At 42.2% G+C, this 72,089-nt stretch overlaps 2 protein-coding genes across 2 annotated transcripts in view; one reads left to right on the forward strand and one right to left on the reverse strand.

Annotated features, from left to right (window-relative positions):
* Positions 1 to 46,011: 46,011 nt before the first annotated feature.
* LOC127770239 (metal tolerance protein C4) lies at positions 46,012 to 52,235 on the reverse strand. The gene is made up of 13 exons (XM_052295904.1): positions 51,767 to 52,235; positions 51,604 to 51,661; positions 50,789 to 50,921; positions 50,646 to 50,701; positions 50,235 to 50,349; positions 50,060 to 50,117; positions 49,865 to 49,983; positions 49,542 to 49,661; positions 48,198 to 48,299; positions 48,047 to 48,119; positions 47,369 to 47,436; positions 46,313 to 46,373; positions 46,012 to 46,236 (listed from the first exon to the last, which is right to left on the reverse strand). Exons 1-13 carry the CDS (start codon positions 52,095 to 52,097, stop codon positions 46,112 to 46,114), a joined length of 1,419 nt encoding a protein of 472 aa, XP_052151864.1. The 5' UTR covers positions 52,098 to 52,235; the 3' UTR covers positions 46,012 to 46,111.
* Positions 52,236 to 59,472: 7,237 nt separating this feature from the next.
* LOC127770091 (protein TRANSPARENT TESTA 9) overlaps positions 59,473 to 72,089 on the forward strand; it is a 14,400-nt gene continuing 1,783 nt past the window's right edge. Inside the window, 19 exon segments of the mRNA XM_052295766.1 lie at positions 59,473 to 59,789; positions 59,792 to 59,966; positions 61,317 to 61,368; positions 61,449 to 61,525; positions 61,599 to 61,732; positions 61,843 to 61,939; positions 62,021 to 62,078; positions 62,502 to 62,610; positions 62,707 to 62,830; positions 63,052 to 63,238; positions 63,332 to 63,642; positions 65,334 to 65,422; positions 65,509 to 65,579; positions 66,018 to 66,128; positions 67,193 to 67,255; positions 67,839 to 67,976; positions 68,512 to 68,617; positions 68,713 to 68,784; positions 68,892 to 68,938. Coding sequence (XP_052151726.1) covers positions 59,711 to 59,789; positions 59,792 to 59,966; positions 61,317 to 61,368; positions 61,449 to 61,525; positions 61,599 to 61,732; positions 61,843 to 61,939; positions 62,021 to 62,078; positions 62,502 to 62,610; positions 62,707 to 62,830; positions 63,052 to 63,238; positions 63,332 to 63,642; positions 65,334 to 65,422; positions 65,509 to 65,579; positions 66,018 to 66,128; positions 67,193 to 67,255; positions 67,839 to 67,976; positions 68,512 to 68,617; positions 68,713 to 68,784; positions 68,892 to 68,938 — 2,100 coding nt within the window. The 5' untranslated portion in view covers positions 59,473 to 59,710.

Below are 72,089 nucleotides of genomic sequence, written 5' to 3' on the forward strand. Positions count from 1 at the left end.
CACTCCAAGTCAATCTAAGCACAAATGGTGCGTCAACTACGGTGGTTGCACAGATCTGTTGTAAGAACATGCTTATGGATAATCCCTGACAAAACTTCCATTAATTGTACCAATGCTCCAGATATTTCAGTCATCTGATGTGCTCAACAAATGCTTATGGATAAGCCTCAATCTTTTTAACCAGGTCGTTAGTGTTTCTCTGCCTGGAGAGTGGCTGGGAACCTCTGCTACTTATTCAGTGCTGGTTCCGCACTTCTGCTAAATGCTAATTGAACTGATGCTGGTGGTGTTTGAATCTCTGGAGATAAAGATGAAGATAAAGATAAAAATAAAGATTAAGTGTTTCACGCAAAACGATGTTGTAATAACGTGTGATTAATTGAGTTTTAATCATTACAAATATGAAAAGTAAATTAATATTATATTTTAGAAAACTTTCATATAAAAAGTTTTCGTACAGAATATACCGTTTAGCAATTTGATAAGTGTGACACTTTTTATCGAAAAGTTTATTCAGTTTTTGTTGAAGAAAAGAATAGGTCACATGTATTTTATGTTCTTCTCTGACCAACTGAAGGAAATTACGATGTCCACACACAGTACACACTGCACAGTAAAAATAAATGCTAAAGTTGTATAACATATATATTACACACAGTACACACTGCACGTTAAAAATAAATGCTAAAATGTATGAGGCCGTTGAGTTTTTTATCAATGTTTGACCATTCGTCTTATTCAATTTTTTTTATAAAAATAAAAATATTTATGTCATGCTTAAAGAACATTTGATGATAAATCAAGTCACAATAAAATAAATGATAATTACATAATTGTTTTAATAAGACAAATGGTTAAATATTGGTTAAAAAGCCAACAACGTTATATATTAAAATGCGAAGGAAGTATATAATAGTACTCCGAATATGCTGTATAATTATGTTGCGAGAGAAATTCGGGCTTGAGTTGATAATATGAGCATGGATGGTTCCTTTTGTCGGTTAATTAATTAGCCTGATACGTGTTATAGCGTAAATCTTCCCACTTATTGGAAAAGTTCAAATCTATCTCCTTTTTTTTGTTGCGAGGGGAAAAGTTCAATTACATAACCAGAATGCAGATCAAACCATTCCAGGTTCCAGCTCACTCTCAATGGTTACCCTTCTGGCTCACGCAGTGGTTTGAAATAATTTGATTGAATCAGTTTGACACTATGCACCAAATAACATGATAGCACACTGGCAAATAAACCCTCAGGCAAGCAAACCATTACATCCTCGACCAGGACTATTGAGTGTAAATTAGATTCTTAGCACTCAAATCTATTTAACATGCATTCTAAAACAATTTAGTACCAAACTTAACACAAAGGCTACTTACTCCACACATAAGAACCCTGGCCCATAGTATCCAGATCTCGGAGGGCAGCTCAAAAGAAAGTTCGGTATACTTACATCCGCTGCCCTAGCCATGCCTTCAGATCGCTCTCACATCAGGTCCACTTCGACAGCGTTGTCCAAATCAAAGGCGATAAAGCCAGTCTTAATCAAGAAATTAGACGCTATGCTAGCTCATTGTCCATATGGTTTGTGAATGATACTCCGAGTAAATCTGGCCTTTGGCTTGTATCCCCAAAGCTCCGTAGAGGATAGCAGTAGGACAAGATCAGATAATATGGGAGTCGATTCTCTGATGGCTTCCATTCCGAGCACCTTTTCTCTGTAGCTCCAACTCCATAACTTGTGTATTTCAAAAAAAAAAAAATCCATAACTTGTGGTAGAATACTTGCCCCCTTGCTGCTGAGGTACTTCACAGAGGTTGTTCTGCTCGGTCACAAGTGTGTCAAGTGTCCTAGTCATTGACCGGTGTGCTACACTTGATGCACTATTTATCGGTATCAGAACATTAAAATCTTATTACATGTATTATTCATTATGAATTGAAAATTAAATTGATAGAATATTTAACTGAGAATCTAAGATGGTTATAACTTCGTTGTTTATATATTCCGAATTTGGGTATTATATAATAAATGCTAGGAAAAAAACTATTCTGCAATGATGCTGCATATTTTTAGTGTTTTTTACTTATTAATATGCATGGTAATTTTCAGTTTTTCCATCTTCTAAAACTAAGGAGGAATATTGAAAGCCTCATGCTGTACATACATGATCAACATGGGTACCCCGACTATGTGCATGCAGAGCTTGGAACGTACACACGTATATTTATTTAAAAAAAATCGAAGCTTTATTGATTTCAGTCAAATTCCGACCAACAAACTTCAACACACATTCAAAAGAAGAGAAAAAAAAACAGCTTGCAAGATCAAGGCCCAACAACCTGAAGATTAGGTCGCCACCCATATACCAGGGTAAAAAAAACTTCTTGTCCACTTTCTCTAAATATAGATAATTAGCTAAAGTAACAAAGCCCTACAAAATGGGTTTATGGAGAATAACCCATGATAGGAGCCAATGTATAATCAATAAAATAATGAATAGAGGAGAATAAACAATTTTCCTGTCAAACCACATCGTTCCTTGGGAGACAAATTGCCTAGTAGCAAGTTGTTGCCACCCCTAGTCTTTGGTATCTCGTAAAACGCATTGCCCAAATATATATGACACATTCCTGGGCGAACAAATGTTCGAAGCAATCTGGATTAGAGACCAAACTGACTGGGCTAGCCCACATTCAAAAAAATAAATGTTTTCTCGTTTCTTCCTTGTGGCAAAAATAACAGGTCTTACTCCCTTTTCCATTTTCGTTTAACCAGGTTTTCTTTTGTTCCACTCCTTGACGTAGATACCACAAAAAAGATTACTTTAAAAGGTATTTTTAACTTCCAGATAGTTTCATTAATATTGGGAGCTCCTGTATGAGCCAAAGTATGATAATGTGATTTAACCAAGAATCTTCCATCCGGTGTTAGATTCCATTTAAACTGATCTTGTCAAATATATTACTGATGCGTGGGAATAGGTTATTCCAAACCACTAATTTGGAGCCAATAATATAATATCCTTGTGCCAAGTGAAATTTAATGGGTTAATTGGAGAATATATGATATTGTTGCTTGTTTGTATCTTACAACGTTATATAGATAAGGGTATTGTTCTCGTAAAGTTGCATTACAAAGCCATTTTTCTTCCAAAATCTGAACTTGAGAACCATCCTTAATAGATAAAGAGCCAAACTTTTAAAAAAAATCATGTTTGACTCTCTAAGGCTAGACCGAAAGTGTGAATCTCCATGTTTCCAATGGACTTGTTATAGAGATTGTGAATTGAGATATTTATTACTCAATATATGTTGCCACACTCCATCAATTGATAATAACTTAAAAAGCCACCTGCTCAGAAAGGCTATATTTTTAAGTTCCAAGCCTTGTATTCCCAATCCCACTTGATCTTTTGGTCAGCGCAAAATGTCCCATCTTGCTAGCCGATACTTTCTTTTATGTCCATCTCCTTGTCAATTAAACCTAGACCTAATGTACATGCATGTCCAAGATGGGTACTTAGTGACAACAATATACATTAACATGCTTATAATTTAGTGTATTATACTAAACCTTTGGAATACAATTCTATGCTCCAAACAGTTCCATCTCAATCTCAGTGGATTTCTTTTCCTTGTCAAACACATAAAGCCATATCATATCATGCATGAAATAATTTGATGGAACTCAAAGTAAGTAAAAAACAATTCCAAGAAATATGCTACCACATGCAGTGCTGAAATTCGCTATATTTTGTCATTGGTTTTCATCTCAGGTAAGCTAGATATATGTGCTCCTAACACAACCTTAACACCTTTTAGGCGGTAACGAACAATTCTTGATTCTTCACTCTAGATGATTGCCGGGGATGCTAAGGCCTTGAAACAAATTCTGCAATCTGCATGCATTCTTAGGCTCCATATTTTGCAACTGCATGGTGGAAAGCTGCCTCAACAGCCAACCCGACAAGGCAAAGAGACAGGATCTCATGCGACGTGAATCGACGCCCATGGCTCCTATTCTATGTAAGTGCCCCTTTCATGCTAATTATCATGCGTGTGACACTACTAGAAAAAGCATTTTCGCCGGGGGCCGAAACACGTTTTCCCAGGCGGATGGCCGCTCTGCCTGTAGGCCAACGACTGCGAAGATCGCCGATCTTCGCAAGCGGGCCGACGGTCCACCTGAGAGGATGTTTTTCCCAGGCGGAGGTTAGCTAGGCAGGTCCGCCTGTGAAAATAGGAAGCAGCCGCCTGCAAAAGTTAAAAATATCCATCTGCGAAGATAGGTAGAAAATTTTGAAATTTGATACAATAATAATTTGCCCATAAATTACTTTTTAATTATTTAATTGAAATTGATGCAGGAAGATTATTAGTAATTAACAAGCATTTGGTACTGACAAATCTACATATATTGCATAAGTGAAAAGTGTTGTCAAAATATATATTACAATTTTTTTTACATTGTCACTTTTAATACGCTATCTAATTACATTATGGCATAGCATTACTCCACTCCCGAAGATGTTTGAATTCGTCACTTGTAGCTAGGGCACCCTCTGGGTCGAAGAACTCTCCTTGCACATGACAGCACGGATGGTGGATGAAGTGGCAGAGATCGCGCTGGACATTTGTGATGCCTATATCGTCAAAGCTTGTTCGAGATTCTATTCTTGGCAACTGCATGCATTGAAGAAAAATAATATATTAGTATCATATATAATTCCAGTTGTCTAGTCCATAGTCTAGAGACTTACATCCTCTATGTTAACCCTGTACCTCCTATTAACCCTAAGGAATTCGCACACGTAATATCCGCAGAGGACAGTGCCTCTAAGTTGCTTGTGACACTTCACGATATATTATAGAAGAAAATAGTTAAATTTTACAATTAGTGAAACAATTGGAATACATTAAGTGAGTGGAGTATTACCAGCCAATATGTATGTACTAGCAGCTTCTCCCTTGTTCGAATCTGTTCTCCACCCTTGAACTTGTAGTAGTTGTACGCACTGTATGGATGTCGTACTATTTCGCATTAAGGAGGATATTTAATTATAATACATTCATACTATACATGCAAGAGTCAAAATCACTTACTACTGTAAGATTGTTAGAAATTCTTTGTATGAGTGGTGACTATAATCGAGAGGGTCCAAGACTGTCACAGTTCCGTCCTTCGGGTAGATGATTAAACAGATGTAATGATCACAACATATTAACGACAGCGCAGTTAGTCGCGGCTAAAATAAGACATATATGTAGAAGAGAAATGCACCGGACTTACTTAAAATTATAAGCGGCTAGGATGACTCTCTTATTTTGAAAGTGCAAGAAGGCTTGTCCAATGTACTGTGTGATAGTAATCATTTTCTGCTTGTGCAAGCCCAACTTGTATTTAGCTATCTCTTCGGGAGTCTTGTCCTTCAGCTAGTTTGACCCTGGTGATAGCCTCACGGTATGCTGTGTTTGACAGATCCTAGTTGGATCCAAGAATCCGATAGGTTCTTTTGTCTTCTTAGCATCCATGTATTGCATCCTACAAAAGAAGTTTGTTAAAATAATCACATGGCTTTGTATTTTACATATTTTTCATGTAATTAATGTAAACTCATACTCACAGGCACCAAACAACGACATAGTTGACGTCCATCTTGTCCCAACGATATATGGCATAGAGATCTTCGAAATCTAGCCAGAAGTATCCTTCGCCGCCAAAAGCATCTGCCAGTGATCGAGCTGTTATATTACTCTGGCCTTTCTTGCTGGCATCCATGTACCATTTATGTAACCTTCTCATCTCCCATGGACCTTCCTCAAGTACCCAATCCAGCCATATTGCTTTCCCATGTTTGTATTTTTTGGGCAATCATCAGTTGGCAAGTATTTTTTTTTCTCGTTTAGTGCAGCGGCCTTCCTGGGGTCATCTTCTCTGAGTTGGCACGTTCCTTACTCCATCTAAAGACGGATACCATGAACTTCTCCTTTTGATCATCTTTGGACTTGGAGTCGTGTCTCCTAACCACTCTAGCCACTTCAAACTTGTCAGTGGCTTTGTCACTGGCCGGGGGTTCTTGCACCTCGGGGTCTTTCGCAGGAGTAGGGTCTTCAAAGATTTCGGGCTCTGTACCAACCCATTCCAATCCTGGTACATCTTCTATATCTGTCTCGACTGATGCCACATGTTGCAAATGTGGTTCTGGCACTGTAATCTCCATGGGGACATCTGGCACTGAAATCTCCATGGGCACCTCTGGCACTGAGATCCCCTTAGGCACATCCGGCACTGAAATTTCCTTAGGCATCTCGAGTTCATCCGCCTTATCAGTCACCTGCTTCTTCAGAGGAGGTCTCGGAGGTTTTTGCACCCCTGGTTTTGGCACCACTGGTTTTGGCATGGCGTCGGTGCCCAATCCAAAGAATTTGTCATTCTTGTGCCAAAGAATTGTAAGATCGACCATATCCCCAAGTACGGATACACCATCTAGCTAGAGTAGGGATGTCGATGTCGTACGACTCAAACTGATGTGCTCGAGGGTGTCCTAATCTTTCGATGAGAGGGATAAGTCGATTGGATGGAGTGACATTGGTGATATGACTACAACTATCCATGGATGTTGCGCCTTAGCAATCGTTACACCAACTCCAGAGGCGGTCGTGAATCTCGACGGATGCACGATCAGCCAACCACGAGGGTATTTGTTCCTGCAAGCAATCGAGAACCAGCAAGAACAAGACGAACAAGAAACTAAATTTGCAAATCAAAGATGTTGGATTGAATCAACAGAAGTAACAAGTGGGGTTTAGTAACAAGCAATCCGGCGATCTAATCAATCACGAGATCAACTCGGCAAAGTAGCGACGCTATACTTTGATCTAAACAAAACCCGATTATTCTTGGCGGCAGAGAAAGCTATAAGAAGAGGAACAGGATGACCACAGGGGTGTTGGGGTCGTTCTATAACCCTAGGACGCGTCCCTAATGGACCCAACTTGATACACGGCCCATAGGGCCCAAAGAGGTGATGCAGCACCGTGGACAGAAAAGGACTCGGTAGTAAAACGAAGATTGCGGCCGCTCCAGAACTAATATGGACATGAGGCTGGATCCATTTGAAAGTAGACTTGTCAAGCTTTCCATGAAGTACTTGTTAAAAAATGCATCTAAAGCACTACTCTCTCAACTCACAAACTAAGATTGAAACCTTAAAAAAAACCCTAAATTTTTTCTCCCAAAAAGTAAATGTACTTTTAGCCTCAATCCCTCTTCTATTACCCATAACATGGTTGCTCCTAGCCACGAATCCAAGCAGAACTAGCACACCTAATCACATAGAAAACCTACACCTACCAAATCAGGGAAACAACATCCCATACAACTCCACAATCCAAACTTTTCAAATTTGGACTCCAATCCAAATTTCACTTATCTTTCCATATGCACACAACACCATGTGTATGCCATAAAGAAACCTTCACCTCCACATGCATTGTTCTCAAGCCTCAACTTCTAAGCCCAATCTCTATCCATCACCGGCTATACTCCCATGGTCTCAATCAACACCTGCACATGAACAACAAAGTTGGAACATCAGACAGATCAAAACAAGATTAACAACAAGTACTCAAAACCTGATTAACTACAAGTACTTAATGATGACCTAACATATATCAACATATGTCAGCACCTTACCATTTGATGACACCTCAAGATTTGTAATCTTATTCTTGAACTTATTTAACATGCATGATTGGCATATCAGGCCTTCATTGAGAGAAAATCCCTTGCAGCAGCCTGAATTTTGAACCAGTACCTTATGCGTTTATGATTTTTTTTCTCACACCTTTGTATGCCCCTAAATTCTGATTTTTTTTATCTCTTCCATACAAATCATGTCGATTGACCACTTTAAGAGCTATTGAAAACAATTATGTCCTTAGATGTGAGGAATCATCTCACCTGCTATACCATTTGGTGATTGGAGAAGTTGGAACATAACCCGTATGCGGTCTGAGATAAGCTTGAACTTGTGACGTTGTTGATCGAGGAGTATATATTACAGAAGGCCACTTGGTTGGCCGAAGGAGAAAAACTTGGTTGTCTAGATCTCTGCAAGTTGGAAGGCAAGGTTATTCCTTGCCTTCTGCTATGCATGAGCTGCTCTCGTTCTCGTCCTCTCTCTCTCTCTCTCTCTCTCTCTCTCTCTCTCACATATGCTTGTAGTGTTGTGAACTGTAGTACAAAATGTGGGACCGTAGACCTGGTTAAAAGAAAGTGGGCCAGAACCGATGAACGTTTGGTTCATTTCAAAAACTGTCAATGCAATTAGACATAACATAGAGGTTAGTACAAAACCAGAGGGTTTGGTATGAAATGAAACCTTTGCTGCGAAGTGGGGTTAGTCAAATTTAGAGTAATTTATTTGCCTTTTGTTGCTCTGTTCAATTTTAATTTTCTATTCCGTTTCTTGAGATGGCCTCCAATTTACTCACTTGATATAGTAGCACCACATATAAAGCAGTTTGTTAGGTACAATAGCATTGTATCAAAACTATCTAAAACATATTTCCATGAGGATTCATGTTTATGTTGTATCCAAACAGTGGTTTCTTTTGATGCTAACAAGCACACTTGTACTAAGCATATTAAAATTTTGTTGAAGCCTTCAGCTCAGCAGTGGCCAGCGGCTAAAACAATCCTTAAGCTGAGAAGTCCAACTAAGCTGATCGACATGCCAGGGCAGTGGGCACATAAGAGAAAACACCGCGCCGAGCCAATGCTAGGGCATATCCTGGGGCATTGCAGCGTGCTTGATCGCTTGAAGGCTGCATCGTGTTGCAGCTGAGGGCCTCTGGTGCACGATACTTGAGCGCAAAGGTGAGGCGCCGGCTTCCTATAGGAAAAACAGTGGCAATCGAACTTGCTGCACTGCCTCGGAGATTGCTAGTTCGATGGTCATTAAGCATAGAATCACCCAACAGAGGAATCCGAGGCGGCTGAATGGTTTCCAGTGCCTCCCATACCTACAAGCGAGCTAGTAGGAGACTACATCGATTTTTGCCTCCCAAAAGGACAGCACCAGGTTTATGTGCACTAACAGCTCTCAAAGAGTCATGCAATGCAAATTCGAGTGTTTTTATTTATAGATATCACTTCATCTCGAGTGAATAACTATTACTAGTATGTATTCCCTCCGTCCCATAATATAAGAGATTTTTATGTGGATGTGACACATCCTAGTATAGTATAATGGATCCGGACATACGTACTCCCTCCGTTCCATAATATAAGGGATTTTATGTGGATATGACACATCCTAGTATAATGAATCTAGACGGACCGTTTGTACAGATTCATTGTACCAGGATGTGTCACATCCACCCAAAATCTTTTCTATTATGGGACGGAGGGAGTACCTCAGCCCTGAGTGGTCATCATTACGATTCGATATGGTGGAGAAAAACGGTCCCATCGTTTCGCTTATTCGTGGAATAAGCAAAACAACATATTTACAAATGAAAAATAATTTCTAAATAAAACTTCTATATATGTATTCTTAGTTATCTAAAAGCAAAGGCTGAAAAATAAACTTCGATGAAAAAAAACCCTAAAATCAACTCCAAATTTAAAGTTGAAAATTCAAATTTTGGCTGATAAGTATAAGCATAAGAGAAAAGATGATGCCGTTTCTGGTGGCAAACCGTAAGTTTTGATACAACCACTGCTTTGATTTTCTGTTATTACTACTACATGCTCACTTGCAGTTTACAGGAATATAAAAGGCGAGGCTTTCTGTTTATGTTGGCCCAGGGTTGGCCCAGACTCTATTATCTCCATTAACGTTTTCATTTTCTAATGAGTTTAACTGCAAAGACTTAATGATGATCTAACATATATCAACATATGTCAGCACTTCCCTAGTGATAATGGAATAGATTTGTAGTTAATCTGGATAATTTATTTAACTTTGCATACATATGAGTTCATTAGATATGAACTTTGCATCGTGAACTGGCCATAACAGATGCGCTCACCGGTGACAGAACGAAAAAAATCCACGTTGAAGATTGGTCCTCACTGTCGTACACATCACCTGTGGCAGGCTACATATGTGGCCTAACACAGGTCATCTGTGACGGGCCACAAGCACACCGGATGATATCAAAGAGGATAGTGCCCATCAAAGAGGACTATAGTCATTTTTACGGGGTCCTGTTAACTGACTGTCAATGATATCAATGACTATATATATATACCCCGATACTTGGTGAAATAGTTATCACAACCCAGCGTATTGTTCCTACTTTGGGTGGGAGGGTTAGGGGGGCAAATATCTGCTCATCAATGACCACTCATCAGTGACCATGCCCTTCGTCGACACAATTGAGGGTTATCGCCTGACATAAATGACCAGTTCCCCACTAGTGGTAATTTTTCAGTTGATCCATTGTGTCTGAGTTTTTCTCACTTACTTCTATGCCCATATATTTTGATTTTGATCTCATTTATACCAGTTACGTTTTGCAGTTGACTGCTTAATAGTTCTTAAAAAAGATCAATTATGTGTTTGACATGGAAGTCGACGTTAATGTTGGATGTATAGGGATTTGTGTATGACATTAAACAGTCAACTACAACAACCCTCGAAATATAGGTATGGATAAAAGGACTCACAATTCAATGTTGAGAGCACAAAACTATTTTCTAGGATATAGTCATTGAGGCAATTAGAACTTCCAAGTTCCAAACATTGCTCTTTTTTTTATCAAATCAAGTTGATACATATAGCAGAGACAGAAATTAACAAGTCCATATACTGAGTTTACAAAACTTCGTCAGTCCTTGATTTTATTCTATATTATTGGTCATATTCAAGAAATATTGAATTCATTGTATCAGACACAAGAAATATTGAATTCATTGTATCAGACACAATCTCTGAAACTTAGTTCCTTCCTTAACTTATGATCGATTTGTTGTGACTAGTTTTGTTTTCAACCAAGTGCTTTCTACTTGATTTGCACTTATGTCTCTATGCTTGAGTCTGATGGAATGCTATCCGCTATAACTTGTGAAAGCATTCGACATCACTGCTATCACGTGAAGACGACATCAGATGTTTCTCCCAAAGTGCTCGACCCAGTGCAGTGTGCTGGTGAGATGGTGGTAGTACATTTCCTGTTGCCTCCCATTTCTACTGCTTGTAACCTTCTTCCAAGAAATTAGAGAGTTCAGACGCATACAGTACAGTGTGGTTGTTGCTAGTCGATCAGTTATACCAAAGTGTAGAACACTAATATTGGTTGTTGTGATGAAAGTCATAAGTATGGTTCTACGTAGATCAAGAGTGAAAGGATATGAACAAGTGTTGGGGTACCCCATAATAAATTGGTAGTACTTGAGTCTATATTATGTTCAAGAAAAAAAATACAGAAGCACAGGAATTAGAACACATTAGTAATAATTTTACTATTAGTATTTCTCATAATGGAACATAACTTTATTAGGCGCTTTTGACCGGCATGAGAATTGGAGCCTTTCAATCAAGTTCCTATAGGTTTTCTATTAATTTTCAAAAAAAGAATAACAATTGTTATCACTGATGGCATCTTCAGACAGCCACTTGTGAAAAACATTTTTACATGCAGTTAGTTAGGTTGTACGTCTATGTAAGTATATTGAACTATCCACGGGACAAGCAGGTCCTCATCTTTACCTACGCATATTTTCAAAGGCAAGCACATGTGTAAACCGTTCTCACATGCGGTTTCTAAAGACATCTGCCTGTGTAAACATATTCACATATTAAAAAGTTGGATCCAAGTAGTTGAAATCTTTAAGTCTAGTAGTGGTCGAGTATTGTCTTGTGTTCGCTAGCTGGAAGCTGAAATGGCTAGCACCAATGTAGTTTTTTGTCTTACTCGCCTCCTTTCCCCACTAGATTTGTGGCTCGCTGACTTCACCCCACTTCCTCCACCTTCACTAAGGCTCACCGCATCCACCACAGGATTTTCCACTTTCTCGCCACATATCATCTAAGTGTGCCATCCCACCACGGTTAGCGATGGCTATTACTGAAGTTGCATGCTTGTGTGTATGATAAAAGTTGCTTGCTTTCTAACTTCCTTGTGCTTGCCACTAATGCATGCGAATGGGGTGACAGTAGATCTACTTATTCACTTGCTCCTATGCTTGTTTATGTTGTTTTCATAAGAGATATGGGGAAATCACGAAGGAAATCAACCTACGGAAAATGTGTGCAACCAAAACTCTAGCGAGAATAGTGCATTAGTCAAACAGCTGTGTGAGGCACAATGCCTTGTATTTTGTTGTTGTTTTGTGTCAACATCTAGGCACTTTTTAAATATATTCCATATGCAAACACAATGCATCTATGCACATGTAATGGCATGAGCCAGATGGTTAGTGCATTAAGTCATCAAATTAACAAATAATGGTGAATGAGCGACATCACATGTTTGTTTGGTATGAAAAGTTACTTTAAAAAGTATTTCAGGAAAATTATATATAGAAAATATTTGCATCAAATGCATTGTTTAAGAGCTTGGTAAGCGTGTAAATGAAAAATAAAAAATCTAGAGTCAGAAAAGAACATGACCAGCCCTGTTTGAATTAGATTGTTGTCAAGATTATCGTCACAGGTTATTTACTTGAATATAGGGATGGATTAAATATGTTATCAAATTTTAATAAATTAATAACTTAAAATAAGTTGTCTAAGCAATGAAATCGACAAAGGTTTTTTTTTTCAAAAACGTATTTTGCGAAGCGTGGAGCAATTAATCCATTACATTATTTCGATAAAGAAGTTGAAAAGAAGAAGGACGTATGGCCGATGCTTGACTACAAGGTGCTATGATATTTTGCTTACCTACGTATTTGTTACAATGCTCTAAGCCTTTGCCTCCTCTTGACCATTAGTCCACGAGTGAAATTGAGGAAGAGATTGACCGCTAAAAGCAAATTTGAAAAAACTTATCCAGTTACAGGGGACAGAGATTAAGATATTGAACCCTAAAGTAATCTGCCGCCATTCCTCGATCCTTTGCCAGAGGTATCATCTCACCTACTATACCATTTGGCAATTGGAAGTTGGGACATACATAACTCATATGCGACCTGATATGCTTGAATTTGCGATGTTGTTGATCAAGGAAGTCCATTTAGTTGGCTGAAGGAGAAAAACGTGGCAGCCTAGCTCTCATCGAACTAGAAGGGCCAGGTTGTATTTGTGCTTCTCCTAGCACTCCCTTGGTTTTTCTTTCACGGTACATGGAATAGGTAGGGTGTAATGGAGCTCCTGATGCCTCTTAGACCTAATATGCATGTAAGTTTTTTTAGAGCAAATTGTTGTCGTATGCTTGGCAGGTTATTCCTTGCCTTCTGCTATGTCTGAGCTGCTCCCGTTCTCGTCCTTGCGTTGGTTTCTCTCTCTTTCTCTTATGCTCGTTAAGCATAGCATCACCCAGCAGAGGGATCCGTGGCTTCCGATGCCTCCCATGTAAAATCAAAGGTGTTTTTGATTATTATTCTATGATGAACAATTGGTATCTGAGATTATTGGTTTTGATATTTGGAGATTGTTGGCGAAGTGGTTTTTGGAGATAATTGGATTTGCAGGTGAACAAGAGCTGCTGCTGAGTTTTGGTCCGGTCAGACTGGGCTGTGGTTGCTGGTCAGACCGGCGGTGATCGAGCGGTCAGACCAGCTCAGCCCACGGTCTTACCGGCCAACACTGTGTCGGTTTCGGTTTTCGGTTGTTTGTTTGGATATCTGTGATTGCTTCATATTTATGGCTTCTAGATGGATACTATGCGTATGTAATACTGTTGTTTGCTACTAATGAGTCAAGTTGGAGATAGCTTAGTCTCAGAATATAGTTTCTTTGTTTGATTCATGTGTAGGTGACTTGATGCCTCGGGAGAGTATTGCCGGTGATGAATCGGGAGTCGACTTGGGGATAAGGCGATGTCCGTGACAGTAAGATATCATGCGGGATACTTAGGCTAGAGTTCAATGCATGAGGTTGGTGAAGATTCCATATGGCATACGATGGAGGTATTGTGTGTGTATGGGATGTGGAGTCAAATTTGGAAGGAGTCCAAATTTGTTATGATTGGAGTTTGTAAAGTTTGTTTCTTGTACGAGAAGGTTTCCTAGGTGGATTAGGACTTTTAGTATGAGTTTGATTCATGGCTTTAGGCTGCCTACCTCATGTATAAATAGAGAGGGAGCGTGAGGCTTCCTGGTATCGTTTTTGAGAACATTGAGTTGTGAGTTTAGTTAGGGTTTCGAGTTTAGTCAAGATTTTTGTCTACCTTTCGATGCTCTATCTTTGCTTGCCTTTTTATGGGAAGAATCTTTTCATCGGGCACCCGATGCCAATAAAAAAATGGGCCAGTCAAATGTTTCAGTTGACCAACGAGTGAAGCACCAAAGTTATATATGGTGAAAAAAAAAACCAACAACTGCAACATTTAAAAATTTTGTGCACATGATGACACGTTGAAACATGTCGCTATCACATATGAAACAACTAATATTAACGGATTGATATATATGATTTTATTTTATCAAAATATAACCATGTGATATCTTGTTGTAAAGATTTAATTAAAACGAATACAACGGTGTGATCGGGTCATTGATTGGATAACTATTTTAGGAGAAAAATCGTTTTGAAGCGCGCTAAAATGCATGCATGCACGGATGAGGTGGAGAGAATGGAGAGAGAGTAATGGCAGTTAGTTTTGGAATTTTGTTAAACATACTGAAGACACATATTGAAACATATCACTATCACGTATGAAACAAAGAGTGTTAACGGATTGAAACATATATTTTTCTTTCGTCATAATATAACCATACAATATCTTGTTATAAAGATTTAATTATAACAAATACAATGGTGTAATGGGATCGTAGATTAGATAAATAGTTTATGAGAAAAGTTATTTTAAAGCTTGCTATATGTATGTATTGTTAGAGGAAAAGAGAGAGCAATAGTACATTAGTACCAATCAGCAGCCCGATGGATCGGTAGACAGATCTGGGGCATTCTCCCTTTTTATGGCCTTGGCCCTACATATGTACATTGTTAGAACTATTTGTGCAACAGCTACTATGACTTGACTCTCCCTCCAATGACCAGTCTCTATCTTAGCACAGATAAATTATCTCTTACAATAAAGTTATAGCCTACATCATGATTCACTAACAATTATTACATTTATATTTTTTAAATAGTACAGATACATACATAGTTTCCGTGTACGACAGAAAACTCGAATGGCATAAGATATTTCGGCTTAACCCCCAAGCAATCCCATGCGAGTCTAATCTTGAGAACAGATCCAAACCAAAATTATGTTTGTACTGCAATGGTATGAAAAGAAACAAAAAATAACTTACCCTCTCAAGGCAGAAAAAGTTAAACAGGTGAATCATACAAAAAAATTTGTATCAAAACTGCCAACCAATTCTCCTTTTTTTTACTGAATATTGTAAGTTAGTATTGTGCAATGCTTTCGAAGGTCTGAAAAGTAATGAGATATTTATTGTCAGGGTTATGGGTTATGTATACCCTTTACCCTTCGATATACGTCACATATCGGTATGGCATACCCACGCGCATACGGATACTCTCTGCATACACTAAGGAAATCCTTCACGGAGTTTACAGATGGAAAGAGTCCTACTCGGACAAGACTGGGTCGTCAATATATCGTGTAGGGTCTGATGTCTCCGAGTTCTACTTGGAAACTGCCTGACATGCGATATAAAAGGGACCCCCCGGGGAGGACCTAAGGCATCGAATCTCAGAGCCAACACAACCCCCACAGCCTACGAAGTCGGAGCCTGCAGGAGCCAAATCGCTGGGATCTAGTCGAACCAACTCGACTACGATCTCGCCGGATCCATCGAGTTCCATTGTTCCCTTCGTAACCTGTGTTTTCCATCATATAATCCCACATCAACTGGATTAGGGCTATTACCTATCAAGGGGCCTGAACCAGTATAATCTTCGTCTTCTGTTTGCTTGATGTCGTATTACGTAGACCCTTGTACCAATGTACCCCAATACCCTCTATATCCGGTCTACAGGTATCACCCGTCGACAGTGGCGCGCCAGGTAGGGGAACTTGGTGCTCAAGGTTCTACTACTATGTCATCCAGCTTTGTCGACAACAGCGTCAACACCAACCTCAACCAGGGATTCCCTGCTTCAACAATGCTGGTGTGGACTCAAGTCGGCGAAATCATCTTCCCGATTTACACCACGATGCCGATCTCAGCCGGTCCATCAATGACCGGAAACGAGAATGCAGTGGCTACAAACCAAGATGACTCCATGTCGAAAGATCCTCCCGCCGAGGCGGAGAACGGAACATCGACGACATCCGAGCTCGAGAAGGATTCCAAGGCGGCCAAACCTCGTCACTCCGACAAGAACCACGAGCCGACGAGGATGACTTCCGAAGCGACAAGGTCCTGGTGTCCTATCCACAAAACCAAGGAACACACTTTGCAAGCCTATTGGATTTTTCTCAACGTCCGCGCCGAAATTCGCGCCTGCAAAGAGCATGGAATTCAGCGTATTTCTCCAACTCATGATGTCTATTGTCCTATCCACAAGACAAAGAATCACGACCTCTCAAGCTGCAAGGTCTTTCTCAGCGCCATGAAGACACCACCTCCTAAGGTCCAACAGTCACACATCCCCATCAAGGATAAAGACAAGGAACGAGGAGCGACGCCAACTTCAGATCGATTTGTTGGGGTAATCGACATCGATCCCCACGAACCATCAGTCTTGCACCTCCTCGAAGACTAGGGATCATCGACAACGAGCGCGCCGCGGGAGGTATTGGCTATCGACGATGTCGGCACATCAGCGTGCACCAATGTAGAGGCGGAGAATCAAGTGGCCACTCCGGCCCAGCACATCAGAGCCGTCAACACTATACTGAGGGAAACCCCCTGCGATCCCGTTCTGAACGACGATCTCGTGCGTTGGACAGAACGACTACGGGAATCAGTGACCAACCTCAGCAACACGTTCGAAGAGACCGCTGCCGCAGCGCACCCAGAGCAGCCACCAACTGGCGATGCCAATGGTGAAAACCCTGAACGGAGGGAATCGCCTCATCGAGCCACCCCTCCACCTCGTGGCACCAGCGATCTCCACGATCACCTGAACAGCCGCCGAGAGGCACGACGCACACGAGACAACGAGAACCGTTCCCGGCGTCATGTCTCTTCACGGCGTCATGATAACAAAGATTGAGGAGACCGTTCAAATGAAGACCGAGACTGTGATAACCGCCACAACCGCCACGATCACAACGATCGCGAACGGCGGGCGCCAGGCGATACTGGTCGAGGACGTCACCATAATGACGACGATGATGAAGACCGGCGCCGAGACAACAGCGGGAGACGACGACAGGATTCTCGAGAGCCAGGCCGACATCCTCGTAATCGTACGCCGGAACCAAGCGACCCATCATCATCGTCATCATCCTCGTCTTCCTCTTCATCAGACAGACATCCTCGAAGGACACACGATCGCCGACAACCCATCGCCCCTAGCACGGGGTGTAGAGCTTTCAGTCGTTCCCTGCGTGATGTCCGATGGCCTGAGAGATTCCGACCCGGAGCAATAGAAAAGTACGATGGGAGCACCGACCCAGAAGAGTTCCTTCAAGTCTACTCCACAGTACTCTACGCTGTCGGAGCAGACGACAACGCATTGGCAAATTATTTGCCAACTGCGTTAAAAGGCTCTGCACGTTCATGGCTGATGCATCTCCCGCCTTACTCGATCTCTTCGTGGGCAGACCTGTGGCAGCAGTTCGTCGCCAATTTCCAAGGAACTTATAAGCGCCACGCGATCGAAGACGACCTACATGCGTTGACACAGAGCTCGGGTGAATCCTTGAGGGAATATGTTCGGCGCTTCAACGAGTGCAGAAATACAATCCCCGAAATCACCGACGCTTCTGTAATTCGCGCCTTCAAGTCCGGTGTCAGAGATCGCTACACTACCCAGGAGTTGGCGACAAGACGCATCACAACTACTCGGAGATTGTTCGAGATCGTTGAATGATGCGCCCACGCAGATGATGCGCTGAGACGCAAGAACGATAAGACAAAGACCAGGGGAGAGAACAAACTAGCCACGGACGCACCTGAGTCAAGCAAGAAGAAAAATCACAAAAATGGGAAAAGGAAAGCTCAAGCGGAAGTTCTCGCAGCAGAATACGCGAACCCTCCCAAGCGCCCAGACCCACAAGGTAGCGACGCGAAAAAACCATGGTGCCCCATACACAAGACGGACAGACATTCTTTGGAAGATTGCCTTATTTTCAAAAAGTCGCTCGAGAAGCACATTGCATTTGAAAAAGGCAAGCGAGTACGCGTGGTCGAAAAGGAGGCGGAAGCGGCTCCCCAGGAATCGGACTCAGCATATCCAAACTCTGACCTCCACGTTTCACACATCTTCGCAGGTTCCACAACGTACTCCTCAAAGCGAGAATACAAGAAAGTGGAACGTGGAGTCTGTTCGACATGGCAGGGGGCTGCGCCCAAGATGAAGTGGTCTGAACAGAAGATAGAATTTTCGGAAGAAGACCACCCCAAGACTGCCGTCATCCCAGGACGATATCCGATCGTGGTCGAACCCACTATTCGGAACATCAAGGTCGTGCAGGTTCTCATCGATAGTGGCAGCTCAATCAACCTTCTTTTCACCAGCACTTTGGACGTGATGGGAATTCCGCAAAGCGAGTTGACACCAACCGATCAACCCTTCCATGGAATTACTCCCCAATCCTCGTCCAAACCATTGGGCAAAATTACGTTGCCTGTGACTTTCGGCCAAGCTAACAACTTCCGAACAGAGCGAATCACCTTTGATGTCGCTGAATTCGATACAGCTTATAACGCCATCATCGGGAGAACTGCACTTGCAAAGTTTATGGCCGCATCTCACTACGCGTATCAAGTGCTCAAGATGCCGAGACCGAAGGGAACAATCACTATTCAAGGGAACGCAAAGCTGGCGGTGCAATGCGACAAACGGAGCCTCGACATGGTCGAGCAAACGCCCAGCCCACCCGCCACGACTGAGCCACCCAAGAAAGTGAGCAAGACAAACAAGACGCCGAAACCGGATGGCACAATCAAGATCGTTCCACTCTCTAGTGCCAACCCCGACAAGACCGTCAAGATCGGGGCGACACTAAGCAAGAAATAGGAACTCGTGCTCATCACCTTCCTCCGCGACAATGCTGACGTGTTTGCTTGGCAGCCGTCCGACATGCCGAGGGTCCCCAGGGAGGTGATTGAGCACAAACTCATGGTGCGACCCGATGCCAAGCCAGTAAAGCAAAATCTGCGGAGATTTGCGCCAGACCGAAAACAAGCCATATGAGAAGAGCTTGACAAACTTCTCAAAGCTGGCTTCATCAGAGAAGTACTTCATCTACAGTGGCTAGTCAATCTAGTCATGGTGCGGAAGGCCAACGGGAAATGGAGAATGTGCGTCGACTTCACCGACCTCAACAAGGCGTGTCCCAAGGATCACTTCCCTCTTCCTCGAATAGATCAACTGGTGGACTCAACAGCCGGCTGTGAGCTGTTAAGCTTTCTCGACGCTTAGTCTGGCTACCACCAAATCAGCATGGCAAAAGAGGACGAAGAGAAGACAGCATTCATCACACCGTTCAGGGTATTTTGCTATGTTAAGATGCCGTTCGGACTAATAACCGCAGGGAATACTTTCCAGCGCACGGTCCAGGGCGCACTTAGCGACCAGCTCGGCAACAATGTCGAGGCATACGTCGACGACATCGTTGTCAAGACCAAGACAAGCGACTCATTGATTGACGATCTCCGGGAAACGTTCGACAACCTCCGACGATATCGCCTCATGCTCAATCCAGAGAAGTGCACGTTCAGAGTACCGTCGGGCAAGCTGCTCGGTTTCCTTGTCTCTGGCAGAGGAATAGAAGCAAATCCCAAGAAGATCAAGGCAATCGAGAATATGAAGTCGCCCACAAGACTCAAGGAAGTACAAAAGCTAACCGGATGCATGGCAGCACTGAGCAGATTCATCGCTAGGATGGGAGAACGAGGGCAACCTTTCTTCGCTCTGCTGAAGAAACAAGACAAATTTATATGGACACAGGAAGCCGAAGAGGCATTCGTTGCACTTAAGCACTACCTATCAAACCCCCCTCTACTTGTTGCTCCCCAACCTAATGAAGAATTATTCCTCTATATTGCTGCCACGCCATATTCCGTTAACACCATCATTGTTGTCGAGAGAGAAAAAGTACAACGACCAGTCTATTACGTCAGCGAAGCTCTCCACGACGCAGAAACAAGATATCCACAGATCCAAAAGCTGCTTTACGCGGTCATCATGACATCAAGGAAGCTACGCCACTACTTTCAAGCCCACAGAGTCACAGTTGTCTCCTCCTTCCCTCTCGGCAAAGTTGTGAGAAACAAAGACGTTGTCGGCCGCATTGCGAAATGGGTAGTTGAGCTGAGCCAGTTTGATGTCCACTTTGTGCCACGAATAGCCATCAAGTCCCAGGTGCTCGCCGACTTCGTAGCCGATTGGACTATGCCAGATAACAAATCAGACAACCAAGTCGACAAAACGTGGACAATGGCGTTCGATGGCGCACTCAACAGCCAAGGAGCAGGGGGCAGGATTCATCTTGATGTCTCCTTTCGGAGATCAATTCAAGCACGCAATCCACCTCAACTTCAGGGCGACCAATAACACAGCCGAATACGAGGGACTACTCGCTGGGATAAGAGCTGCAGCCGCACTTGGGGTCAAGCGACTAATCGTGAAAGGGGACTCCGAGCTAGTCGCGAACCAGGTGCACAAAGATTATAAATGCTCTAACCCCGAGTTATCCAAGTATCTCGCAGAAGTCAGGAAGCTAGAGAAAAGGTTCGATGGGATCGAGGTCCGACATGTTTACCGCAAGGACAACATCGAGCCAGACGACCTAGCACGACGTGCGTCCAGACGAGAACCGCTCGAGCCCGGCACTTTTCTGGACATCCTGACGAAGCCATCAGTAAAAGAGGTTAGCGGCGAAGTTAGCCCGGCCGCCCCTGACATTAGCTCGGAGGCTACAAAGGTAGAACACGCCGTTGCCGATATTGAGACCACAGATGACTGGCGCATCCCACTAATCAAATTCATCAATAGCGAGGAGTTGCCCGAGGACGATACTGAGGCCGAGAAAATAACCCGTAAAGCAAAAATCTACTGTATGGTCGGCAACGATCTATACAAGAAAGCGCCAAACGGGGTACTTCTCAAATGCGTCTCATCCGACGACGGCAGACACCTCCTCCTTGATATACATGAAGGCATCTATGGGTCACACGCCGCCGGTCGGACATTGGTCGGGAAAGCTTTTCGATAAGGGTTTTTCTGGCCAACCGCCCTCAAAGATGCATGCGACATGGTCTAGCGATGTGAAGCCTGTCAATTCCACAGTAAACACACAAAGCTACCCGCGCAAGCGCTCCAGACTATCCTTCTTACTTGGCCGTTCTCGTGCTGGGGGCTAGATATACTCGGGCCATTCCCACGAGGACAGGGCGGCTACAGGTTCCTATTCGTGGCGATCGACAAATTCACTAAGTGGATCGAAGCAGTACCCACGGGGGAAATCAAGGCCGACAACGCCATCAAATTCATCAAGGTGATATTTTGCAGATACGGACTACCGCACCGCATCATAACCGACAACGGCTCCCAGTTCATCAGCGCCGATTTCCAAGATTACTACATCGGGCTGGGAGTCAAGATATGCTTCGCCTAGGTCTCTCACCCTCAAAGCAACGGACAAGTCGAGAGGGCAAACGGCATAGAACTACAAGGGATCAAAACCCGCGTCTACGACAGGCTCATGTCACACGACAAAAAATGGGTCGAAGAACTCCCATCAGTACTATGGGCCGTACGCACCACACCGACAACGTCTAACAAGGAAACACCCTTCTTCCTCGTGTACGGCTCCGAGGCCATACTCCCCAGCGAGCTACGACATCAGAGTACACGAGTACAGAAGTATTCCGACGAGGATCAGGAGGAGCAGCGAAACGTCGATGTGAATCTACTCGAGGAACATCGCGAACGAGTTGCCGTCCGAGCAGCCAATTACCAACAGGCCCTCCGCCGTTACCACGAGAAGTGCATCCGAGCACGCATACTTTCGATCAGCGACTACGTCCTCCGACGGGTTCAAAGCCAAGCAGGGCGAAACAAGCTCTCACCCAAATGGGAAGGACCTTACACGATCACACAAGTCTTGCGGCCAGGCGCATTCAAAATTGCAGACGGTGATGGTCGCAAGTTGGCAAATTCTTGGAACATTGACCAACTACGTAAATTCTATGTATGAGTCAATATCATCCATACCTGTAAGACACCTTACAACATCAATAAAGCCTATTCTTAGGCCCATATTACAATCAAAGTGTTCCTGCCCGATGATCCCTTACCCAGATGACACATAGCGTTGAAACCTATCCTCATGTCCCTTTACGCCGTCTTGACAAGGCCTCCGAGGAACCTAAGGGATCTTCGGCTGGGGACGCCCAGAGCCGATAAGGCCTTATCAGCAGATCCTGTAGAGACAAAAGACCATGTAAGACCTGGTCGTGTAAGAGTTATCGCCGTGCGTATTAACCAAGCCGCGTAATCGGAAATTAACTTTCCAACTTCACGGCTGGGGGCTAGGATCAGTGCTTATTCAACCAAGGCAGGTCAAAGGTCCAAGAGCCTTATCCTCCGAGAAAATTCCTCCAACGACAAGGCTGGGGGCTAGGGAGAGTGTACGACACAAACGACCGACTAAAGTCGTGAACTGAGAACACACTCTTACACACGATATCCGGAGTAAGAAAGATCTGTTAAGATAGATTTCTTTTCTATTTCACAAAATACTCCTTACAATTTTTACACAAGTCTAAGGCTATATTACACTTTTCCCTAAGATATCTATCACAGGGTACAAAGACTACCAAGAAGGCCAACGCCAGTCCATAGATTGAAAGACCTTCTCCGCCAACGGCACCATCGACTTTGCCAGGTGGTCTATCTCCGCCGGAGTCCTCCGAGAACGAGCAAAACCTTCACGGAGAAACTTGAGGTCTAGCCGCGGGCGATGATCTCGTAGGCAGGCCAACACGTGCCCTCCGGCATATCGGCTCGATCGACGACACTCCTGCTTCAAGGCTTCGTCGATGCGTTTGCCGACGCCTTCGAGCTGAGCACAGGCTCCGTTCAGCCACGAGATGTATCCGGCCGCCGACTCCTCGGGATCCCCACGGGGTACTCGGAGTTCTCTACAAACTTTGGCCATGGACGTGCAACAACTCTTCAAGTACGAGTTGAACCACACCTCACGACCTCGGAGCGTTTCCACAGCTTGCACTTTCTTTACTGCCAGCATGGTTCTCTCGAGTTCCGCTACTTCAAACTTCGTCTTCCAATATTGGATACGACGATCTTGCCCAGCAAGAGCACTCTCGAGATCTGTTCAATGTGGCAACAACTAAGTCAAGCTGCACTTCTCTTTCGAGAACCCGACTGATCTAGTCGAAGGAGCAAAAAGGGATGAAGGGACCACTAACCTAAGGAGGTCGTCGCCATCTCCGTCCTCGTGGCAAGGATCTGGTCTACATCGTCCGGTGACACATGTGGTTCAAACGCAAGAGCCGGAATGATCGCCGGAGACTCAGGCTGACCACGCTGCTGGACATCCTCGTCATCAACATTTCTACAAGGGACGAAAAGTACTCAAGATCAAAATGCAAAAGAAAGCTAGGGTAATGACTACACACGCAAAGGCGGTTGAAACCCATTGAAGTTTTACACAGCATGTCTGAGGAGTACAAGAGATCCTACTCTTCAAAAAGGGGGAGAACAGATTCCCCCAGGTCGCCGACTTCTTCCATCACCTCCTTACGCATGCCGCTAGCCACCCCCTGATCCAAGATCTCGTGCAGATCGAGTTCAGGATGCGCCAGCCTCACACACGCAAGGACGTGGCACGCCGCGGTGTAGATCCCGTTGGACGTCTCCTCTCCGATCCTGGCCGCATGCTTGGAGGGAATCTCCTCCATCGCCGCCGCCAGCTCCGCAAGAGAAGATGTCAGCGAGAACTCATCGGGATTCGCCGGGATCGTAGACTTGATGCCGCACTCCCCGACGAGTTGGTGCAGACTAGTATAGGTGACCCACAACGAGCCACGGATTTTCGACAAATTATTCCCGAGCTCCGACATGCGGTGCTCGAGCCCCTGCCGTTGTCGCTCGTTGCTGGCCACCAACTCCCTCATCTTCTTGAGGTCTTCACGAGCTTCCGCCAACTCGTGTGCTAGCCGGTCGGCGCGCTCGTTTGCCGACGCCGCCGCCGACCTCGCCTCCGCAATCTCGCGACCAATGCCGCGAGCACCAGCTTCGAGGAGACGCCCCATTTCGACCTGGAGCTTCTCCCAGGTGAGGACGGTAGCCGGTGGACCACGACCAGCCGCGGGATCGCTGGCTGGACCGCTTGGTGTCACCTCGCGGCTCCCGGGAGCAAGCACGACATCCGTCGAGGCTACAGCGGGAGACGCGCCGGAAGTCCCTCCGGACTCGTCCTGCACCGCCTTCGCCCGCGCCGCCCTATGAGATGGCTATGGTTCAGACAACGCTCGAACAAAATCACGAAAACTTAACTCCATCCACTTACTTCTCGCCAAGTGTCACAAGTCGCTGTCGTCGTGGAGGCGGGGGAGACGCGTCCGAGGCCTGGAGAACAGTTGATGCGAAGTAAGGCGAAAGTGTTCTGGCTGTGTGATCAAACAACAGGATAGCTTACCGAGGGGGTGGATGCCTTGTGACGATGTCCGCTTACAGAGGAGAACTTCCTCCCCTTTGCAGCAGCAGCAGCAGCATCGGACGCCTCCTTGGCGACCTTCTCTTTCAGTGACACCGCCACCTGATGGTCCGCGAGCGGCCCGATGATGTCAGTCAGAGGAAGAGCCTACACTTTATAAAGTCACAAAGCAATCTCAGAAGAAAAACGCAGAATGACTATTGAGTACACTTACATTGATGGCAGCATCGCGTTCGGCCGCCCCCTTCTCGCAAAGGGGAACGGGGACATTACTCGCCGTCGTCGGGCCACTGATCATCACCTGGCCGACACGACGTCCCACGGCTTCGCTGCTCAGACCTGTGAATCGAGAACCAAATTTCGATAACCCAGGAGGAACGCGCACACAAGCATGTCAGGATAAATGCGAGAAAGATACCCCGAGGAGAAACCCGGGTCGCGTCCTGCGGTCCAGAATAGTCAAAGGCTGGGTGGGCTCGAGCCTGGAGCGGCTGGATCTGTCTACCAATGAAGTCAGCGGCGACTTCATACCCCGACAAACCTCGTACTCGGAGATCGTCGACAACATCGACGAACGACTGAAGAGAAGGGGTCAAAGGGGGTTTTGCGGTCCAAGACGAAATCTTGTCTGGTTGTTCCTTAGGGACAACGAAGACAGGATCCGAATCTTCTATCTGAAGATAGAACCACCTCATCCGCCATTTGCTGCAAGAGGAGGGACACCGGAAGGGGATATAACTTGACTTCAGGCCATCCCGAAGTCGGAATCCAACGCATCCAGACACCCTGTTGGATTCCATCCAATGCAACTCGTAGTAGAAGCGAAAGAGATCGAGAAAGGGCTCTACCCTAATGTAGGCCTCACAAAGATGTGAAAAAATACTAAGGAAGGCAATAGAATTGGGGTTTAGATGGAGCAAAGAAAGACCGTAGAAGTTCAAAACCAAGAGAAGAAATTCGGAAGGTGGAGGGAGAAAACCGCAGAGAATGTAGTCCTCGATCGCAACCATGCGACCTAAGACAGGCTAGGGTTCAGTACCTCCTGCTTCCCTTTCCATGGTTCCACGACCGGGAAGGGAGCCGTCCTCCTGAAGCTTCTTCAGCGACGCGCTGGTGGAGGAGGATTTGCTGAGATCCATCGCCGATTGGAGATTGCCGGAGAAAGGGCTGAGGTCGATGAGCTAGGGTTCCTTGTGGGAGCGGAGAAGACGAAGAACGCTTGCAGGCGGGAGGTTTTCTTCACAATGGGCGGACTTCAAAATGGATCCCCAAAATTCCTTTAAATAGACGCACTACCGACGGTGCGAATTCCAAGGAAAGGAGAGAGATAGCTGCCGGAAATTTCTGGGTCCGTTACGCGCGGCAGTTTTTTGGACTTCAGTTTAAATTCACTCGTGACCGTTGGGCTTCACATGGTGTTCTCGACTACGTCCTGTCTCTACGGTTCTCACACCGGGAACGACAACAGCCTCGACACAAGAAGTCGTGAATGGTCACACGAGTTCATTTAAGCAGAAGTCGGGGGCTACTGTCAGGGTTACGGGTTAGGTATACCCTTTACCCTTCGATATATGTCACATATCGGTATGGCATACCCACGCGCATACGGATACTCTCTGCATACACTAAGGAAATCTTTCACGGAGTTTACAGATGAAAAGAGTCCTACTTGGACAAGACTGGGTCGTCAATATATCGTGTAGGGTCTGATGTCTCCGAGTTCTACTTGGAAACCGCCTGACCTGCGATATAAAAGGGACCCTCCGGGGAGGACCTAAGGCATCAAATCTCAGAGCCAACACAACCCCCACAGCCTACGAAGTCGGAGCCTGCAGGAGCCAAATCACCGGGGATCTAGTCGAACCAACTCGACTACGATCTCGTCGGATCCATCGAGTTCCATTGTTCCCTTTGTAACCTGTGTTTTCCTCATATAATCCCACATCAACTGGATTAGGGCTATTACCTATCAAGGGGCCTGAACCAGTATAATCTTCGTCTTCTGTTTGCTTGATGTCGTATTACGTAGACCCTTGTACCAACGTACCCTAATACCCTCTATATCCGGTCTTCTCAAAAATTAGAATAGCTATTTTTCTTTCACAAATACAATTATGCTAGTACTAGATTTAAAGAGTGTACAACTAGTTAGCATAATACATGGAATATATCTTCGATCGCTCTCGTTCCGTCTCATAGAATCAGATATGTTCCAATTCGCATGAACTGTCGTTGCTAATTTAATACTCTATCTCTTTTATTATAAGTCTTACTCATATTTCTTTAAGTTTAACCAAATTTATAGAAAAATATAGTAGTATTTTCCACCCAAAAAATATATTATCAAAATATCAATGTTACTATTTTTTTATAAATTTGGTCAAACTTAATAAAGTTTAATTAGAAAAAAAGCCAGACAACTTATAATATGAAACAAAAGAATATAATCCAGCGTCTTGAAAGCTATCTGATCAGAAATGCAAAAAAAAGCTTCACCTGATTAACATGTACATCTGACTTAGTTTGGACCAAACTAATTGTGACCACTGTACAGATAGGTTCGGTACGGCCAATGTCTCCAACAACATATATTCCCAATGGCTAATGTATATCACAAGCAATGTCTTTATTGTTATAAGGTGTATCACTAGGGATTGATTTGCCTGGATGATTCACAATTTCTGCTTTGATCTAATTGCAGAGACGCATTATGTGGATTTGTGGTGAATAAACTCCTGGAGAGTGGAGATCTAAGGAATTGATTTGTCTTTCCATCCAAAAAAAAAAGGTATTGAATTGCCTGTTTTTCTGGAGATCACTAAGCAATTAAATTGTTTCGATGAAAAGCCCTGGTTGTAGATCTTTCTATCCCTTTGCACACATGGCCATTAAACACAATACCTCGCCATGAAACACAGTACCATGCATTTGATTCTTCTTCCCGAAGCCCTACAGTACACCAAGCATTCCTTCATGTTTTCTCACACAGTTACTAGGTGATTCGTAGCAAGATAATGCCCAACCCCAGCCAGCAATAATAATGAAGGGAAACATATGCAGAGACTGTAATCTCTCCACAGAGCACACTTGATCAACTTATCATCGGAAATTGCTGGAAATAAGCAATGCAATCCAGTTTATCTTCAGATTAACTGAATATATAACCAAATTAATTAAGTATTCTGTATTGAACTTTCCAGATTAACAGAATTTAAAATGTTTTAGTTCAAGAGGCAATTGAGGATTTAAAATACAAGGCTACAAGTTCCTTCCTACATGGCGGTAACAATAACTGCAATTGCCCGGGCATCTAGATCACGAGAAACAAGAAGAGATCTTCATAAATCAACCCATAATTCTCAACTTGTCGAGATCATTAAAAAGTGCATCTAAAGCACTACTCTCTCAATTCACAAACTAAGATTGAAACCTTAAAACAAACCCTAAAATTTTTCTCCCAAAAAGTAAATGTACTTTTAGCCTCAATCCCTCTTCTATTACCCATAACATGGTTGCTCCTAGCCACGAATCCAAGCAGAACTAGCACACCTAATCACATAGAAAACCTACCAAATCAGGGAACAGCATCCCATACAACTCCGCACTCCAAACTTTTCGAATTTGGACTCCAATCCAAACTTCACTTATCTTTCCATATGTACACAACACCATGTGTATGCCATAAAGAAACCTTCACCTCCACATGCATTGTTCTCAAGCCTCAATTGCTAAGCCCAATCTCTATCCATCACCGGCTATACTCCCATGGTCTCAAGCAACACCTGCACATGAACAACAAAGTTGGAACATCAGACAGATCAAAACAAGATTAACAACAAGTACTCAAAACCTGATTAACTACAAGTACTTAATGATGATCTAACATATATCAACATATGTCAGCACCTTACCATTTGATGACACCGCAAGATTTGTAATCTTATTCTGGAACTTGTTTAACATGCATGGTAGGCATATCAAGCCTTCATCGAGAGAAAATCCCTTGCAGCAGCCTGAATTTTGAACCAATACCTTATGTGTTTATGATTTTTTTCTCACACCCTTGTATGCCCCTAAATTCTGATTTTTTTTATCTCTTCCATACAAATCATGTCAATTGACCGCTTTAAGAGCTATTGAAAACAATTATGTCCTTAGGCCCTGTTTGATTCAGCTTAGGATTATTATAATCTGGATTATTAGGAGTAAGCTGAAACAAACAGATAGTTTATTATGATAAATTATTATAATCTATAAGCCAGATTACTATAATCTGGTAAGCCACTCTAAAGGTGCTTATTTTAGATTATTGGGTGGCTAACAACTACCAAACAGATAATAATCCAGAGAAACAAACAGCTAGCAGCTTATTCTGTATCGGCTTATTATAATCCAGCTTATAGTAATCTAGTTTTATAATCTAGATTACAATAATCTTAAGCTGAAACAAACAGGGCCTTAGATGTGAGGAATCATCTCACCTGCTATACCATTTGGCGATTGATGAAGTTGGAACATACCCGTATGCGGTCTGAGATAAGCTTGAACTTGTGACGTTGTTGATCGAGGAGCATATATAACAGAAGGCCACTTGGTTGGCCGAAGGAGAAAAACTTGGTTGTCTAGATTTCTGCAAGTTGGAAGGCACTGGTTGTATTTGTGCCTCTCTTGGAACTCACTTGGTTCTTCTATCACGGTATATGGAACAGATAGGGTGTAAGAGAGATCCTGCTGGCTCTCAAACCTAATACGCATTGTTAGTTTGAAAAGCAAATTGTTGGCGTCTGCTTGCCAGGTTATTCCTTGCCTTCTGCTATGCATGAGCTGCTCTCGTTATTGTCCTTATGTTGCGCTCGCGCGCGCTCTCTCTCTCTCTATAGATATATATATATATATATAAGCAAATATGCACCCAGGTGCACCTGAACCCACAATCTCCACCGTCCAAGTGTTCCAAGATTGGTGCATATGTATAGTAGTACTAAGGGGGTAAAGCTGCTTTGATTCCTGATGTGAAGCTTTATTCCCTCGCACACTCCAGCCATTAGCATGTGAGAGGTTCTCATATTTTTCAAATCTTCCAATTTTGCCCCTGTCTTCATTGTCCTGAACATCCCATGCCAAGGCTTTGCGTGGCCTCGTATAATATTTTCGTACATCAAATATTTACATGTTTAGATATTTATTTGAATTACATACACACCAACATTCACGAAACATATCTATAACCAATGTGCAGATTAACTGTCATTTATAAAATGGAGTATCGTTATATATTGAATATACATACTAACAGTTTTTTTTAAGAAATGATATATATCCACTCCCCAAAAATGATATTTACAAAGTGTAGAATCAATCTATTATATCTGTGATTCTGTGCGCTGACCACAAATTACAATCATTCATAGAAACATAAGAGATATTACAGCCGCTACATTATTCTTGAATAAAAAATCCAACTTAGAGAAACTGACGGACATAGACCGCTACATTTTTCATTTTTGATCTTTGCAAAAAAAAAAATGAAACAGAAAGTGAGCAACAAATTGATAGAAATAAGATTGAAATTAGTTTTAGAGCTATTAATTAGGCACACAGGCACACAGCAGATGAGTATATCAGAAGCAAGGTCTGGAAATGAGAAACAAATACAGTCTGTGGATGTACTTCAAGATCTCAGATTATTAGCAGATGTACAAGTTTTTAAGAAAACAAATAAGGACTGGAATGGGGAACGAATAACATATACGGAGTGAGGATTATAAATAGGGTATGACCAATTAATATAAATGCCATTATCAGCAGGGTTGTCATCCTGGTCCAAAGAGAATGGGGAAAATTTTGAATGGATATATACATCTGAATCTGCTGCCCCAAAACTGAGTTCTAAAATCCCCCAAATTGAATTCTCTAGCGCTGCGAACAAAGAAAACAGATCGAAGAGCAACAGCCTTAGAAAAACTAAGACCACCAGAAGAATAAACATACGAACTGAGATTTCTAAATGTGAGCAACAAATTTGCAACTGAACTTACAAAACCAGACACCAGCCCCCTAACCCAACAAATATCGTTGAGTTCAATGATGCACTTCCAAGAAACCAAATCCATTACCTCTTCTTATTAGTTCGTCGCTCCCGTCGGCTGATTTTGTCCCATCTAGAATGCAACATGAACCAGAGAAACCTCAACACATGAATAGCAGCAGCCAGAGGAGAGATTGAGCTGAGAGAGATGGATTGGGGATAGTGGACAAACGGGAGCTGCTGCAGGGCACGTGGATGGATGGGGATATGATGCGACTGGATGGAGGGGAGGGAAGGGGCAGCCCCACCGACGAGTTGCTCGCACCCTGCACCAGCTTCACCGTGCCTTGGCTCCGGCGACGCAGCTAGTGCCTGCGCCAGTGCTTTTGACAGCATCAGGGTGGAGGGGAGGCGTCAGATTTGACGCACCGCTCGCGTGGGCTGCGTCGTGCCCTCGCTCGTGGACGACATCAGCCTCCTCGCTGATTTCCCTCACTGGGCTTCCAGATCAAGCGGCAAGGTTCCCGCCGAACACTGGGAGAGAATGTGGCCGGGACACCGGGGACGGGCGAAAGCATAGCCTCCGCCCATGTGCGACAGGCGAGACCGAATGTGCTAGCTAGTTGGAGGGCAGATTAGGAATGGTATAGCGCAAAATGTACCATGCCCTCCGGCGTCTATAAGGAAGAAACATTTGCTAGCTACGAAGTGGGGTGGGTCCGATTTAGAGTAATTTATTTTCCTTTTGCTGCTCTGTTTTAATTTTCTACTCCATTTTTTAGATCGCCTCCAATTTACTGACTTGATATAGTAGCACCAACCTAACATAACATAAGGCAGTTATTAGATTCAATAGCTTTGTATCAAAACTATCTAAAACATATTTCCATGAGGATTCATGTTTTTGTTGCATCCGGACGGTGGTCTCTTTTGATGCTAATTAACAAGCACACTTCTACTAAGTATATTAAAATATTGTTGAAGCTTTCATCTCAACAGTGGCCAAAAACAATAGTCCTTAAGTTGAGCAATCCCCAACTAAGCTCAACATGTCAAGGCAGTGTACATTTGAGAAAACTCGTCGCCAAGCCAATGCTAGGGCTTACATATCCTGGGCATCGTCGTAGCGACGTAGCGTGCTTGTGGTGTGTGCTCGTCATAGCTAACAACCGGATCACTTGAAGGCTGCATCGTGTTGCAGCAGAGGGCCTCTGGTGCACGATGCTTGAGCAAGACGGTGATGCACCGGCTTCGTATAGGAAAAACAGTGGCAATCGAACTCGCTGCACTGCCGCTGAGATTGCTAGTTCGATCGTAGTTAAGCATAGAATCACCCAGCAAAGGGATCCGAGGCGGCTGAATAGTTTCCAGTGCCTCCCATACCTAGGAGGAGACTACATCGATTTTTGCCTCCAAAAAGGAGTACTGCACCAGTAGGAGACTAACAGCTCTCAAAGTGGCATGCCATAAAAATTCGATCGAGTGTCTATTTATAGATAGCATTTCGTCTCGAGTGAATAACTATTACTAGCTAGTATGTACCTCAGCCCTGAGTTGTCTTCATTACGATTCGATATGGTGGAGAAAAATGTCCCATCATTTCGCTTATTCGAGCATATTTACCAACGAAAAATAATTTGTAAATAAAACTTTTATATATGTGTTCTTAGCGGTCTTAAAGTAAAGGCTGGAAAATAAACTTCGATGAAAAAACCCCAAAATCAACTCTAAATTTAAGGTTAAAAATTTAAATTTTGGCTGATAAACAAAAGCATAAGCGAAAAGATGAGGTTGTTTACCGTAAGTTTTGATACAACCACTGCTTTGATTCTCTGTTATTAGTACTACATGCTCACTTGCAGTTTACAGGAATAGAAAAGGCGAGGCTCTCTGTTTATGTTGGCCCAGGGTTGGCCCAGACTCTATTATCTCCATTAACATTTTTATTTTCTGATGAGTTTAACTGCAAGCACTTAATGATGATCTAACAGATATCAACATGTGTCAGCACTTCCCTAGTGATAATGACACCAATAGATGTGTAGTTAATCTGGATAATTTGTTTAACTTTGCATACATATGAGTTCATTAGATATGAACTTTGCATCGTGAACGGCCGTCACAGATGTGCTCATCGGTGAGAGACCAAAAAAAATCCACGTTGAAGATTGGTCCTCACCGCCGTACCCGTTACCTGTGGCAGGCTAAATATGCGGCCCAACACGGGTCATCTATGATGGGCCACAAGCACACCGGATGATATGAAAGAGGATAGTGCCCAACAAAGAGGACTATAGTCATTTTTACGGGGTCCTGTTAACAGACTGTCAATGATATCAGTGACTATATATATACCCCGATACTTGGTGAAATAGTTATCACAACCCAGCGTATTGTTCCTACTTCGGGTGCTACTTCGGGTGGGAGGGCTAGTGGGGTAAATATTTTCTCCTCAATGACCACTCATCAATTACCAGGCCCTATGTCAACACAGTTGAGGGTTATCGCCTGGCACAAATGACCGGTTCCCCACTAGTGGGAATTTTTCAGTTGATCTATTGTGTCTGAGTTTTTCTCACTCTCTTCTATGCCCATATATTTTGATTTTAATATTATTTATACCTGTTTTGTCAGTAGACTGTTTAATAATTATTTAAAAAGTCAATTATGTATTTGACATGAAAGTGGACGTTAATGTTGGATGTATAGGGATTTGTGTATGATATTAAGTAGCCAACTACAACAACCATTGAAATGTAGGTATGGATAACAGGACTCACAATTCAATGTTGAGAGCACAACTATTTTCTAGGATACAGCCATTGAGGCAATAGATATTCCATTTTTGCTTTGATCCTGAACTGTGTGTTTGGTTGCCTGTATCAGTATTGGCTCACATCTGTGGATGCAACTTTCTCTTGTTTGGTTGCCTGCGTGATCTTTTCAGCCTGGCCCAACGCATGCAAAAAAGGCCTCTCAGCCAGGCTGAGTAGAAACGCTCGATTTGAGCTTCGCAACTCAGCCAGGCCAGGCGCGTGCACCGCGCTGCACCCGCACATGCATCGCCTGCATCCGCGCGTGCAAGCTGGTCGACGGGGTCACCACCCCTGCCCGATTCCACTCCTCATTCTACTCCTCCATCACCTTTCTCTCCTTCCACAGTCGTTGCCGCCACACTCCCCTGCTGCCGTCGCCCCACATGGCCGTCGTCGCTGCCACCCGCATGGTCGTCGTCCTCGTCAACCGTACAGTCGTTGTCGCCGCCATCCCGCAAAACTGCCAAGAGCTCGCCTTCGAGGGTAGTTGAGAGGTGGGGGCGAAGGAGCAGCGACGGCGGAAGATGAGCAGCAAGACCACAGCCTCACAACCACCGGATCTGGCAGCGAGGAGCTCGATTCCACCAGGAGAGCGCAGCACCGAGCTCGCTATTGTCACATCCGGTCATGGCATGTTCTTGTTATCTAGGAAGAAGGAGAGCTGGAGGAGTCAGATCTGGAAGCCTGAGGGACGCAGCCGCCGCAATTGTCGATGCTGGCCTCCTTGCTTGCCTCCTTTCCTTGCCGTCAACGAATCGCGGGGAGCTTCGGTGACGGCGGCGAATCACATGGAGCTTCCATGACGGCGGCGAAGGAGCATGGAGCGAGCGAGCGGCGGATTGAATGGCGAAGAGGACGACGCCCCTTCCTCTTTTTTCTTTTCTGTTATTTCCCTACCGAGAGATCCTCTTGACGTCCTTTTTTTTTGTTTTTTCTTTTCTATTATTTTTCCTACCGAGAGATCCGCTGGACATTAACTTTTGACTGTATTTGCTGTTTACCACTGGACATTAAATTTTTTTCACTGGTTTTCTAATCAGTTAAATCTGAAATTCTATTTCATATAAAACTAGAGAGGTAACCTCACCCTATTAAATAGAGAGGTAACCCACCTCAAATCCATACAACTAACCAAACCAAATCTTTCCCAACCCGTATCTTTGGTACAAGCAACCAAACAAAATCTCATCCTAGCCAGGCTAAACCAATGCAAGTAACCAAACAGCTGCATGGGTATCTGCTTGACCAGGCCAAGCTCAGCCTGTATGAGAGAGATGGGCCAGGCTAAGAGGATACGAGCAACCAAACACACCCCGCTTATGGTGTTGAGAAGTGAACGGAATTCAGACATATCATCAATGTTTGGAACTTGGAAGTTCTAGCACCAATATAGAAAACAGTTAGCGAAAACATGCTAGGATAGGATGGGTCAATGAATTTATGTTCTTTAAGAGGTTTCGATGATTATTCTCTCGTACGGTTGCCTGATTGGTCATTCTGAGTTTTGTAGCTAAAAGGTTTTTGAACATTGTAAAAGCATCAAGTACTAACTAACCAAAGCAAAAGCCAAACTAAAGTCATGTTTCTTGTAGTATGTAAAGAAGCAAAAACTAGTTCGTTCTTTGTTCACATTTCCCTTGGTCTTGCCTAAAGTCGTTATGCATGGAAGTTGATGCATATAGCTGAGACAGAAATGAACAAGTATATATACTGAGTTTACGAAACTTTGTCAGCCCTCGATTTTATTCTGCTTCATTGGTCTTATTCAAGAATTAGTGAATTCATTGTATCAGACATGCCCAGGGGTCTTCCGGCTAGCTCCACAAGGTGGTGGGCTAGACGACCTGGGTCCAAAGCCTCACCCCTTCTAATTATTTGATATTAGGTCCTTCCCTAATATTCGAGTTTTTTAGACACAATCTCTGAAACTTTGTTCCTTCCTTAACTTATGATCCATTTGTTGTGACTAATTTTTCTTTTCAACCAAGAGCTTTCTACTTGATTCGCACTTATGTTTCTGTGCTAGAGTCTGACGGAAAGCTATCCTCTCTTGTGAAAGAATTCGACACCGCTATCACGTGAAGACCACATCAGAAGTTTCTCCCAAAGACCTCGACCCAGTGCAGTTATCTGGTGAGATATGGTGGCAGTACATTTCATGTTGCATCCCATTTCTATTGCATGTAACTTTTTCCCAAGAAATATTTAGAGAGTTCAGACGCATACAGTGGTTGTTGCTAGTCAGTTATACCAAAGTGTAGAACACTAATGTTGGTTGTTGTGATGAAAGTTACACGCATGGTTCTACGTAGATTAAGAGTGCAAGGATGGGATACCCTATAATAAATTGGTAGTAGGTGAGTCTGTATTGCGTTCAAGAAAAAGAACAGAGAAGCACAGCAATTAGAATACATTAGTAATAATTTTACTATTAGTACATTCCCAGAATGGAAACAGAACATTATTAGGCACTTTTGACCAGCAGGAGAATTGGAGGCTTTCAATCTTAATAGAAAAAGTTCCTCACAAAGAATTTTCAAAAAATTTGAGAAGTTCCTATAGGATTTCTATTAATTTTCAAAAAAAAATAACAATTGTTATCTCTGACAGCATCTTTAGATAGCCGCTTGTGAAAAACCTTTTCACAAGCAGTTAGTTAGGTTGTCCGTATATGTAAGTATATCGAATTATCCACGGGACAAGTGGGCCCACACCTTTACCCAGGCATATTTTCAAAGACATCCACATGTGTAAACCGTTCTCGCAAGCAGATTCTAAAGACTACTGCATGTGTAAACATATTCACATATTAAAAAGTTGGATCCGAGTAGTTGAAATCTTTAAGTTTAGGAGTGGTTGAGTATTATCTTGTGTCTGGTAGGAAGCCGAAATAGCTAGCACCAACGCAATTTCCCGGCTTATTTGCCTCCTTCCCCCACTAGATTTGTGGCTCGCCGACTTTGCCCCACTTCCTCCACCTTCACTAAGGCTCACCACAAACACCACAAGATTTTCCACTTTCTGGCCATATATCATCTAAGTGTGCCATCCCTGCACCACGGCTATCAACGGCTATTACCGAAGCTGCATGCTTGCGTGTATGATAAAAGTTGCTTGCTTTCTGACTTCTTTGTGCTTGCTACTACAGCATGTGAATGGGGTGGCAGTAGATGTACTCATTCACTTGCTCCTTTGCTTGTTTATGTTGATTGCATGAGAGATATGGGGAAATCACGGAGGAAATCAGCCTATGGAAAATGTGTGCAACCAAAACTCTAGCGAGATTAATGGTGCATCAGTCAAACAGCTTGGTGAGGCACAGTGCGTTGTATTTTTCTTGTTGTTTTGTGTCAACATCTAGGCACTTTTTAAACATACTCCCTCTCTTCGTTTCAGGTTATAAGATGTTTTTTACTTTGGTTAAAGTCAAATTGTTTTAAGTTTGACTAAGTTTACAGACAAATACAGTAATATTTAAAATTAGTTTCATCAAATCAATAATTAATTATATTTTTATAATAAATTTGTCATGGGTTGAGAATGTTACTACTTTTTTCTATAAACTTGGTCAAACTTAAAATATTTTGACTTTGACCAAAATCAAAATGGCTTATAACCTGAAACGGAGGGGCTATGTAAACTCAATGCATCTATGCACGTGTAATGGCATGAGCCAGATGGTTAGTGCATTAAGTCATCAAATTAACATATAATGGCGAATGAATGACATTCCATGTTGGTTTGGTATGAAAAGTTACTTTAAAAAAGTATTTCAGGAAAATTATATATAGAAAATGTTTGCGCGAAATGCACTGTTTGAATTAGATTGTTGTGAAGATTATTGTCACATGCTATTTACTTGATTATAGGGATGGCTTAAATATGTTATAAAATAAATTTAATAAATAACTTAAAATAAGTTGTCTAATAATGCAATTGAAAAATGTTTTCTTTCAAAGGCATATTTTGCGAAGCATGGAGCAATTAATCCATTACAACAATTCGATGAATATGGTGAAAAGAACAAGGAAGTATGGTCGATGCTTGACTACAGGGTGCTCTTATCTTTTGCTTACCTACATATTTGTTACAATGCTCTAAGCCTTTGCCTCCTCTTGACCGTTAGTCCACAAGTGAAATTGAGGAAGAGATTGACCGCTAAAAGCAAATTTGTAAAAACTTATCCAGTAACAGGGGACAGAGATTAAGATATTGAAGCCTAAAGTACTCTGCTGCCGTTCCTCGATCCTTTGCCAGAGGTATCATCTCGCCTATCATACCATGTGGCAATTGGAAGTTGGGACATAACCCATATGCGACCTGATATGCTTGAATTTGTGACCTTGTTGATCAAGGAGCAGAAAGGAAGGCTTTTTAGTTGGCCGAAGGAGAAAAACTTGGCTCTCATCGAACTAGAAGGGCCAGGTTGTATTTGTGCCTCTCCCGGCACTCCCTTGATTTTTCTATCATGGTACATGCAACAGGTAGATTGTAATGGAGCTCCTGATGCCTCTTAGACCTAATATGCATGTAAGTTTTTTGAGGAGCAAATTGTTGTCATCTGCTTGGCATGTTATTCCTTGCTTTCTGCTATGTCTGAGCTGCTCTCGTTCTTGTTCTTGTGTTTGCTTCTCTCTCTCTTTCTTTCTCTTATGGTCATTTATATGGACTCTTCGGGACTTGTAGTGTTGTGAATGGCAGTACAAAATGTGGGACCGTAGAGCTAGTTAAAAGAAAATGAGCCACAATTGATGAACATTTGGTTTATTTTAAAAACAGTAAATGCAAATGGACAGAACATGGAGATTACTATGAAAGCAGGCGATTTTTTATGAAATGAAATCTTTACTGTGATGTGGGGTTTGTCAAATTTAATTGCCTTTTACCTCTCTGTTTAATTTTCTGATCTATTCCATTTTTGAGATGGCCTCAAATTTACTCACTTGATATAGTAGCACCGCATAGAAAGCAGTTATTAGGTTCAATGGCTTTGTATCAAAAACTATGTAAAACATATTTCCACGACGGGCTATGTTTATTGTCATATTAACTGTAGTCTCTTTCCTGCCAGCAAACACAGTTCTACTAATTACACTGAAAAATTGAAGCCTTAAACTTAGCAGTGGCAAGAAAAACTCCTTAAGCTCAGCAATCCAACTAAGCTCGAGACGGCAGCTGCATCCACTCTAGGGATGAAAACAAAATGGATTCGGATAGATAATGTTCATACCAGTCTAGAAAGTAGATATCCAATCGGGCTATAATCATGTGAGAGAGACCGCCACGCCAGGCCACGAAGGGCAGCCGGTACCAAGGGGAACCACCTGCTACATCTACGATTTCTATATGAGTCACCATTAGCTTGGATTATGTGCAACCATGTTATCAGCTTTTCCTTAGAAGTTGACCCATAATATCAACTGTAGTATTAGATCTTAATTAGCAGAAGAAACGATAGGATTGGTGGCCTTGATGGCCCATCCTTTTTCTCTTTCAATATCACCATATATGTCATTAATACCATTAGTTGTTCTTTTAAATCTTTTTTATATCCTTAGACATTCTCCTTATTATTTTTTTAATGTTCTGTTATATATTGCTCGCTATATTTTCATGCAGTTTCTTTCATCAAAGAGCAAATCACGCTTTCTTAGTATGGGTTGAATTAATCATATAATACAAAGACTTATTTTCATGCTATCAGTTGTACTGGTTATTAGGTCCAATTATAGATATGTTCTTTTTAGTTCTTTAAAAATGCATCTTAACCGCTGACAAACACTGGTAAGAGAGATTGTAGCTTGAAACGATATTTTTAGGTATTTGTCCAATGCCCACCTTAACGCGTGGGGTATCATCTTGTATAGGAAATACACAATGGCAATCACACCTGCTGTGCTGCCTCTGAGATTACCTGCTCGATGCTCGTTAAGCATAGCATGACCCAGCAGATAGATTCGTGGCTTCCGATGCCTCCCATACATACTTACATAGCACATAGCAGTAGAAGACTAACATCGATTTCTGCATTAACAAAAAGGACCGCATGTAGCTCACTACCAAAAAAAAAGCATTTTTTTTCTGACGTGGGGTCTTTTTTTCCGCAAGCGGACATGATCCTTGGAGTCAAATGACCGCCTACAAAAAATATAAATTGGATGAAGTTCGTTATCCGCCTGCGAAAATCTATTTTCGCTGACGGACCACTTAATCGACGCCTGAAAAATGTTTTTTTGCAAACGGACGACTTAAACGGCGCCTGCGAAAACAAACAGACGAATCTTATGTGGTCCGCCTACAAAAATCCTACCTACCCAAATAAAATCAGTCATCCTTATCCTCTCCTCTCCACCACTCATCCCCTCCTCTCTCTCTCTCTCTTCCCTTCCCATCATATCCTCTGCTCCCTCCCCTCCCCTTCCTTCCTTCCTCCGTGAGAGAGAGAGAGCTTCGGCGGCGGCGCGGGCGAAGGGGGCCGCCGGCGGCGCGGGCGCAGGGCGGCGGCAGAGGCGCGGGTGGAGGGGGCCGGCAGCGGCGTGGGCGGAGGGGTTCGGCGGCGGCGGCGCGGGGCGGAGGGCGTCGGCGACGATGACTACCGCACAACGACGATGACTACCGAGCGACGACGACTACTACCGCCGGCCGCGTCGCTGCCCCTCCCCACGACCCCTCCTCTCATAGATCCGGCGGAGGGGATGGGTGTCGGCGGCGGCGCAAGGCGTATGGGTCGGCGGCGGCGCGAACGGAAGGCGTCGGCCGGCGGCCCTACCGCAAGACGACGACGGCCCTACCGCGCGACGACGACGACTAGCACCGGCCGCGTCGCCGGCACTCCCCTCCCAGATCCGGTCGGAGGGGGGAGGGAGGCGGCGGCGGCCACCCCATGCAACGGAGTTCGCCGGCGACGACGACTCGGAGACGACAACGTGGTATTTTTAGTTTACATGTACATTGATGTTAACTTGATGTGAATTTGAATCCAATGCTTTTGTGATGTGAATGTCTGTGATTGGATTTTGTTTCTTGGATGAGATTTGTGAATATTTGTGATTTGTGATTTGTGATTTGAAACCCTAGGGAGGGGTGGGGCTGGCGGGAAATATTTTTGGAGCCGAGGGTATTTTTGTAGGTGGGGCTAGTGTAGCATTTGAGGTGCCTGGGAAGATTCGAACGGCTGCCTGCGAAAATGATGCAGGTGGTGCTTTGGTCCGCCTGCAAAAATTGAAGATTTTTAGCGTCGTTTGGATACAGGCGAAAAGTTTTGCCGCCTGCGAAATGTGTTTTGACCACCTGCGAAAACCTTTTTTCTAGTAGTGGCTGCTGCGGCTTCACTAGTTCACTATGTGCACTATCAGCGCTGCTCTCAATGTGTCAAGCCATACGCATGTTGGAGTACCGTCTTTATTTATGCTATCTATGCACTTCGTTTTATATCGTCTCAAGAGTATAACTATTGCTAGTATATGGTCGACACTACTATCCAATATGGTGGAGATAGAAAAAAATTGTGGTTGCAGACTGTAAGTTTTGAAATTTCAGCCTGAAATTATTCTTTTATGGTCTAGCAAGCTCTACATATATACGTCACAGGGTGTCTTTGTGCTATGTTTATGCAAATAAAAAATCTTAAAAGAACGTGAAAATTCAGGTAGGAGAGGAAGAAAAGAAAGTCTCAAAAGTATTGAGATCCTCTGCTGTATTACAAAGAACATGCGTTCGTCCCAAAAACTTGTAAAATCATTAAAAACTCTTCTCTTATTCAACGCTTTCAGCAAAGTTCACTCCCCTCAATTCTGCAGTATGTGATATGAGGAGCTTCATAGACTGCTTTGTATGAACGTTTTCTGCCAATTTTATAATTATGATAACATCGGGCAGCCTTTATACATAGATACATATAGCACCCAATAAACAGTGAGTAAATTCACAAAACTACATATACTATGATAATCTATCACAAAACTATAGATTTAACCACATGTATCGTAAAACTATAGCTTTCTTCACAATACTAGAAATTTAAGGTATCAAAAAACTACAAATTAAACATCAGTTTTATTATAAAACTACTTTGTAAGCTCACTAGTGCTATGGATATAAACTTTAAAATCTGTAGTTATTTGATAATTTCATCACTACATCTGTAGTTGTGTGATACGATGCTTTGTAAAATATAATAATTTTGGTGTTAAATCTGTGGTTTTATGAAACACATCTTTAAATATGTAGTTTGGTCAAAGTATATCTAGTTTTGTAAAAAGAAAAAATACTCGTAAACAGTAGTGGAGATATCATGTTATAGTTTCATGCATTGTTGGTTCGAGACAAATAGCCTTACTGGCATAAATGGGGCCATGGTTGGTGCACCTCCTGGTTGCACTCATGATGCTATCGGGGAAGACTATGCAACCATGGACTTGACTCTCCTCAAATGACCACTCTCGATGTTAGGGATTCCACAGTATACTTCAAAATTAGTCCATAGTCAGTAAAATAAGTAAAAAAAGTACGAATTACCCCCTAAACTATCGCGGTCGTCCGAATTACCCCCTAAACCCAAAAACCAGACATCGTTCACCCTTAACTTTCAATACTGGACAAATTACCCCCTCGACCTAATTTAGAGCGGTTTTGCCTACGTGGCGTACATGTGGCAATCCACTCAGCATTTTCTTATTAAAAATGGTGGGGTCCACCTATCATCTTCCCTCTTCCTCTTCTCTTCTCTCTCTCTCATCCACAAGTTGACAAGCATGGACGACGGGGATGGGCGGCAGCTGGAGGAAGCGTGGCACGCGGAGGAGGCGGCGCTGGCGATGGCCGAGATGGAGAAGACAAGTGCCGCCCGGCCATGGAGGCGGCTGAGGCGGCGCAGCATGGCATGGCGCATGGCGGTGCGGGGAAGGCAGCGGACGGCGCGCACGGCGGTGCGGCTGACGGTGGGCGCGGGCGATCGGCGCGGAACGGCACGGACAGGCAGGAGGCGGCGGATAGGCGGGGACAAATGGGGATGGGCAGTAGACTCGTCGCCAGAGTAGACGAGTGGCTAACGAGTCCGTCGGCGGCGGACTCGTCAGCACCTTCAGCAGGATGTTGCGGTCGAGCAGGATGTTGGCCGGCTTGAGGTCGCGGCGCACGAGCGACTCCGGCTTGGTCTGATGGAGGAACAGCAGCGCCGTGGTTATCTACGCCGAGATCCTGAACCGCTGGCTCCATGGGATCGACGGGCGACGGCGTGCCGGAATCTTTTTTCTTTTTATTTTTGTCTCTGCCCGCTTCTGAATTTTCTGATCTGATTTGGCGCCGCGTTTTGGACTTTGGGAATGTGGTTATGTGCTGCATATGTAGTATATTGGTTTCTCTTTGGAATGTTGGGTAAAGAATTTTGTCGAGAGCTAACTTGCACACTTGTATATATGCATGGCCTTAATTTGCAGTCGATGGCTTGCATCATCAGTGATTTTGCAGCCGTCCACCGAGGCGCGGCGGTACCAGCAGCCGCCACCGGCGTAGCTAGACACGTACGTGGTGCAGATGCCCAAGGACAAGGTGTTCCACGTCCCGCCGCCGGAGAACGCGCGCCTCTTCCAGCACTAAACCCGCCGCACGCGCCAGGCGCCACGCCCGCTGCTCCTGCGTCCGCGTCTGCTCCTGGCTCCTCCTCATGCTCGTCTTGCTCATTGTCGCGCTCACGGCCTTCGCCCCCGTCGTCTACCTCGTGTTTAAGCCCAGGCAGTCGGACTACACGCTCCAGAGCGCGAACCTTCTCGTCGGCCTCTCGGCGTTGCGCCGCCGCTGCGCCTCCAGGTCGGCCAGCTATTGCGCCGCCTCTCCGCCGCTACCCGCCTATCCGCGCCGACCGCCCTCGCCCACCATCGGCTGCACCGCCGTGCGCGCCGACCGCGCCGTCCACTGCCTTCCCCGCACCGCCGTGCACCATGCCATGCTGCGCTGCCTTGGCCGCCTCCATGGCCGGGCGGCACTTGTCTTCTCCATCTCGGCCATCGCCAGCGCGCCTGCTCCGCGTGCTGCGCCTCCTCCAGCCGCCGCCCATCCCCGTCGTCCCCGCTTGTCAGCTTGTGGATGAGAGAGAGAAGAGGAAGAGGGAAGATGACAGGTGAACCCCACCATTTTTTTAATAAGAAAATACTGACTGGATTGCCACGCGTACGCCACGTAGGACAAAACCGCTCTGAATTGGGTGAAGGAGGGTAATTTGTCCGGAATTGAAAGTTGAGGGTGAACGATGTCTGGTTTTTGGGTCTAGGGGGTAATTCAGACGCCGCGATAGTTTGGGGGGTAATTCGTACTTTTTCCATAAAATAATACATTCAACTACCTAACCACATTGTGGAAGTAGTCCATAGGAGAGAAATAGCCAAAGTCATCCATAAGCATATGAGCTGCCCATATAGAATAAAATATGTCATTTGTCTCTATTTCCTCTCTCCTCTTCCTACTACTTACTGCCTGTATACAATATACATTGTGAATATTGCAATAGTTAAAGTCCATAAATATGGGTCCTATCTATATGGACTACTTTAGCTATATACATTGGTGTTGCCTTTAGCACGTCAGCATGGATAAATTATTCTGATGGTTGTGTGCATCATCACTCGTACTCAACCGAACAGGCTTATATCGGAAAGGACGCGGCGGATTGCCACTACTTAAAAAAAAGCACATAGAGATCGGCACTATAGGTACCGAAAGTGCTAAAAATCGGCATCTATATTTTTTTTCTCACCTCTGTGGATTGAAAATATAAAAATTGACACCTTTAAATAATTATATGTATTGGTTCTAAAGAAAAACTGGCATCTGAGATAATGGTTTTTAAAAAATGGAACCTTTAATATATTATAGGTGACCATTAATTAAAAACTGACAACCCTAATATATTATAGGTGTTGGAATTTTTTTTAAAAAAAAGGCACTCCTAAAATCGAGTCGAGCCGAACACCGGTGGCCTCCCGCCCTTCTCCTCTTCTCATCTCTCTTCTGTCATTATTCTCTCCTTTTTCCTCCACTGCACCCTCTCCTCTCTCTCTTGGCTCTCTCTCTCTATCTCTCTCTCAGTCCCCCTCCCCCTCTCTCTCTCTCCATCGGTCCCCACCGACCCGGCGTAAGTAGCCTGACGCGGCGCCATCCACTCCACCATTCAGAGTTCTGAACTCTGAACTCCATTTTAGTTTTTCGCTCCTAACACTGGCTCCGTCCCCAGCCACGCCGCTCGCTACTTTCCTCCACCACCGATGCCTCTATCCCCACCCACCCCGTAGCTTCGGTAGCCTCATTAGGGACAGAAGGGCACGAGAAAGACGGTGAGGAGAGGAGGCAGATGAGGCCAGCGACGCTGCCGCCGCCGCTCAAAGTATCCAGATCCAAGATGTCCTCTTCGATTCCTCCTGCTTTCTCTCGGCCAGCATCACCTTGTGGCTATCAGATCTAGCGACAATGAGTTCGGAGGTGCCTAATCCAGCAGCCCGCCCTGTAGCCACTGAAGAAGAGGGTGAAGTCCCTCAGGCGGCTAGAGGTAGAGCAAATATTGTTTTCTTATGAAATTTTTGGGTTTGTTTTCTTAAGCTTCGGTTCTTGTTTTTGGCTTATGGTGTTATCCGATTTGGTCATATTGAAGCTATGAAACTTTACGAGGATTTTGTTGTATTAACGGATACAACTTGGTTTCCTTTTCTCCTATTCTGAGTTGGTTTTCTTTTCTCCGATTCTGAGTATGCAAAGAACAACTGGGATTCAAGGAGGATGGCATGACAAGCTCGATGGAGAAAGACGTACACGACAGATGAAAACATATTAGTGGATTCAGGGACAAGACAACGGCGTGATGCGCTCGACGAACAAAGACGTACCACAACAGATGAAAACATCGGCATGATGCGCTCAATGGACAAAGGCGTACCGCAACAGGCGAAAGCGTATTAGTACCATTCGAAAGTTACAAATGTTTTTAGTAGTTAAGATAAGAAATTGAGGTTCGGTTGGCAGACGAACCTCAGATTTATGCTCCAACGGACACTTATTTGTCACCTATTGAGGCTTATTTCAACTCCTACCCTCATTTTCACTCAAGTTAGTAACAGAAAAGATATCCGTTGTTTGAGTAATTTCCGCGCTCAACTACTCCCTTTCTCTGCAACAAGTTATAAGCTTATCATTCTTACATGGCAACAAGCCAACAGCAAAATCGCTGAGGATGAATACCAATGTCATACAAAAAATTGTGTTGGAATTGACAGCAAGTGAGACCAATCGAATGGAGAATATATCCACATCTACAAAATTGTTACTCTAAAGTGAAAGCCCTTCTGGGTTGTGTGCTTCAATGTCAACATGTTTAATCCCAGGCACAATCTTTTGGATCTCTGACTCCAGCCGATCCACTTCATACCCAAGAGCTTCGACTACATCCTCACCTGTACAAGCAGTGTTTTTCAGATAGAGATAACAAGCATAAATCCCTTATTAGAGCAACATATATATATTGCATACCGTAGTTAGACATGACCCTTATTAACTCCGTATCATCCTCGGACAATGAAGCCTCCCGGAACTGTAAAACGGAAAAAGCAAGAAGCTCAGGGATGTAGAAATAATGCAAAACCAAAACTGGGTGATCATAATGTCCTATGTCCAAAACAGCACACTCTCCTGACAAGGTAGAGTATTCTGTCTCGCCTGTCCTCTCCTCTCCTCAAAATTGATTTAGGACATGAGGCTTCGAATGATCATTCGTTTCCTCTACATGTGTGTGCAGAACGCAAGAAAATCTCACGACAAAATGAGGACTTTTCATTCATTATTCATCTTTAAATTATTTAAATACTAGTTTAAGAGTTTTAAACACTGAATTACATAATTCAAGTGATTTTGACACTGCAAAGAAAAGGCGAGGGAAAACAAGTCAGGTGTTAAGACTTGAACTCACAACTACCATAGACATAAGGTCTACCATTAAGGCACTTGAGTACCTAAAATCTCATTAAAATCTTGTGCTACAAGTACAAAAATCACTTATATTGCTAGCATGAATATTGAAATCTTGAAAGGAATTATTAAAATCATCAAAAACAAGTACCAGAGATAATTAAAACCATGAGAAATAGCTTTTAAGTGTACTTGGGGATTCGGGTTGTATAATGTTCACTAAACTCATGTGTGGCAAAGTAAGCAAGTAAAAGGCATCGGGGGCAATTTGAAAAAGCAGTGACTTATGGAGGGTTTTATATTTTTCTTCCAATTTCCTATTAAGGCTAAACAGCAGTAGAAAAATATCAGTAACAAATATCTAGTATAGTTGTAACATGTAGGTGCTAGAATAATATTTGTGTTGAGCACGCAAGTTAAACCCAAACACTAACTTATATCTGAAAATTTAGCTAGCATTTGAATATATCAGCTACAAGGCATTACGTACAATTTAAACAAATATAGCTGATGAATGAGCAGTTGTTTCACTAAATTAGCAACTGAGATATACCCTGTACAAAAAACAGCGGCCAGCAACCACTAACACTAATCAAACTAATTTTCAGAGGAGAAGAGCACCTGTTTTGCCCATTCTCCACGTCCAGTCCTTTCCAAATAATTCTGCACCAGGACTACTCCATTGAAATCTATGAGAAGATTAGGCCAGAAAATTGTCAAGAAAAGAGCCGTAAGGGAGTATGCGAGGTAAACAAAATAAGAAAGTAACAGGACTGATGTTATAGATGAGTTCAACAAATCAATAAGCAATGTTAATGGGAATAGTCACTTGCAGACACATTACACCAGCTCACATGAGGAAAAATCCCTGTGGGCACTTGCTATCATGGGAATTTCAGATAGTTCTAGACTCAAGTAACACAACACTACAACAGTACATTAATTTATCATCTGAATTGGAGCCAAGTCATGAGTTAGATTAACGAAGAAGTATACCATATTAGCAGTAAGAAATACAGTAAATGGTTAATAGAAGGTACAACAGGTCTCTGCAGATGAATAAAACCATCTTGATCATTTACAGATCACCAGTTCATCTCACAGAAACAAGATTGACTGTAATAAGTGCTCTAGTATGACTCTTTTAAACAAAAGGTAGGCTTAAGAACAATGGATATAATCATAAATGAAGACGTCTCAAACTAAAAATGCCATGCATCACAAGTACTAACTGAAAATGACGACAAAAATAAAATAACTGCCTTAAATTTGGAGAAAGCCAGATTATAAGAGCTGTACCAATTTCAGCTTTGAATCTAAAGAATCCTGGTCCAATCACCTCACTTTTGCAATCATAAAGAGCATCTACAACCTGCATGATGCAAGAAAATCAGCTCCATAACATAGATCCAGTGTGCGATATGGAATAAGGATATCCACAAATTTTCACCGGATCAGCCTTCAGAAACTCAAGAACACGCTGCATGTCATGATCATCAATAGCCCTTCCAATTAAAGCATGCCTGTTTCTCTGGATTAGAAAAATAGCAACCTACAGAGAGCACAATAGTTTAATTTGGAACAAGGCATGGACAGGGATGAGAAAATTAGAGAAGCAAATCATCAGCAAACTCATATGAGTACACCTTTTGCACTGTGCACAATTTTGGTGATTCTTTGGCAATAGACTTTTAAAGTTCTTGTTCAATTTGGGTGGCATTTCATGAAAACAAGATTGGCTAAAGCTGGTTTTCAGTCATTAGTGTTTATGTTTTGACTTTTCTGAAAATCAGGAAAAGGTGGTCTTACAGAAAAGAATGCAATTATATGCTTTTAGAGATCTCCATGTTGCCCCAAACTAATGGAGACAAGATTTAAGGTGGTTCAAGCTAGAAACATGTTTAACCAAATCTAGTATTATCAGAACTGTCTATCCAAAATCTCCTTTAAGACTACAGCTCTGTATGGTAAACCATAAATTGTTCCAGGCAAACAACAGCCACATGCATATCTGACCTGCTTACTTTTTAGAGAGAACTTCCTTGGGAATTGGACACGTCATTTTTAAGTTTAGAAGGAGTTGGGTACTACTGCAGATTATAAGCAGTAAGTGTTACCTAACAGTATCGACTGTATACGTGATACCTGAGTACCCGACAACCCATTTATGGTTCCAATTATGTAACAATATACAAATGAATTAGGCTTTTTTAGATTTTAGAAACACACAAGAACATGGATAGCATCCACAATTTTAGTATGAGCAGAATACAGAATATCTGAATAAAATATACTTCAGAATAGATGTAGTCAACATACAAGAAATACACATCAATAAACAAATCTTTACTACGGTAGCTATGAATCTTTTGGTCTTGGGGTTTCACAACTGCTGATATCTGAACATAGTGCTCATCTGTTATGATAGCAAAAATACTGTTTTATCTCGCATAGAAATAAAAAATGAACAAAGCACCATTTGGCCCTTCCTAGCATAGTTGATGGGCATTCGATGAAGTGTAGACAGCAACAATAGAAATGCAAGAAATAAGAAGTTTAACAAGATAAGTGGGATAAAAGATTTAGATTGTCATAGTTTATTTAATTATGAAGAAACGAGGACATGATATTTGTGTCAGACTAAGGGGTATACATGTATCCAATACCAAATGACCATTCAATAAGGCAGAAAACAATTGAACAAATATTCCGTTACATCAATTAGTCACACATAGCAACAGAATATAAGCCAAGAAAGATAATAGAATAATATGAACCGACTATGTTAACATACCATTCCCAGTAAGTTGCCAACAATGATGGAGCCAATTGGATCATACATAGCATTGCCTGTGGTTTGAACAGCCACCAAAGATGCTCCAGCAATTGCAAGACCTGTAACAGCAGCACCATCCTGTAGGACATTATCAGGGCATGAGAAGGAAATCAAGTAGAGGAATAGCAGGTGAGTGGTAAATGAACAAAACATTTATTGATATGGCATCACCATATGATACTTATGAGCAACTGAAGCAGTCATCAACTGTTTTAGAAACAAAAATTCATTTCGACATGAAAAAAAAAAAGTATTAAGGTAGTCTAGAACACATCACTCACTTCAGTCATGACAGCAACTGAAGTTGGATCATGACCACGCCAGATGTAGTCCCTGATACTCATTCCTTCTGCTGCTGCACCCTTCCTAACAGCCTTTATAGCAACCAGCAGTGAAGCACCTAAGAGGCAATAGGGTGACTCAATTATAACAAAGTAAAGACATGGTTAGAATGTCATGTAGCAAGCATGTAATACCTTCAATTAGGAAGGACCCACCAATCACTAATGCAGCATAGTGGATGTTCTCAGGGGGCTGTCAAATAAATGTGTCACGATATAACAACTGTAGTTAGGTAACAAAGATTTTCTAATAAGATGGAGTGCATGTGTAAAATCTTTTGGTGAATCAAATGATACATTTGCATCATACTTGCGAATTCCATAAGTTCTGAACTCCATGCACAATGGTAGCACCTGAACCCAAACAAAATATTCCAACTGCAGATATCAAGGACCATACAAATCTTTCTTTTGAATAACCATAGCTGCAGAAAAAGAAATTAAGACATGGGGCAGGCAGCATGTCAGTTTATGGCATATCACAAATAGCCTTACCACTGATTCTATTGTGAGTAGCATTTAGTGGTATACTGGCATGACAATGAATAACAGGATTCCCTGTTTATCTTCAATTCAAGACAATTTTACTCTGGTGAAAATAACTGATTTTCCATGCAGAAATGGGACTAAATTTATGGTACAGAGAAAATAACAGTAATGAAAGAAAGTGATATTTATATGTCAACAAAGCAGCATTTCCAAATTGACAATCGATACATACGGGTGTAGAGCATCTGGAGCACGTCTTGAGCTGCTCAAGCCATATGCAAGAAGAGCCTGATGTTTAATCAACAATTAAGCCCTGGATATGAACCTTCAACAAAGCTTACAAAAAAAGATAGCAAAAGTAGAAGCATCAACTACCTGGTTAGCGAAGTCTGCAACTGAGTGCACTAGCTCAGCTAGCATAACATGACTAGATGTTGAAAGCCATACACCAAACTTCAACGAAAAGACAAGAAAATTACACCACAGTGCTGTGTTAACCGCTCGATGGCTGAGATCACATTCCATTAGCATCAACATGAAACAAAATGTAATAGGTAAGCTTGTGAACAATCCAAATATGTAATGATTAACTAATCGTAATATTGGACATAAATCTGGCAACATATGCAATGAAGAACTAAAATCGAATACTCTTCTTGCCGTTGTTTTATTTTACCACATGGACAAAAACATAAAGGGTTATGTGCAACATGTTTTTATCAGTAAGCATCAGGAAACATATTTCACTTGAACCGTACAGAATAGGTAAAGTACTCCACAATCCTTTCCTCTCAAGCTTACAATAGTGCTACATCCAATCCCCCTCCCATTGCTATCAATGTCATTGTGTAGGACGATCACGAATAACATTTATGTCCAATCACATTATAGAGCCAAAAGCATTTCTGACGCATATATTCCTTGAACACTCACCCCTTCAACTTCAATCAGATAGAAGGTATCAAGTAACCAGAGCACACCTTTTTATTGCAATGCTTCCAATATATTAAAAGTAAACTAACAAGATCATACCTTTAACCCGAAAATCAATACGACTGCAGGACTGAAAGAAAGTAACACGCTAAGTTGCTTGCACATTGCAAATAGAAGACGTACTACACACGAAGCTTAGCACGCCATACAAAGGTTCTAACTTGAGCGGGGGAAAAAATGGGGCATATCCGTCTCACCTGTGCTCATCGTCAAAGTGCGCCTTCTTCTTCGCCTTGGCGACACGAAGAGAATAACCTGCGCCACAACAACAAGAAGAATACGCAAAGAGAGAACCTAAGAAGCCCGCAACAACGAGGTGAGAGAGGAAAGGGGGAAGGTGAGCGAGGCACTCAGTCTTACTGCGGGAGAGGGTGAGCCGTACGGGAGGCGCGTCGGCTACGGGGCCGCGCGGCGGCGACGGGGCCGGGGGGAGGGCCCGCGCCCGCGCCCGCCACCGGCTTAGCCCTAGGACCCCCGAGGCGAGGAGCGGGCGGGGCGAGAAGGGAGGAGGGGGCGACGGGTGGTCGTGGTCGTGGTGGTCGCCGCTGCGGCGGGAGAGGAGGAGGAGGTGGTGGAGAGGGTAGGGCGAGGAGGGGAGGCGGGGGAGGGAGGAGGAGGATGAGGAGGAGGAGCTAGACGAGGAGAGGAGGCGGAGGCGGAGGGCCGCGGCGGCGGCGAAGGGGCGGCGCATTTAGGGGTAGGGGTGACGGCGGTGGCGGCGAGGCTGCTGCTGCGGCGGCCGCGGGCGGGGCGCGGCTTCCATGCGAGGGAAGCGATAGAAAAAGGAAGCAGGGGGGAGTTTGGGCTGGTTGGGGCGTGGAGAGTGGAGACGGCGATGGAGTGGACGGTGGGAGAGAGCGATGGACCCGACGGTGGGGTGGAGCTCGTGGACGCTAGGGTTGGGCCAATCTCTGTCACGACTTCTCTTCCCGGACAACAGCTGGCATTTCTTGCCGAGGGCCTATTTGGAGAGCCTCCTTCTCTCGGAATCAAAACTCTAGATTTTTTGAGAAGTTAATAGTTATAGAATCCAGAAAATAAAATCTAGATTTTCTTGATTCTCAGAAGCTTAAGCTCCTCCAAACCGGCCATAAAACTTATAACTAGTGTTTTACTACGTATTTATTTACCCTGTGATAAAATCTGATTTATCCCGAAACGTGATATTCCTAAAAGTTTTATCTTGCGTGATAAATACGTGACTCTTAAATAAACACATGTACTAATTGCATGTTTGTTCGGATACTAACTTTACCATAATCCCCCTGAAAAAAAAAACATAATCCAACTTACCAAAGATGGGACAAACCCACACAAATTGTGACCAACGACAAATGTAGCAATATTTGGCTAAGAAATGAGCCTATGACATATGGGCCAGTAAGTTAGTAAAGTATGGTTTGTCACAGATATAGCAGTTAGTAAAGTATGGCTTGTCACAGATATAACAACCAACCAAATACTTACTTTAACTAAAGTGTGGTACGTCTAATGTGTGACGTGACAAACTATGGCAACAAAACCAAATAGGTCGTAAGCAGGGTTGGCCCTGTACTTAGGCGAGTTGTGCGACCATCTAGGGTCCAGAGCGGAGGAGGGGCATCACCAACCCCATCCCACCCCCATCCTAGCCTAATTGATACGGGTAAGGCTTCCTCTTTCACGTCGCTTCCTTTTTATCCCCGATTTCCTCCTTGACCGTGACTTCGCTTTGCACCCATTTGCACCATCTCTCCATCTCTATGCGATAAGCAGGCAACATCAGTGAGAGTCGGCAGCAGCGACCATCAGGAAACCCACAACTTGCCCCTTGCATCATGGTGACTGCACTAGGTATTCTCATTAGCATCTATAGTCCAAAATTTAGGTTAGTTTTATTTTGTTGTTGATGATTAATCTACTATGTAATTTTAGGTGTTAGAATATTTCATAAGGAGCATCTTTCAGTACTCACAAAAGGGGAAAAAAATTGCATCAAGAAATGAGACATTGGATATCTGTTATCCCCAATTCAAGGTATTTGTACTATTTGGTTTATTTTTCATGTTATACTATCAATATTAATTATAGAGAACGGAATATTGTATTGCAATTATTTGGTTTATCATGTAGTAATATTGATTTTGTCACTTTGTAGAGGATGTATGGCTTATAAAATATATTTACAAATACAAGAATATTTAGCCCTAAAGGCCTTAACGTTGGGTTCACCGTTCGCCTAGGACCCTCCAAACTATAGAGTCGCCCTGGTCCTAACGTCCACATATCATCCTCTCATGTTTTATAGATCACATCCAAGCAATGATTATCATGTAAAACCCTTCGACACCCACGTACAAGATTCCAATCACATAGTGGATTACCAAGTCATTGATGATTTGTATGTTACATGTGTTGATTTCTATGGAGTAATATTAAGAAATTTACAAAACCCAATGTTTTTATGCTGCTAATGTCCTAGTCCCTACATATAAGTATTTGTGAATTTTTCTCTGATTAACGTAACAAGAGGAGGTAGCGCTGGAAGTTAATAAAAATATGTGTGTTGCAAAAAAAAATATACCTAACAAAATGGTAACAGATGAAGACAGTGGAGAAGCAAATGTTGCTATGAAGAAAGCAAATAAAGGTTGCAACAAAAGTAAAAACAACAAAGTATAGTACTTACTTTACCTTTATCAAAGCTACTTGCAACTCTAAGGAAAAGACTGGAGCAAATTAAGATCATATATGTATGCCATAGAAAATATTGTTAAGTAGAGAGTATGAGCACACAATAAGGGGTTATGTGGGAAGAAAGTAATAGTTCGTTAACTCATAGGTAGGCGCAAGCATTGAAATAACTAGACTATAATTTAATATAATTTGGGTCAAGATAGTTTACTTTGGTTTGGGCTTCGAGCTTTTGAAATTAATTTTGAAAATTCAAACGCCATTAATTTGGTTTTGGTGATTAATGACAAATCCAATTCCATGAGACTAATATTGTTGTAAGCATTTCTTTGTCTAGTCTCATATGGATATGAAAGTGGAGTGTGTGAGAGGTGATTCCCGGACTTCATATGAGTTGAGATAGAAATGTTCATTGATGGTGGAACTAAATCACAAGGATGAAATGCATGGAGATCAAGCTATATGTATCACACTTTCTCTTCATGTACATATTGATATCTTCATATATAATATTTCCACGTGATTGACATATGCATATGAGACTAATGTTTTGTTTGAGTCTTATCTCTTATTTAGTCTATTTACATTGAGAACGTGGAGATGATGAAGGTATGGTTTTATTTTAATGTCTATATTTGAGAAATGCCTTCTATTCTTGTATTGGATAAGCTCTCAATGTGTCATATCTTGTTATGCATACTCTTGCTTCACACAAATATTTTGTATGCATACATTTAGGGGGAGCAAATCCTATACTTTAGTTATGCATGAAATCGATCCAAGTTATTCACTTTCATTTAATTGAGATCTTTACATTTGAGCATATATTTGAGTATATAACACTTGTGGTGTTGATTAATACTCATCATTTATTCATATCCTTTTATACATGCGATTGATTGGTCAACGTGTGAAGGTTGACAACCGGATCATTGGGACTAATAATTTCACTTAGTTGAATGAGAAAAATAGGTTCCAAGGATTGAAAAGATGTTGACGCTCAAGTGATATGATTACACCTAAAATACCAAGAATAACAAAGCGAAGATATTGAAGATGTGGGATACGAAGTGGCTACTATGGCAAGACGGTGAAGGGCAAGCGATGCTCGGTCGCGATGGACCATGCAGCGGTGAAGGGCAAGTAAGGGGCTTGGCGCCAAAGAACCAAATCCGGTGGTAAAGGGCGAGTGACGGCTTTGTCATGATGGACTGTGCGAGACCATTTGAAGCTACAAGTAACCGCATCAATCATTTGAAGAATATACGGTGAAACGGTTTTGGCGTTGGCGTCCCTTAAGACAAAGGAAGGAAATGGAAAGAAGGTATTCCTATTGGTATAATTCTATTCCTATTTATATTTGAGTATAGAAATGCCATACTATTAAGAGGGATGCAACATCGATGCGTTTGTATATGTCTCGGTGCTCAAAGTGACCTATCATAGTGCTACCTTGAGAGAAACCCAAGCTTTAACCTATCCTTTGAGTGGTTTTAGACCTTGTTATTGGTTGAGTTGGATAGTCCTCTAAGTGAGCTTTCCATAGAGTCCAAGATCATCAAAAACAACTCCCGAGCAAAAAGTTATGGTCGTTTTACTCTGTGCTTTTCGAAAGTTCCGAAAAATTATCGGAAGTTCCGAAAAATGGATGTGAAACTGAGTTTAGCTTCTGGAAATTTTAGGAAGTTCCGAAAATTCCTGTCTTTGCCTCCAACGGCTAGTTTTTGAGAGGCTCGGGTATATAAACTCCTCCACCCCTCCTTTGAGTGGCTGCTGTTCTTGGGGAGTATTAGACACATCCAAAGCCCAATAGACATCCCCATTTCCCTACCTTTGTGGTGCCTCTTTGTGAGGGGGATTTGAGAAGAGAAGAGAGTTGAATTGAGAGAGTGAGGAGTTGAGAGTTAGTGAGCTTCACTTCATCCTTTGTGGTGCCTCTTTGTGAGAGGGATTTGAGAAGGGGAGAGAGTTGGATTGAGAGATTGAGAAGTTGAGAGCTTGTGAGCTTCACTCCATACTTTGAGCACTCGAGTTCATAGCAAGCAAATCTTCGATTGTGTTTGTTACTCTTGGGGACTAAGGTCTCCTAGACGGCTTAGGCGTCGCCGGTGAGCACCCAAGCTTGTGGTGTGCCACGGAAAGTTTATGAAGGCTTCAATTTCGCCTCCGCAAGGGAAGAAATCAAGAGTGAAACCGAGGAGTGCATTTGTGCAACCTCGTGAGGAAAGGGTTGAAATAGACCCGGCCCTTGTGGCCCCTCAACGGAGACGTAGGATCCGTGGATCCGAACTTCGGGAAACAAATCAACGTGTCTCCTCTCTTGGTTTGCTCGTTCTTGTCATCTCTCATATTGTGCTTGAGCTTGTTTTGACCCGATCTACTTGCATGCTTAATTAATATTGTTGGTGACCTTATATCTTGTTTAGATACCTTGTTTATCACCTTTTAATTCATATACATTTTGCTGGTGGCTAGTTGATGGAGCAATGAAGGGACTACGGGAATGGATAGGACTTAGGGTTTAGTATTTTCATGGGCCTTTTACCACTGGGCATTTTCTTGGGCCATTTCAGTCTTGTTGGTCTGCTATGAAATGGTATGATTGGGCCTGTGAGCTAGGCATATTTGGCTCGTGAGCCAGCTCGAGCTGGCTCGTTATCTCTAACAAGCTAAAACATCAGCTCGGATCATTACAAAAGTGCAACGAGCCAAGCCGAGTCGAGCCGAGCTAACGAGCCACGAGCTTTTCGTTCACCCCTAAACATGGGGCATGGGCCCTAAGGCATTCTCTCTCTCTCCCTCTTCATGTATATATGCAATTTTCACTATTAAAGTATACCTTTAATCCATTCATATGTTAATCACAATGAAAATAAACATTGATAGCATCACGTGTATGGCATACCCGTATACATGCACTTACTATTACTAGAAAATACCACATGGATAATAGACTAATAGTATTACTTCTGTTTATATGTATATATGGTGTATCACATCGTGGGTAATAGTCCTAGTTAGGTTCCTTAGGTTTATTCCATTGTATTTACATTATAGAGTTATTGGGCAAATTACATTCTCAAAGACCGTGGTTGGGTAGCACTTGTAGAAATATCAAATAACAAAGAACATAAACAATGGAATTGATATCATGATATGTGGATCAAACTTTGGCTACTCTATCAATTACTTTAAAGAGATAACAAACATTACAATACCTAATTACAATGGGAAATGATAAACAAAAACCCATCTACATATCCACAATCTTAATGCTTGACTAATTAGCAGTTCAATACATACCAGCGGCCGTGTGGCTTCATCAATAGTGAATGGGTGAAGGTGGGGAGCAGTCGGATGATGATACAATTGCTTATAACAGTTACCACTCAATAGTTCGTTTTCAGTAATAATGAACACTTTAACATCTAATAATTTAGCACATTTGAGGAAGGAACCCAACTTTTTTTTTGAAACAAAGGCCAACTGAAAGGTCAGCTAGATTTGTACATATGCCCCTAAAGAAAGGACATATTACAACTTGAGCACAACGTATGCAGATGAGGACTTTAAAAAGATAAGAAAAAAGCAACCAGGTCCTTATTAGTCTTGCTTCTTCCCCTGCATCGGTACCATGATCGATTATGCCAACGATGGGGAGCTCGCAAAAACCATGGCAAGCTGCATAAGGTTTCGCCAAACAATAAATTTGAATGAGCCTTCTAGAGATGAAGGTTACAACTTGGAACCATGGGAGAACTTCAGCTGTCATTTTAAGATCCGTGCAGGAGGCAAAGAAGAGGACCAAATGCAAAGCAGGAAGATCGCTGGAGAAGGGGCTGTCGACCGGCGCTACCTGGTTGATGTTTAGATTGAGGACGAAGCCACCAACCCGAGCAGATCTGTTGTTCCTTCAGCTGCCGACGTCTTGGAGAGACCCAACAACTCATAGATAGAAGGATCTCGTCGGCAAGTTCCTCCATCACCAGAGTTCCTTGGGACAAGTAAGGCCAGACACTGACGACCTCCTTGAACTGCACAAAAGAAACGGGATGAACCTGAAAAGGGGAAAACCTAACTACACCTACTACTAAGCAGAGAAGGAAGGTCTGACCCCTCCCCTCCCCTCCCCTCACTGGTGGGGAACCACCGGATTTGAGGAGAAAGAGGGGTTGAAGAGAATAAGTGATTTACTGTGTTTTGCAAGAGATTTCCGGATCATTGGATTGTATCCAACTCATTTTCAATACTAATAGATATTGAATTATACTCCCTCCAGTGTGAAATTTGTTGACGTTTTAGCTCTTGAAGAATTATATGATATTTCTTTATGTTTTAGCTTTTTTTTTTGCATCTTGGACCTTCTTGCCCCTGCATGCAGCTGGCCATTACACCCATTATTTCCAACGTCATGCATGCATGCTGCGCGGGCGCTGTTGACTTCTCATTTCCTGTTCAACCATTACTCTCGCGCGAGCGGAGTAATTTCCTTCTTCTATGGCTGTTTGTTGGCTCTTTGCCTTCTACTCTCCTCCTTGCACTACTTTCGCCATGGAGCAGGTCGTGCAGGACACAGCCACCGTCGCCGCCGTGGAGCAGGTTGACGCTGGCGCTGTGGTGGTGAAGCTCGCACAACAGGTGGACGTCGCCGCCGTTGTGCAGAAGTGCAGGACATCGACACTGCCGCTGTGGTGGTGAAGCTCGCACAATAGGTGGACATCGCCGCCGTTGTGCAGAAGTGCAGGACATCGACGCCGCCGCTATTGTCCAAGAGGTCGACGCCGCCGTTGTGGTCGACGCTGCCAACAGTCACACGTCCACAATGCCATGCAAAAATATATGGCCACTAAGAATTGAACTCAGGACTAGTAGCTTCAGTTTTGCATGCGATGGCCACTCAAATCAAGAGCAAGTTGTGGTTTGGTGTGCCTTGAAACCGTATTTATTAGGGGTAAAATAAAAAGTAGAAACACTAATTAATCACTCATTGGTATGTGTAATTCTGTCTAGAACGTTAACAAATTAGGAACTTGAGGGAGTAGTCACTTAGTACTTCCTATTCATCAATTAACTCCCATGACACATGTCTCGTTATCTCCTAAATATGTCATTACACTGGAAACATCTTGTACACCTCTTTTCCCATAAAACAAAGATGGAACACAACATTTCTATGCCAGCTCACCCGTGACATGGCCCTCTCCTATTATTATAGCAACCGAAAACCCGGTCATCTGCATCATCTCCTCAACAGCGTGTTACACAACAGCAAAAACCGCCGAGTTAACAACGGACAGATTCGCTCGCAGCTCGAATAGGAAAACCCGCAACGTCGGCGTCGCTTTGCCTGTGTGTGCTCGGCGGCCCATATTTACGCACGCAAGCACGCACACTAGGTCGCCAGCGCGACCAAAAAAAATAAAAAGAAAAAAAAAGAGCGACGCGACGCGACGCCCAAACGAGAAGCAACCGGGCGCACGCACGCACGCACGGCGATACGAGACGAGACGCCGCCCCAAACCCAACCCGGAGGAGGAAGAGAAGGGGAAAAAAAAAGAAAAAAAAACCCACGAAAAAAAGGTGAGAGTCCGACCGATCGCCGGCGACCTCCGCCCCGCGTTCGCGGATGCGATGCGCCGCGCGCCCCACCACCACCACCACCACTGCGCCACCGTGGTGGGCCGCCGCCGCCGACGACGAGCAGGGCTGCCCCGCCACCGCCGCTGCTGCTGAGGAGATCCGTCCCGCCCCGCCCCGCCACCTCCTCGCGCCGACGACCGCCGTCTCGCGCCTCCGCCGCCGCCGCCGGGTGGCGCGGCGGGCGTGTCGCCGCCGACATGTGGCTGTTCTGGCGCAGCAGGAACCGCTTCTCCCTCGAAGAGCTCCGGTGCGTGCCCCCCCCCCCCCCTACCTACCTGCCCTCCCTCCCCGTCCCGTTAGGTCTTCGTGGGGAGCCGCCGCGCGCAGATCTGCGCCGCGCTGTAGGCTGTAGCCGGAATCAGCGCGCAATTTCGTTTCGGTTGCGTCCAACTAAAACCTCGTCTCCGCCCGATTCCAATCCAATCGCTTCTTAATTTTGTGTTAAGTAGGCCTTCATGTCTGTGTTATCTCTTGTTGTCGACTTCTCTATGAACTGTACAACTATTAAGCTTGGTTTAGAATTGAGGAGTCATGGAAGTGGTAAACCAACCAGAACCGAGGCATATGTAAATCTACAGTACAAAAGAGGGGATTCTTCTTCCTCTCCTGTCCCCTGATGGCATGATGTAATGTCCTCAACTGCTTAATACTGTTTGCATTTGCTGTTGTTGAGTACAAAGTTTGTAATACGGAGGAGATAAATTGGAGAACAACTGTTTTTGAGATTGGATATGCAGGATTAGTCATGATCAAAGTAGTTCACCTTGGAAGTATTATTTATTTCTGTGGGGGTTTGTCTGTGCGATATATATTAAAATCAAGAATCACATGAGCTGTGATGGTTAAGCAGCATAATTACACTAAGAAGGTTGCACAAGCTACAACGTGCATTTTTATACCATAACCTTGTGGAAATATCACTTTGTGGTTTGTGCCTGCTTCCTTGCAATTAGAAGCACACAGCACAAAAGGGGCATTTTAACTAATATAAACTTTTTATTATAGTTTATTTGCTAGTAAAAAAAGAAATGCCTGCCTGTTAAGAACCCTCAATTTGTAAGTTCATTATTATTCTAATGAATGATAAAGTAATCCATAGCTGTTTGGGACACATATTTCCATCATGAACCATCTTTCCTTAATTTAGTTTGTAGTAAGTGTTGAAATACCCCAGGTATTTTTGTGTGTGTGTGTGTGTGTGTGTGTGTTGGGGGGGGGGGGGGGGGAGGCATAAACAACGCAAAGCCACGAGGCATGATTTTTCTTTCAGAAAGTAATGCAGCACCAGGTAACTGCGAAAAACGTCCACAATATCTGATTGCATGTTTAACAAATTGTTGTTTAATTTAATTTTGATATTTATTGTAGGCCAAAATTCTCATTTCTTTTCTACAGTTTTCTTGTGTTTAGTTACAATTGTTATGCTCAATTTAATTTTGATATTTGTTCAAAGTTACATTTCTCATTCCTTTTCTAATGTTTGCTAAATCAAAAGTTGTTGCATACTCATATGTTAATGCTCTATGTAAGTTTCATCCTTGGTTTTTATTCCTATACTTGTTGCATATCTTATGCTGAGACAGGTCCTTTGCTGCAGGTATCTAACAGATCAGCTACAGAAGGTTCATATTGTTTATGAAGCTAATAAGGTATAGTTGATCTTCCTGGTTATCGCCAGAATTTTTGTGACAATTTTAAGTTGATTGGCCTGACGATCTTTCTTTTGAAGGATTTTGTTGTTGAAGCATTGAGATCAATTGCAGAATTGATGATCTATGGAGATCAGCATGATCCGTCATACTTCGAGTAAGTATTTAATGGGATGGTATCTTGGAGGTATTATCAGTTGATCTATTTGTTTAATTGGTATCTCTTTCAGATTTTTCATGGAGAAACAGATTATGGGTGAATTTGCTCGTATTTTGAGAATTTCTAAGCTCTCAAGAGTGTCTCTACAGTTACTACAGACAATGAGCATCATGATCCAGAATTTGCGGAATGAACATTCAATTTGTAAGTCACTACAGACAATGAATATTCACTCAATAATGCGGTATCTATCCTGTGTCTACACTATTTTGTTTTTGAAGGTTCTAATCTGTAAGCAATTATGTTTTCTGCAGACTATATTTTCAGCAATGAGCACATCAACTTCTTGATAACGTATCCATTTGATTTTCAAATCGATGAGATGCTATCATATTACATTTCCTTTCTACGGTTTGTAAACCAGTCCGAACGTCACTGACATCATTCATTTTTTTTATATATATTGGCTTACTTGATTTTTGTTTCATGAAGGGCAATAAGTGGGAAGTTGAACAAGAATACAATTTCTTTGCTCGTGAAGACAAAAAATGTACTCATCCAATCCCTTTTTATGCACTTTCGGTATTGTTTTCCTTGCTTCTTTTGTTTGGATAAATAAACTAGGATTCTATTCTGTATTTACTGATTTGTGTGTGTATACAATAGGAGTAGCTCATGACAAATTCCTAGCTGCCAATTACAAACAGACCTTCAGATTGAATCCGACAATATAATTCGCCATTATCGTTATGTCATTCTTGACACCCCATCGAGGCCAGCAATATTATACACATGCATTTCCTTCCAGTGCCATAGTTTCTCTTAGCTCCACTTAGTTCTGAAGACAGATCTATTGGATCTATTTTTCTGGTCTATTTACATTATTTGCTACATTATTTTTTTTGGATCAGTTGAGCTGTACATGTTATATGAAACACAGTCTTGTAACAAATTTTCTCTATACTATATGCAGGATGAGGTCATTTCCTTTCCGCTGTATGTTGAGGCCTTAAAGTTTGCTTTTCATGAGGACAGCATGATTAGAGTTGCTATACGTACTTTGACGCTTAATGTGTACCATGGTAGGTTGGATAGCCTTGATGGCCATTGTATGTCTGTTATGCAAGTTCTTAATTTGCATTTGTGCTGTTTCTTACCAGATCGTTCTTTTCTTTCAGTTGGAGATGAATCTGTTAACAGATTTGTCTCACGTGCACCACTGTCAGACTATTTTTCAGACATGGTCAATCATTTTCAGAAACAATGTATTGACTTGGATAAGTTGGTTGTTCGTTCTGTTCGGTAAGTGTGCCACTCATTTTGCCATTCATGGATAAATCCAGAACATGTCACTAAGGTCCATCTGCATCCAGAATATGCCACTCATTTGATGATAATACTTTGGCCTGTGTCCTCGTGCTGTTAAGACATCGATGTCATAAAAACGGCTTCCTTCTGCATTGACAGTTAGAGTAAATGTGCAAAAATAATTTATTTTCTTCCGTCTGTGTTCTATTCTACAGAAATGCAGATTCTGCTGTGCCAACAGCCTCTGTTGAGGATGCAATTGTGCAAATTGAAGATACACTCTATTATTTCAGTGACGTTATGTCTTCTGGGATTCCTGATCTTGGAAGATTCATCACTGAAAATATCTTGCAACTTTTGGTGTTTCGGTTCTTACTCCCATCGTTGCAAAGGCAGAGCACTGTAAGTTTAGCGAGAAATATTTTTTGCATCCTATTTTTGATACCTAAGCTTCCTATTTGTTAAAATTTATTATGTTCATGTTCTTTTGTCTAGGATTTGGGTATAAGTGTCACTACTTCCATGTACTTGATTTGCTGTATACTTCACATTTTTAAGAACAAGGATATGGCAAGCACTGTTGCTGCTGCCCTTTTCCATCAACCTGATTGCCATGATAGGAAGCAAGGAACTCCAAACGGTTATACCTCTGAGCATGACAATGGCATATCTGACAATCAGGGCACTAGCACCTCAGATATAGACCAGTCAAATGAAGACAAATCGGATATCTTGTCTTCATCAAACACGCATTGCTTGCCTGATGATCCATCATCAAGTGATTGTTGCCAAGGCAATACACTTAGGTATGCTGCTCTTGCTTTGTTTGAGTTTCCATTATGCAAACTCCTTGATTGTAGTTCTTACTAGTACTAATTTGTAAACTATAGATGGTAATTTCCACTGGAAATGGGGATAAGGCAGTAGTCTGTAGTATGTTATATATTTCTAAACATGGTACGTGGTATTGTTAGGCATATAATGGTTGCGAAGTACATTTTATATGCTAAAATCGTTAGGGATTTATTGGCATGATCTTCCTTGCTAGGTACATTTTATCTTAGAAATTCTGGTAGATTTGGTATATTCTGATTAAAAGGTTCATTGGGATCTTATTCACGCATTTATTGATATTTTATAATTTGTTATAGTTATGCTTTAGTTGTAGAATTAGTAGTTCAAACTTGTTAGTAAGAATGTCTATCATGTGCCAAGCACCACTCCATTGCTCATGCGCGCACCACAAACATGTATGCAGAATGATCTTGTTTTACCACTCCATTGTTCGATATTTACACTAACTGTGTTCTTGAAGGCTTGAACCCATTTGTATCCTGATAAATTTGTAAGTTGAGGGGCATAAGTGGCACAAAGATTATTTTTAGGGACCTACTAAAATGATTTTTAAGTTTAGGAATCCAAACGACAGCACTAAGTCCTTGTTTGGGAGGCCCAATTTCTTGGCTCATTCACATCCAATGGCCAGGTTTTAGTTCATATACCCTGCCCATCCCCATGGATACCCCACTTTTTTTTAACATCCCAAGCATGCCGTAAGCAAGTGGGGGGCTAGTAATGCTCCAGGCATCCACATATTTTGAGAGCTTCCAAACCACACAAAAAAAAAACCCCACCAAGTTCAAAGTTCAATAAAAAATGCATGGGAGGGTAGTAGCACCCATTACCTTCATCCTTCCACGCACACTTCAACTAGAATGTTAATTTTATATTAATAGATTAGCGAATTTCATGGTTAGACTTGTCATGTTTTCGATCTGTTGGGTTCTCTGGTTTCTTTGGAGATGTTCATGATATCAGGTGCGTGGATGATAGTGTGATCATTATTATCGTAAGTTGCCTGTCATGGTTGTCCATAAATATAAGGGAGATCTTGCTGCAATTTTCCTGCTGATTTTTCTTTTTTAAAAAAACTGGACTCAAATATCTTGTGTATGCGGTTTGGTAGACCTATTTTTATGTGGATATTCAGGACGTTACAGAACCTTAGTGCAATTCTCTTCTCTTCATGCATTCTGCTCCCCGTGGCTATGAAAAAAATATTATTGGGACACTGACATGGTCTCCAGAATGCATTTGTAATGACCAATTTGCACTGTTGTGACATACTTTATTTTGCAGATAAACTCAATAAAATTTTATGAAATTACAGAATATTGCATGAGATATATCTACTCATTCCTTAGTATGGCCAATATAAATATTCCCTAATACTTTGTTAAGTTAAAATAGTTTGATTAAATGATTCTAGGATAACCTTAGGCGCTATATTTATCATAGGTGATACAGTAGATAGTGACATAGACCTTTCTTATGCATATGCCTATATTTACACAGCTATGCAGATATTTGTTTTTAATTGATGTTTTTAATGTTGCTTTGTGGTATGTTAAGGTTGGATGTTGAAGTAGTACGTGCACAATTTTACATATTTTGTCATTCTATATGGTAAAATATGAATCCATTTCCTTATTTGCAGGGAACATTTGCTGTCTTATATAATAAGTGGGGATGACTTCCAAGCTTTAGGTTCTTTGTGCTTATTTTCTACATTGTTGCAGACAAAAGGTACTTTTACTGTCCTCATTTAACTAATATTTTCACTGTGGAATTTCCAAAAATAGTAATTATTTGAGTCCATATTGTCTTTCTAGAACTTGATGAATCAATGCTAGATGCACTTGGAATTCTGCCTCAAAGAAAGCAGCATAAGAAGCTTCTATTAGTAAGTGCTATTCTTCTTCTTCTTCTTCTTCTTCTTCTTCTTCTGCAACATTAGTACACTTATGCTATTATCACACCCAGAGTTCTGATTTACATGTTTGTTAGATGGGCCTTGTAAATTAATCATGCTGTGGTAATGGTATCTATGTTGTTTTGCTTGTGCAAAATGATGCATCTGTTTGTATGCTTGAAGGAACTAATTTTGTGAACTTTTATTATTAATATAGTACATAAGCTCCTTTTTTCTATGTGACATTTGTTGCTATAGCTTAACATTCAATATTGAAATGACATAAGTACATAACAACTGGAGCCATGATTAACTTATGTTAATCATGTTAACTTATGTTAACTTATGTTATATTGTACCTTTGTTAAGATCATGTGAGCTGTCTTAGGCACACTACAATTTTCTGACACCTGTATTGTGAACCTGCAGCAAGCTTTGGTAGGAGAAGATCTAGCTGAAAGGCAATTATTTTCATCCAGTAGCGGTCTAGCAGATGACAGCATCTGCAGTGATTTTGATATGTATGTAAGGAAGCTTCAGGTATACTGCTGGTTCTTTCACCCACACTTGGCAGGATGCAATTATACTTGGTGCTGTCTACTACTTTCCAAAACTTTCTATGACATAGTGGGGTCCACAATTAAGTCCTTTACTATCTTATAATATATAAGAGAAACCCACACGTGGCCTGGTATCTGACTGTAAATATTGTCTCCTGTTATCTCATTATATAATATGGAAGACATGCAATGGGGCTTAGAGCCTTGTACATGTAAAAGAAAAATATCAAAAAACACAAGTAGTCCCTGTAGTATGTTACCTACTGACATTGCAACTTCAAGTTGGCCCCCACCTGTGTGTACTGAGAAACAAAAAGAAAGTTTATAGTGCTAACTTTTGTTTATAACTTTTTAATTTATGACTTAAATGAATTTACTCTTGTTTTCCCAAGCCCCTCTTTAGTTGAGCCTGAATTTTAAATCGATAAGTTTAATTTGGTGATAGACTATTACAAGATCACCTACATGTTTGTTTTGTCTTTTGGTGTTAATTTCGTGCTCGAAGGGGTGTTATTTGAACTCGTTGCCCTGCGCTTCATCAACAAATATCATTTATGATTCTTTTCATGATCATAATTTGTCATGTACTCCATCCATCCCAAAATATAACAACTTTTAGAGTTCAAGTTTTGTCCGGAATATAACAAACTAATACTTGTAAAAGGTGATTTTTACTACTAAACTTCCCATGCTACCCCTTGGTTTTATTATCACCCCAACTAGTCTGGGCCCACCAGCCCACACTTCACCCACCCCAAGGAGACAAACAAGTCCTTTTACCCCTCTCCTTAATAGCCGTGCCAAGGGCTAAAACTTGGTATGTTCTTGGTATGTTTTGGGATGGAGGGAGTAGAAGATAATATTGAACTTGCCATCCTAGAATCAGACAGATTTCTAGGACAAATTGTCCGCAGGTCCATGCTTATTAAATTGAGATACAAATAAAACTATCTTGTTTCTTTCTTGTTCATGTGTTTGTCAATTATTCTCTAGTAAATTTGTTATCACTATGCTATATCTATGCATTTTGTCTTCTTTCCACAGGATAAATACGGTTTAAAGTGTCATCATCCACGGCAAATGACCTCTAAATTCCACAGATATCAGGTTTGTTTTAATTTTGAACCATATGGACATTACCAGTAGATCCTCATGTTCGTAATATAGGTTTAGGTTATTTTTCCCTCAAAAATGGCATCATTTTTTAAATTTATTTTGATTGTAAACTTACCGTCATTAACTAAAATTGTTGTTCCATCAGTACATGGCTAATCATTGGTGCACACTTTATTTTGTTATAAAAGTATGGGCTACAACCTGTAGACACCTCAATAAACTGTATTATAGATTTAATGATTTATTATTAACTGAGTAACTGATACAGTCATCCTGATGTCTCTCCAAAAATCTATGAATTTTCTTATTCAAGATGATCTTTTTATCTTGCTTGCATCTACATCAGGTTATTTTGAAAGAATATATTTGCAACTTAAAAATATCCACACCTACATGAATCATGAACGCCTGTTTCCGTATTAATATTCATTCATTAATTTTCGCTGTAGTATACACTTAGAGGTTGATGTGCTACATATTTGAATATGACTTCCAATATTCAAGCATTTTATTTTATTATCATATTTCATATATTAAGGGACGTTTCTATCGTTTGCACTTTGATTTTTTGCAGGTGCTCGATGCATTAGTTGCCCTTTTCTGCAGATCTAATGTATCTGCAGATGTTCGCTTAGTTGGTGGCTGGCTTTTCAGGCAACTGCTACCCCATGGAGAAGAAGAGTTCACTGCTTTTCATCTAAAATGGCTAAAGGTATGTTTTGATGCATTTTAGTCCTGTGATGTTTCAAAGGAGATACAGCAATCCATGATCCCTCACCAGATCACTATTCACTGGGAACTTGGCAGTTCTTTCTTGTTGTTTCTAGTCCTGACTTTGAAGCAAGTGTCATCTCCTAATCCTAATGTTTGAAACTTCCCCATATATGTCACAGTACGCTTGGTTGTGGCTAGTTAACTAGTTGAATCACTAAATGAAAGGTACAAAGATGTAGTGATAGAGAGAATATCTGTATATGGGATACTGTCCAATGCCTTTCTAAGAGGATAGGCAGGCTACCAACTGTCATATCTCGTGCTCAATGTTGTCAGATTTCATGTACTCTGTACTGATCATGGATGTGAAGGTTAAATCAAGCATTTATGTATCCCTCCACCCCCACCCTCTTCTTTTTCTCTCTTCCACATTGTCACTACCCTTTCGTGTCAGAGATGAATCCATGCTGCCCATGTATCTGGTACAATTAGCCTAAATTTCTCAATGTTGTCACAATGTTTTAATCGCGCAGGATTCGCATAAGGATTACAGTATAAAACTTTTGGACGAATCTGGAGGATGCTGGCGGGACTTGCTTGTTCCTATTGTTAAAGAAGCCTGGAAGAATTGCAAGAAAGGTGGATTTCAATTTTGGGGTGGAAGATCTTTTTTCCACACGTACTACAAATGGTTATCTTTGCTTATACTTTTTTACCTTTTCCACTGGAGTTAGCAATCGAGACATCTTCACCACCTAAAGGATCCAAGTCTGCTATTTTACCCCTGGATTCATGTTCATTTGGAGGTCAGAGCTCGTTGATCACATGCCATGTGACCTGTGTTGTCCTCAACTGTACTGTGTTGAACCATGATGAAAACTTGATGTACTGAATCATATGCACTGTATTTCAGGTGATTCGTCCATTGCCATCGCAGAGAGAATCTATGAGATGGTGAAGGTATGTAAATATTTTCATTTTTTTTGACTCATCCATAAAAATTGACCGATCTGAAATCATAGGTTTGTTCCGCTGATATGCATTTCTGGATTTTATTACCATCAATATGACTGGGCCTGAGTGCCTGACACAGAAGTATTGCCTATTTTGGTTAGAAGTCCTAATATCCATTGGCAACTGAATTACATGTAAGAGAGAGAACCGAATGGAAAAACCATTGATAACCATATCCACAATTCTTTGCTGGTTGCGGTGCTGGAATCTGTAGGAAATGTGGCCACAAAGATTTACTTCAGTCATCATTGTGCTCATGGTCAGTTTTTAAAAAATTAAATGGATGTACATGCATGATTATCAGCTAATTACAAGATGATAATTTGTATTTGTTAGTACAAAGTTTATAATTACTTTGGAGTCTGCAAAGTTCCTTACCGTCCTACTTTTGTTTGTCATACTGGTAGTATAAGGCTATATTTTACATTTTATAACTTGTAATGGTTCGATAGACATGCTGTACTGTGTGCTCTTGACACAGAATATCAAACTTCAATGTTGAATGTTCTCTGAAATATTTCGAGCATTACCAGCAGTGTAGGTAATGAAGTAGATTCTGCCACTTTTCAGATGCCATGGATATAAAACCATGAAAAATAGCAATTTTGTTGCACAGGTCAGAATAAACACGAAACAAGACTGAAAAATTCTCCTATTAATGGCTCGAATACATTAATCTTTACAATTGATCATTTAGAAGTTGTTTCTTATTTGCTTTATAATCAGATCACAATTTGATTTGCACTGTTACAATCAGCAAAAACTGTTATTTGAACACATACGCATGTCCTGAGTTCTTTTATACATGCAGTTCTATACTCTTGCTAGCTGTAGATCTACAAAAGATGCGGAGGACTCCCAAACACAATACCCACCCAAATGCTGATGAAATCCTCTATCAATCTCCAAGCATAGAAATATCCACTGACCACAAGCAACCAAGGGAGAGAACTGAGATGAATGCTAACATAAGGCATGATAAAACTTGTGCCATCACAGAGTCCCTGATGTTGTCACGGTAGGATATGAGAGAGCAACCAAGGGAGAGAACCGAGATGAAAGCTAACGTAAGAGACGAAGACTTATGTGGTCACACATAGTCCCAGATGTTGTCATCATAGTTGATGACAACTTATGAAAGGTGCACTGGTCGTAACAACTGCTTGTGGTTGACTGGTTGGGGCGCTGTAAACTCCTTGTTGAGGTATTTGGAGTTGCATGCTAGGTTTTTTATGGCTGCTGGGGTTGCATGACAAAGCTATGGAACTTGGCTGTACTGGAATGAGTTTTTAGAAGACAAATATTATTTGGGTTCTTTGAATTCAGTTGAACGTTTTATGTTGCATTTAAATCCAAATCTACTAAGTGGAGTCCCTTATTAACAGAATCTGAATTAAGTAATTCTTTGGATGTGAATTAACATACCAAATAATGGCCCTGTAAAATCTACATCTTGGTATTTTTGTTGAATAAGTGTTTATTCCCTACCTACCAATTTTTACTAGTTTATTCCCCACGTACCAAACTTTTGTACTAGTTTATTTCCCAACTACCACCTTTTGTACCATGATTTGTTCTTTTGCTACTAACTTAATTTTCTTTTTGCAAAAGATGGCATAATCCATTATATTATGGGACGGAAGGAGTAAAGTAACAGACTTTGCCCTTTAGGCTGTATCAAATTCTTATTTGTATGGTTTTAAGATCCCTTATGTTGCAAAATGGGTAAAGTGAAATGATAAGAACGATTATTGGAATATGACCATGCCTTGTTCAATATTCTATGAGTGAAAATGAATGTTTTAAGGGATACTCTAATTTTAATGGTGTAACAGAAGACATAAATATAGTAGATATATGATTGTAATAGTGTATTTTTCTTAATTTGTCATCACAAGTCTAAAACACCATTCATATTATCAATGGAGGCAGTACCACCATAATACATATGTTTTGTGTTATTTTTGACGTTTAGAGAGTTTGTGTTCAAGGTTTATCTAGTTATCTATCTGATCTTTTTGTAAATACAATGTAATTATGAGTTGCACTTGCATGCACTGGCCAGTTCACCCAAAGGCTTATAAGCTCATGGTGAAAGTCAGACAATTCACTTGCACATCCAGACCTCACATGCAGGATAGAAACTAGCACAGTTCTTTTTTTTTTGAAAAAAAAATTAAATTGCACTGTATTCAAATTATAGAACATTTAGTTCTGATGTCATATTGAGTTGCATGCACCTGACGGTTCACTAAAAAACATAGCCTATTGAGAAGGGTTGGCAATTGTCTTATATTTCAACAGTAATAATGCCAACAAGAAGCCCTACTAAAAATGCCTCTTAAGTTATACGCAGAGTGAATGTCCTGCTAGGTTTTATTTTTTGTCTGGGAACTCTTGTCCGACATGGTAAAAGCTGATGCACTAAGATAAAATTTCTAATCGCTATTTCCGAAATGAAAATTTTAAAGCTGAATGCTAGTTCAGTGTTCTTGTCCTATGAATTTTATCGAGCTGTTGGTAGATCTTGGCTAGCAAGGTGGACTGTGAATGGTGCGCGATATGAATCACCAAGACAGGTACTCAGTCATGGTGGCATGGTCTCATGGCAAGTAAGCTGAGGTGGATGGGTTAACTGATGCAGTGAGAGCGTTGCGACACACAGATGACAGATCGGGAGCATAGCAGTTGATGTCATACTCATGTTGGCATGTGACAGTAATGGCCTATGTTTGGTGAAGTGCTGTGGAGCAGTGTGGTGTGGCTTGTCAGTAATGGTGCCTACTCATGCTGCCAGCAGGCATATATGGCTTGGCCCCAGTGGTACAGCAATAAGGATTTCACAGTGGCCATGGCAACCTTGGTGACATGACGACAACAGTAGCTCTATGGTGACATAAGTGGAGATAGTGGCATGGTTAGGAAGGACAGTAATTCTTATTAGAAGCAAGCAGGGCCACTCTGGGATTTAGGAAAATAAATTACCCTGTCTGGTGTCCACCTTGCGGAGTGGCCTTTGATAAGAATATATAAAAACAATATGCATAGTCTGCATTGTGCATTTGTCGCTTTCAGCAGTTTTGAGGTCACTGAATTT

Source organism: Oryza glaberrima, chromosome 4, assembly GCF_000147395.1.
Source record: "Oryza glaberrima chromosome 4, OglaRS2, whole genome shotgun sequence".
Classification (NCBI taxonomy): Eukaryota; Viridiplantae; Streptophyta; class Magnoliopsida; order Poales; family Poaceae; genus Oryza; species Oryza glaberrima.

Bases quoted from the DNA above. Each gene is read 5' to 3' on its own strand.
- LOC127770239 (XM_052295904.1), bottom strand. From the start codon at position 52,097: ATGCGCCGCCCCTTCGCCGCCGCCGCGGCCCTCCGCCTCCGCCTCCTC. The intron at 50,118-50,234 runs GTATGATGCAAA...TTTATTTGACAG, and splicing joins AGAACTTATGGAATTCGCAA to CCCCCTGAGAACATCCACTA. The intron at 47,437-48,046 runs GTACAGCTCTTA...ATCTTCTCATAG, and splicing joins TAGATTCAAAGCTGAAATTG to ATTTCAATGGAGTAGTCCTG.